We start from the raw sequence: 60948 nt of genomic DNA, 5'->3' as shown, positions 1-60948 counted from the left end.
CACCACACACACACACACACACACACACACACACACACACACACACACACTGAGTGGAGACCAGGAAGAGTGAGCTGGATGCCCTGGAGATAGTGTTTGGTTATGAGCTGCCCAAAATGAGAGCTGGGAACCAAACTCAAGTCCTCTACAAAAGCAGTACCTGTTGCTGACCACTGAACCATCTTACCATTTCTAAACAGGTTATGTTTTACTCAAAAAACACAAGCACCCTCCATAGCATAGATCCTCTATCTTTGCAGTTGTCTCTGACTCTGAACTACAGGGAGGGGCTTTACAGCAGAATTTTATATTTACTGGTCCAGCAGATCCATATGTCCAAGATTATGATTCCGATCAATTTGGTGTCTAGCAAAGACTGGCTTCCTGATTCAGTTTCCTGGTTTCTTATGGCCATTTTTTTCTTTGTGTCTTCACATGATGGAAGGGAAGGGAGAACTCTACGGAATAAATAAATAAATTATCAATAAAGCACTAACCCCATGCTTGAGGGCTCCACGCTTGACCTAATTGCCTATCAGGTCAATTACCTATTAACCTCCTAACCATAACACAGGAGGTTAAGCTTTCTACCTAGGAATCTGTGAGGACAGGAGAGGGATTTATACATACAAACTACAGGTTTCTGTTACTCCCCTAACGGTAGAGAAGAGTAGCTATTTCATGCTGTTACAATACACTAAGGTAGACAATAGTGGCTAAGAAGAAAATTACAACCAATCATACACTACAAATGTTACTGTAACTCATATATCTAATAATTACACTTAGTAGATACTCTCTACCTTGAGAGCTTTCCTTGAACAAAGACTCAGGATAAGACGAAGTACCATCATCAAAGACAAAAAAAAAGTGACTGGTAGATAATTCAAAACTTAGAGCATCAGTGAACTAGGGTATTATAAAATCAAATACACAAATAAGAACGAATCCTGCGCACACTTGCTTTCAAGTTGGTTATGTAATAATTTTCACGCACTTGAAGAATTTTCAGACTCATAGGTAGTTTTTTGAGTAAAACATAACCTGTTTAGAAATGGTAAGATGGTTCAGTGGTCAGCAACAGGTACTGCTTTTGTAGAGGACTTGAGTTTGGTTCCCAGCTCTCATTTTGGGCAGCTCATAACCAAACACTATCTCCAGGGCATCCAGCTCACTCTTCCTGGTCTCCACTCAGTGTGAACAGCTTCTCAGAATTTTGTAAGCTTTATGGACAGCTGTTCAAGAGACCTCTGGCAAGTGTTACATTTGGGCCTTCCCTCCAGCGTCTGAGAGGCAGAGGCAGGCAGACCTGATCTGGTCTATAAAGTAAGTTCCAAGTCAGCCAGGGCTACACAGAGAAACCCTGTCTCAAAAGAACAAAAACAAAAACAAAAAAAAAAAAACAAAAACAACAACAAAAAAAACAACCAACCAAGAAAAGGGGAAAAAGAAGAAAAGAAGAAAAACTTGTGTTTGTCTTTCCTACCACTAGGGAATAATGAAGATCCTGGTTTGTGTAACTTAATAAATATTTATTGAGGGATTACTGTGTATGGGACAATATACCAGGAACTATGTTTCTCTCTCTCTCTCTCTCTCTCTCTCTCTCTCTCTCTCTCTCTCTCTCTCTCATAAATAAATTAGTGTAGAACTGAGATCTGAGATACATGTCTCACTAGTAGACCGAAAACTTCATGTTAGTAGTGACTGCTTTGGTTTTGGTAATACACAGGCTTCCTAGGACAGATTCTTAAAGCTTTGTTTATGACATAAAAGCTCCCCGGAACCCACAGGAGAACTCTCTTCTGACCAGGTCATCAGAGAAGGTTCTTTGGGGGAAAGCAGAGTTTGAGCAGCTTCTTCGTCTATTCAGGCCACTTTGACAGAATACTTCCCTGTTCACTTTGGCAGTTCATACACAAGAAGGGGCGGGGAGAGGAAGAGGAGAAGGAAGGATAATTTACAATAACAGAAGTCCCAGTGCTTGAGTCTGAGTCGTCTAAGACAAAAGTGCCATCCTCTGTATAATTTATGAGGGAGGAACCTTCTGACTTACCCACACACAGAAAACCCCTCCCACCTCTTGATACTATTGTATCCCGCACCAGGTTTCAACATATGAATTTTCAGGTGGTGCCAACATTCAGATCAAACTGGAGCACAGAGGAGAAGCAAAGCCCAGAGCAAAGGGCTGAGGTGGGTGAGCAGAGGAGGTGATGGGCCTTGGAAGACAGGAATCCTGGAGGTGAGAAATGTATCTTCAAATTAAAGGCCCAGTGTCAGCTGCTGTGCAGAGCCCAGGCCTGGGGTCACCAGACTCTCTTCCCAAGGAAGTTGCCCTTTCTGGTTATAACATGTCAGCAGAATCGAGAACTGAAGAATTGAGTTAAGGTCACATAAAAACAACAAAACAGAACCCCAGACTCACCCCCTTGGCAGGGAGATACAAGGACAGCTATAAGAGAGCATGCAAGAAACAGCAGTGAGAGTTAGGGGCTGACATGGTTGGGGTTGGGAGCAGGGGGAAGGTCTAGGGACACAGGAAGACAGCACCACAGGTGAAGACCACAAAAAGGTGAGCAGTTAAGACAAGTTTAGAGATGTTGAAACTAAGGGACCCGTGGGACTGCTAGCACAGAGTGGAAAGTGTGTCATATGTTAGAGAGGGAAAAGGAGGGCGGAGGGAGAAATCAGGAGTCACACTGGGCAGAGTCTTCTAGAAGCATCTACAGTGTTAGCAACCCTAGAGTGAGTGACAGGAGCCTCTCGGCCTATGTAAAGAAACAAGTTGCAGTTTAGGAGCCCAGAAAGCTCTTAGAACAAATGGAATCTACTCCTGTGTGTGACAGTGCCTAGAAGTCAACAACAGCCCAGAGTCGCACCTCTTGGCTTTGTCACACAAGGAGCCAATTGCCAGTACTCCTATAAGATTCCAATTGTTCCTGCTCTAGTCTGGGACCACTCTGTGGACAATCTCTGTTGCCAGAGGAACAGCCAAGTGTGGGCTGTGTGACCTATCTTGGAGGCAGAGTGGATCCGAGATCAGAGAAGCAGCTTGCTAAAGCTGAGGACAGATGGTGTGTTAGTTACCTTCCTAAGGCTGTGATAAAATAATCTGACAAGATCAAGTTGACGAAGAAAGGATTTGCTTCTAGTTCCGGGGGGATAGGGTCCACTGTGCTGGGGAAGGCACAGAGGCAGGAACATGCAGCTGGACTGGCTGTTAGAAATCAGAGAGGTCACATTTCATCTACACACAGGAAGCAGATAGAGGGAACAGGAAGTTGGGCGAGGCTACAAATACTCAAAACATACTTCAGTGATGCATTTCCTGTAGCCAGGCTCTACAACCCTTAAGCGTTCTATAACCCTACTCCCACCCCAAACAGCACCACTGACAGGATGCCAGATGTTCATACACGAGCCTATAGAAGACACTTCTCATTCACACCATCACAGACAAGAACAAATCTTGATGCTGGATCTACAACAAACTAGTCCTTGGTGTGTGGCTAGAGGAGGAAAGTGACTTGGGAAGGCTATCTAGACACATGGAGAAGGACAGAGGATTGAAGTTTGCAGAAAGAGAAGACCATGGTAAAATCTAGTTCTGTGTGTGGTTCCAATGGGTCCTAAAAGACAGAACAGCTAAGGATAAATTGGATCTTGTGGAGTTTCTCATTTCTTTGGGTTAAAGCAAGAAACGAAGCTACTGTTGACATGAGAGATACATATCAGTGATTCAGATCAATTTCCCAAACTTTGTTTTCTCTATCATCAAGGTTACTCACGGTTTCAGTCTAGCTTGCTCTGACATAAGCATCATTTGCTAGGAATTTGCCTTTATCACTGCTCTAAAGCCTAGAAGCTCAGTGTTATGTGAAACTATTTTGGGGAAGATATGAACAAAAGTCTACTCACCTCAGATAGGGAACTGGTAACAGATCAAAGTAATAATGCCACCAAAGCCCAACTTGGTAAACAAATGAGATTTTATGGTGTTACTTAAAGGAATATGGGTGAAAGAATTCTTGTAGAAGTAGGGTGACTTAAAGGCAGCCTCATCACCAAAGCCCACCCAGCATGAATGAAGATTCACAAAAGCTGGGACCCTGGAGCTCTCTGCACAATTTGTAGCCAGCTTGACAGGTGAGAGTCTCTTCCCCTCAGCAGTTCTTACTGCATGTACAACCACAGGGAGGAAGGAGCCTTATGAATTTGATAAACTTCATGGATTTCCTGAGATTTCTGAGTTGTTTATTTCCTCAGTCTCAAACAACCTACCTTTAAAACTTTCTAAGTGTTGGAAAGATGCCTCAGCAGTTAAGAGCACTTGCTGCTCTTGCAGAGGCAAGCAGTTCTTAGCACCCACATCAGGCAGTTCATCTTGTGTCCTCCACTGACATTGCCTGCATGTAGCAAATCCATCCACACAAACATGCACACATGTGCGCGCGCACACACACACACACACACACACACACACACACACACACACACTTCCTGAGTATTAATGAGCTTCTCTCCCTGATGGAATTTTTTAGTTCAAAGGAGATTACTATGGAACACCCAAATTCCCAGATGCTACCAGCAGGCCTTAGGCAATAATGAGAGGACAGCTCAGACAAGATTACAATGGTTTCTGTCATGGGCAAGATCTTCTGAGAATCCAGGAACTCTATAAATAACTGTTCCCTCTTATATTTCTTCTTAGCTGACATCATGTCTCAGTGGAAAAGCAGATCATCATTTGGAAACTCAGTGGATCTCAGGACCAGGCTATGATCTTCCCGACATTGAAAATGGCCAGAAAATACCACTTATTAGCCACCAAGTATTAACTCACTTAGTGATCCCGTTTGTGGCAGATAGGAATGTACCTTTTAGAGATGGGTTAACTGAAGCCAAGGCAGTTGGACACGTTGTTCAGAAGTCACAGAACTGGACATTAGTGGGCTAGAGCTCCACCTGACTATTGGAGCCCTTAAGCACAACCTCATAACTAACTACAGTGCTACACTGCCTGTCATACTGAGTGTGCGGAATACACACCTCCCATGGGAACACTGGAAAAACTGCAGCATGGGGCTGGAGAGAAGGCTCAGCAGTTAAAAGCACTGACTGCTCTTCCTGAGGTCCCGAGTTCAATTCCCAGCCACCACATGGTAGCTCACAACCATCTGTAATGGGATCTGATGCCCTCTACTGGTGTGTCTGAAGAGAGCAACAGTGTTCTCACTTAAAATAAATAAATCCTTTAAAAGAAATTGCAGCATGAATTCAGGTCCCTTTCTCTTCTACCCTCACTGTTCCCTGCCTTGTGGAGCTGTGCCTCTCTCGAGTGCCTGGCTTCAGAATATGGAGATTTTCCAAAACAGAACCAAGCCAAACCTAGCTTTAGTCAAGAAGAAAGGGCTCTTTCTTTTGCCTTGTTTCCAGTTTACTTTGTTCTTGTGTTCCTACATTCAAGTTGCATTCCTATCCAGAACAGAGAAGAAAAAAATAAGTTGTACCTGAAAATAGTTCATTGGCCCTGAGAACACAACAATGTCCCACAGCGGTGTCTGTTATTCATCGAAATGTGGGTCACCATCCCAACTCACCAGCTGGGGTGGGGAGGGCCTTTCAGACTTGCTAATTAAACGGATGAGTATGTTTGATGGTAATCGGCTCCCCTTATCATCCTGCCATTCCACACCACTATTTATCATCGTGACACCACTACCTTGGCTCAAGATGGGACTTGTGATGGCGTCACCTGCACTTGCTTTGCTGTGTATGTTCAGCGGTTCCTCCCTCCCTGAGAGCTCCAGAGGGAGTCTCCCCCAAGAAAGATTTACTTTTATCCCCCCCTCCTCGTGTGTGTGGTGTGTGTGTGTGTGTGTGTGTGTGTGTGTGTGTGTGTGTGTGTTGGAGGCTAGGGAGAGAGTGTGTCTCACATATGTGCGGGCACCTGCAGAGGCAAGAGTTGGAGCCTCTGGAGGTGCAGTCACAGATGGTTGTGAGCTATCTGATGTGAGTGCTGGGATCTGAACCCTTGGAACAGCAGTCTTACCCAGTCAGCCACCTCACTGGCCCCATAGGACTACTTCCTTGTGTCAGGCTACCTGGTGCTCTTGCTCTGTGTTCATTCTCACATCATCTTTGCAGCAGCCCGAGGAAAATGTCATTGGTGTCTGCAGAGCCCACAGCTGAGGCCGATCCCAGGGAAAATAGCATGTTCGTTTTCCCATGCCATCAGAGGCACTTGGGCCTTTGGTAGTCTCGTTAAGGGCAACTGCAGAACAAAGCTACTGGGAAGCATTTGTTTTGGAGGCAGAATGTGTCTGTGAGGGGAATTAGGGGAAGAAGGAGAGAAGCTTAACTTTCTAATCAAGAAGAGTGTGGAGTCTGGATTGAACCAAACCGTAAATAACCACAGCAAGTCTCCAAATGCCCCCAAGAAGAGATAAAGGAGAACTGGACAGTCGATCGGAGAATGTCATCCTGCTCCCGTTTTCATAGGTGGTGTAAGCCAGGCTACAGGCTTGTCAGTCCCAGCCGCCTTTGAGCCTAGTGAGGTCAGGATGGTTTATCTCGACCTCCACCATGATGCCTTGTGATGATGGCAGGTGGGTCTAAGAGCACTGCAGGTGCAGGTGCGGATCTTTCACAGAGAAACCCACACACTCTAACGCGCCCAAGGGAATGGCCTTCTTCCATCTGTTTCGGCCCCTGCCTCATCTCCCCTAATGCCCCTGTTAGCACAGGCTTGCTCCTGGACTCCTTTAATCTCTGAAGATGATGGGCACATGAAAATATGGCTCCAGGATTTTGCTGTAGTTGCTGAGGATGAATGTTCTAGTCTTGATCTCCTCCTCTGCCTGTGACCTATTGGGCAGGATCATAAAACGTTCTTTAGTCAGCATTTCAAAGAAACGATTACAGGTTAGACATTGACTCAAAAGGTCCAGTCCTTCCTGGAGCAAAGAACACTTGAGTTATAATGTCAGGTTAAGTAACCTATTTGTCAAGATTGAACGTAAATATGGAAAAGTACACCTGCTCTTGACACCAAGCGGGAAAGAAGGTGTGTGTGTGTGTGTGTGTGTGTGTGTGCACATGCACAGGTATGTCCAACCATTTGATTTCGAGTTGAAGACTCTCTATCTGTAACAAGGAGACTGAGAGACTGAGACCAGGGCTTTGATCCCATATCCTGTGCTCTGCTACTTAAAATCTTGATTTTTTTTTCTAGGTCAGAACTTACAGCTGACCCGTGCCAACTGTATTGAATCCTACGTCCAAGTTTATTTTATAGTTTTAATTGCTGTACTGACAGTTAATGATTATAATTAGTAGTTCCTCTGAACATACCTTCCAAAGTGACTTGTTGGAAGCATCCAGTTGCAAACCGGTGTGAGTATTGTACAACCAGCTCAGCCTCCTCCTTTCTTTTCACTGTAATTAACTCTGACGTCCCCATTTGCTTGTGGGTCTGGTTGCTTGATTTCAGGGTTGGCACGTGCAGTCCTGATGGTTATGCACTCTTAGCATGGTCCACCATGACTGACGGTCAGCGGTGTCCCTTATCCTGTGAGGCCCGTAGCAGTCAGCGTCTTGGCAGAACACTCAAGTGGGTAGGCTGGCAGGACCCACCACACGTGCAGGATAAAGGGCTATGAGGCTCTGCAATGCTCACCCAACATTGCTTTCCATTGTAAGCAGTGAGGCGCTGTTCTAAAAAGGGCTTCTGGGAAGAAACAACTCGAGAGGTGCAAGCCAGAGAGTGAGGAAGCCGAGGAAGCAGTTGTCCGGGGGCCTTTCCCTGCTTAAGATCTCTGCAGGCAAGCACATGGATTCTCCCTTCAATTGCGAGTTCCTGACCTCGAGATTTTTCTGTTTTCTTGCCGACAGTAGACACGTACTGGTGTAGTTTCCTCAGCACGGAGTATTCCCACCTTCCTGATGGAGCTGCTGACACCAGCGGGATGCCCTTCGCCTGGACAGTTCATAAGCAAGTCACTGTTTTATCAGCGATGCCAAGCTCTGTCCTGGCTGCCCATGTTTAGTCATTAGCGACACCTCAGTGTTTGATAGCTCACGTAAACCCCGGCAAACAGATCCTCCAAGTGTCCTCACTTTCCCCTTGATAAAACTATGGCTCGCCAAGACGAATACCACATGTTCAGGCTCAGGTGCACGAGTGGATAAAGTTGTGGCTCCTACTGCAGCCTGGCCCCACAGCGCACGCGCTTGAAGCTACCCCAGCATGCCAGCATCTAGGCCTAAGCTCCCATAAAGAATCAGGACAGGAGAAGGTTCGGCAGGGCACCCGAGTCTCCACAGAGCCTAGAGGGGTGAGCACAGAAACATTGCTTTAGTGGAGTGTCACACCCAGGACACGTTGAACAAAAGTGTTGCTGAGGCCTAGGAAAACCTCTCGGCTCCGTGGGGGAAGTTTTCCTTCCAAAGTCATCAGGAGATTAAAGGGTTTCTATACTAAAGGGATGACTCAGATTTTGAAAACTGGCAGATGTGCCTTTGTCCCACAAACAACAACAAAAGACCAAACCAAAGGTGGAATGGCTTCAAGGAAGCCTGCAGAGCCCATTTCCTCATGGCCCATGGGAGGCCCGGGAAAAAAAATTAAATTCCCCTCTTCGTTTTATTCTATTTTTCTATTCTCTCCAAAGGTGGATTCAGCTTTGGTTGCTTTGTTAATCCCAAGGGCATTAATTAATGTTGACATAGTGTTCAATTAACACTGAGGGCGGGTGGGGAGGAATCCTCTGGTAAGTCGATCTGCCCTTTCCCACACCTGCTCAACTGCTCCAGCCACTTCAGTAAACAGAACCAGCTAAAGTGGCAAACACACCCCCCTCTCCAGGTCAGCCCAACCCTCAAGCTCATTTCCCGCATGCTCATCTGAGTGACACGTGATGTTCTGACTGGGATGGGTAAGCCAGCGACAAGAGTTGGTTTTATTACACAGAGCCTAAAACTTCACGGGTGTCTTCAGGCGTTGAAAGAAATGAAAGTCTGCCATGGGTGTCACAATTACAAAGCTGTTTCAGAGTCAGTCCAGGCAGATTCTAAACAAACGCCCTCAGAGAGAGGCAGCAGGATGGCGGAGGTGCCATGGCTTAGGAGGTCCACCCCAGACCAATGAAGGAAACTTGAGTCAGACTGGCCTCCCAGGCAACCCTGAGTTCCAGGTTGCAAATCCCCACGAGGCAGAGGCTTGGGAAGATCTCAGCATGACTACAGTAGTCTGTGCTTTCTTGAAATGCATGAGTTCTGTACAAGATGTCACTTGATACCCCACATCCTGGAGGTGAGAGGGGACACCCAGCCGACTGACTTCTCACTCATGCTTTGGAAATACATACGCTTTCTCTGCGTATGAAAAAGAATTCAACTTTTCAAAAACGAACTGGAATTCCAGGAAGCAAAATTTCTACACCAAAAATGGCTAGTTTGGGATGTGAGTCATTCCATCTTGCAAAACAGAGTGTATCTGTACCTTATGCTCCTGCAGTCGCACCCGGGGAATGCAATTTTCTACAGAAAAAATGAATACCATGAATGGAATGACTATAATCCTTAATCACCCACTGAATCCGATAAAAGGGTTGGCAACGAGTTTTTCAAGTGTGTATTTTAAGGTTATTAATAGGCCAGAAACAAATTATAGTCCTGGGTTAAATTACACAGGTACTTTTTAATCAAGCATTAATCTAACAGGGGGAAATCAGACTTCTCTGTGAAGAAGATATCCTGCTCTCTGCTCCCTGCCTTGTTCCAGATGGGGAGAGACGAAAAGTCAGGTCTCTGTGGCTGAGAAGAGAAGCAGGAGGAAGCTCTTCAGGGTCCTGCAGAAGCTAGAAGTCTGTCATGCACTACCTGTCTGTTTGGAAGTCTGAAATCACTTTAATATGGAAAGGTTTCCCTGTGGTTAGCAATGGACACTCAGAAATGGTGGCTGGAGATGGCTCAGCCCAGTTTCCCAAGACCTTGGCCAGTGTCATCATTGTTTTGTTGGGGGGCCAGGGGCATCACCCTCCCACCTCACAGTAACCTTTAGGAAAACTCAGGTCTCTGGTAGCAATCTCTGGATTGGAAGACCCCTAGATGAGCCCCTTCTGCCTTGTTGGGGGAAGGGAGACCATTTTTAAAGAACGTGCTCTGTTTTACAGCTCTAGCACCAGACACCTGGTTGGCACATCACAGATGTTTGCTGAATTGAGTGGAATAAAATAGAATCTAGAAGAAAACGTAATTGGGTTTGTGGGATCATCTCTGTGATGAGCAGATCTCTGTGATCAAAGCAGCTGAGTCCTTGTCACATAAATGTGTGCATCAGAACCAAGAGTGACAACAGAGGAGGTGTACAGTCCTGCTCCTCTTCAGCCAAACCCTGTCCTCACAACACCTTTCCATCAGCTCCAGTCGGCTTGGGCATCACTCATGAGATGCTAGGATATTCCCATTACTGGGCTCATTTCTCTATGGTTCTCAGGGTATTGTGAGGGATCCATGAATCTCTGTGGAATGGATGAATAACTTATAGTTATTTACCTCAGGGACATCCAGACCTCATGAACTGCAGCCTGAGCAGCCTTGGACATGGACTCATGGAGGCACGGATGTTAGGATGTTAAGATGTTAGGATGCTCAGCCTTCCGGCCCTCAGCCCTCCCTGGATGGGACTGGATGTTCAGACTTGGTTGATCCTCTTCTGACAGCTGTCAACCTCCTCCTTTGTCTACTACCTTCATCACAATGCATTATGGGTATGAGAACTTGGATCCACGCTGCTTCTAAACCTATTTTCAGATCAAAAGTGCATTCACTGTTCTTTACTATCTCTTTGGAATCATACGTCCTGAATTTTGTTCTGTTCTTCTACCTCTTTCTCATTTTTCTAAAGAAAAAAAACCTTTAAATATTTGGCACTAAATGTGTTAGGGCACTTCGCACTACTCTAACAAGTACCTGAGATAATTCAACTTAAGAAGAAGAAAGTTTTGTTTTTTTGGCTCATGGTTTCAGAGGTATCAATCTATGGTTGCTTGATTCTGTTGCTGCAGCGAGACAGACACATGACAGAGGGGGTCCTGTTGTAAGGGACCCCTGCTATGGGTTTTGAGTGACTTCTCCTAGGCTGCTGATAGTCCTCGGTACAGAGCTTACAGCTGTGAGGCGCCCTGGGCCTGACTGCCAATGGGTTTCCTCCTAGAGTATCAGCAGGGCTCTCTGTTAAAGGAGTTACCTCCTAGGATAGCCCAGGGCATGAAGATGATAGCCCAGACCCTTCAGACCTAGGATGGGGCTATGGAGACTTACCCTCTGCCATCCCCACAGTACAAAAGAAGAACTCGTGGCTAAGATGTAAGATGGTCTTTCAAGACCACAAAGGTGACTCTCATTTATTTCCAGACATACTCAGAAATAACCCTGAACTTAAGATCCTTTAAGAAGCCCAATAGACTTGTTTATACAGAGTCAGATTCCTTAAGTGAATTTCCTGAGTTTATTCATCAAGCCTGTTTGTGCTTAGCAAAGAGTGCTTAGTTCTTACAAATAGGATACAGAAAAAAAAAAAGGTCAAGATTGGAAATGTTTGACTTTCTTAACACAGAGGACTTGGTGAATACTGAATGATGCTGACGGAAATATATAACCTATAATAATGGCTTTTTCCCATTATAAACTGTAAGCTTGACCAAACTTGACATCAAGGTTTTGCTCTAACACAAGCCCTGTTGGAAGGACCTGATTTAAGATAAGAACTGTGGAAAAGTCAATGGCGACTTGAATTGAAATTTTACAAAGTCTAACATCCAGGTACATCCCTGGGAAATGGGAACAAGGATCCTGCATCCCAGGCCAGGCTCCAAGGGTGGATTTGCATAGATCTAAAGGGCTTGGGGGTGTGGGGAGCAGCAAAGAGCAGCAGGGAGAAAGCCTCAGCTTTCATCAAACAAAGAGGCTTCTGCTCTTTGGTGACTGGGGGCGTTGGTTAGCAGCTGCAGTTCTCTCCCTCCTCTGCCCGTTGGGAACAGATTGCAGAGGCTGGAGGGCCTTGAAGCAGGGTCACTGTTAAATTATCAGATTGCAACCTAGGAATAGCCAGACACAATGCACCTATGGCCCTAGTAGGTGAGCAGACTGCGTGCAGGGCTATTCATTCTGAGATGCCTCCTGATGAGAACAGTGAGGGCTTAGGACCTGTCACTTAGAACAGATATCCTAAGTCTGCTGATCATTTCTGCTTTCCTCCCTGGAGTAGAGGGTTTTCATATTAGCCCCTAAACGTGTCACCTGCTTACTCCTGGGGTCTGTGTTCAAGGTGGACACAAGCCAGCAGCTCTCAAAGACACATTTACTTCCTTCACCTACATTTGACATTCTCTTCTTGTTCTGTTTTGATTTTGAAAAATGCTTTCCTTTTTTGAGGTAAGGATTCATATAGCCCAGGCTGGCTTCTAACTCACCTTGTAACTAAGGCTGGCCTTCAAGTCCTGATCCTCCTGCCTCAACCTCTCAGGTGCTGGATTCCAATTAAGCTTCATTGCACCAAGCTTTGCTTACTTTTAAAACTTTAAGTAAAACCTTTCCCCAACATAATATTTCCTCAAAAGGAAGGAAGGAAGGAAAATGGAAGACAGACAGACAGAAAGAAGGATGGAAGACAGACAGACAGGAAGGAAAGGAAGGAAGAAACAAAGAAAGAAAGAAAAAAATGTTGATGATGGTCTCCTTCCTCCCTACCTCCCACACTAAGTTCCTTCAGCACAGATATCCCTATATATTTATCACTGGTGTGTTCTACACAGTTATAATAGGATTTTACATATGGCAGATGATCAATATATATGTATTGAATCTATAAGTACAGAGTTGACGATCCTGGTTTTGTATTTTAGACCTTAAAAATTATGTAAGAGAACTACAGGTTTTAAAGTTCCAAGAGCAGACTCTGGATAATCGTTCAGCCCAGCCACCCTGCCCCCTTTACACCTGCAGGCCTCACAGTTGTCAAAGCACAAGATTATATGCAGCCAGCTAGACCCGCAGACTTCAAGTTGGCTACCTTTGCTAGACTGGAACGAAGCTGGCCTACTGCTGTAGATCACATCGAAAGGCAGCGGAATTCAATGAGACAGAGGAGTTTTGGTAACAGAGGCACAATGGCTGAGTTTAATGCATTTGCCTTGCAAGTTGTGTAGACTAGAAAACACAGTTCGACACTTCACTCCATTATGCAAATGATCTCCGCGCCTGATTGCTGTCTCAAGCAATAACATCCGTCAGTTAGTGTTTCCAGAATGGAAGATATAACTTTTAGACGGATAACCAAACCAAGCTCATGGTGTGACCCCTGCCTTTGAAAAGCTGCCCAGAGGGCAACAATGTCAGCTTAGTGGTGCTGGAATCAGAAGCAAGGAACGCGTTCCTAGGATTCAGATAGCGTCTGACAGCTGGATGTGTTCTTTCCAGGGGCATCTCTTGCTCTCCATCCTCAGGAGGCTTCGCCGGTCAGCTTCCTCCAGGCTACCAACTCTAGTCTCTTAGGCTGGGGAAAAGGAACCAAAGTTATTTCTAAAATTTCCTCTTATGTAAGCATATAGGATAAATGCATTACTCTCTGAGACATGCTATTACCTCAATTGAGTCTTACTGTGGCCTGAGAATCATTGTCTCATTGAGTCCTAGATTAGACACACGTGCACCAGCAGGTAATTCTTGAATGTTCATTCAAGTTAAGGAGTGGGGATGGCTCCTCTCGGAACTGTGGATGATTGACTCAGTAGAGTAGATCTTCACAGGGTATCTATCCTTTTTCCAACATCAGCCACCTCGTCACATAAGATCCTTCAAGGAAAAAAGAATGAAGTGACTTTCTGACCCCCAATTCTGCCCCTGGCCATTTATTGCTGCCTATAATTGATAGGTTGCCTTTTGAGTCTGACCCAAGGCAATTGAGAAGTGAAGAAGTCACCATAGGCTACAGAGAGATGTGGCCCAAGGTCAGCTTTCACTTCATCTCTGTGACAGGTCCTTACTCTATTCCCAATGCCAAGGCCTCTCTGTGTAAAGTTATTGCCTTTTAAAACTCTTGGCTCTTTGTGCAGTTGGCCTACCCTGATATTACACTGTTCCTTGATTTGTGTCCCAACCCGGGATTTATCTGTGGATTAGCTCTACCATTGGAAGATGAATTGACAGGAGGCCAGATAGAAAAGCCGGTCTTTCTGGGAGTCAGCACTCCCTTATCAACGCCCAAGGAACGAAACTAGAAGGTCTGCATATATCTGTGAGGTAGCCTATAAAGACCACAGTGTGACTTCATGAAGCAGAGGGTCCCAGCATAGAGGCTCCTCAAATGACAGAACCCACCCTCTCCATCTCTAGAACGGTGAAGTCACTGAAACACAGCATCACTCACATGTTCAAGGCATTGAATAGAGGCTTTTAAAAAAATCTTTATTCATTTTTATTTTAAGTGCATTGATAGTTTGCCTGCATATATGTCTGTGACAGTGCCAGACCCTTGGCATTAGAGCTACAGAGAATTGTGAGCTGACATGTGGGTGCTGAGATTCGAACCTAGGTCTTCTGGAGGAGCAGCCAGTGCTCTTAAATGGCTGCGTCATCTCTCCAGCCCCACTAACAACATTTTACATGGCTTTGCTCTCTAACCCTGAAATCCTGCAAGAGCATAGTTTTCTTTGTATAACTCAGTGTGTGCTCAGAAGTATAATGTCATCTGTGACTTAAAATTTCTTGTTAGTTGCATTTCAGAAAGGTAAAAAGAAAAAATTGAAATGAATTTTGAGTATACACTTGACTTAGTCCAGTGTTTCTCAAACATCATCCTTTCAATATGGGATTGATCTAAAATTGTTAATGAGATATTTGGCATTGGTATTTTGCTTTTTGTAGTAAGTCTTCGAATTCAGTACACGATTTATATCGATACAATACGTTCCAGTTTAAGGCAGCTGCGTACCACAGCCTCAGCCGCCATGTGCTGCCATTATGAGACTTCATATCCTACAATCTTCTCAACAAGATGAAATTCTATAGTTCTGAGTGATGGCTAAAGGAACTCACACTCCTGTCCTGTGACTGTATGGTGTCTTCTTTTCCAGTACCTTAGTGGTGTTTGCACATCCCCCTCCCTCACTCAGGGGAGAGTCCTTTACTTTCGTTCTTTAGATCACTGGGATTCACAGTGATTTTCCAGTCCAGACTGAGTGCACACATCCTTAAGGAACCCGTAAGTAGCTATCTATTCTCAGTGGGGCCTACTAAATTCAGGGACAGCGTGCTTCTGCCTTATTTTCCTCCTGCTTCTGAGATCTGGGATAATCACTTCAGACTAAAACTGGCTAGGTGTCACCACCATGGGATTGTGAATTATCTCATGAACCTAACTCCATGACGGCCTTCCATAGGACCTATAGCTCAAAGCTGTGAATTTGCTGTTCAGAGATGGACTGAAGCCTGTGGAGATGAGACTGACTCATTACTAGGCTCTACTTGGATGTCTGGAGGGTGATGAATAGACATTGTGCTCTAACTAGATAAAGTACATGGTTCCTGGGACCAGGGGCCAGCGACCCATGGCTGTGGGTTTGGACTTACGTGAATGCACAGGCGTCTGTCTGTACTCAGAACTGATCAGATGAATTGCAGTCATTAGGAAAAAACAAAAAATAAATTGTCACAAACTAACCTTGAATGACAAGGACCATGGATATGAGGGACAGGGTTATTGCTTCAGTAAATATTCTTTTGTATAGAATTTACTTTTATTTTATGTACATTGGTGATTTGACCACATGGATGTATATGTGTGAGGGGTTTGGATCCCCTAGAAGAGTTATGAGCTGCCATGTGAGTGCTGGGAATTGAACCCAGGTCCTTTGAAAGATCATTCAATGCTCTTAACCTCTGAGGCATCTCTCCAGTCCCATATTAAATGTTCTCATTTTACAATGACATTATCTATCATAGATGTAGTGAATCTGACTAGGTACATAAAGCTGAGACATATTTTTAAGAAGATTGAAAAATATAACACATCGCAAGCTTCGTCTTAAAAACAGGCAAATTACTTAAAATTTATTAAAGGCCATTTATTAACTTTTATTTTGCTATAGAAAAATGCCATGAGCAGAGGCAACTTATAGAAGAAAGCTCATTTTGGTTTGTGGCCACAGAGGAGTCTATAATAGGCATGTCCGCACACAGCCGGAGTAGAAAGAGGAGAGACACATCAAAACCACGGAGAAGCAAAGGGAAGCAGTTGAGGCAATAAACTCGCAAAGAGCATCCCATTGATGCACTTCCTCCAACGAGACTCCGCCTCCTAAAGTTCCATAACCTCCCCACACATCTCCAAACTCAGAGTCCTCACTCTGGCATGCTGGGAAGCAGCATTAGATGCAGTTTCCAGACTAGGAATCTTGGCATTAGAGTTCCAGTTCCCTCTCTACTACCAAACAGCTGTGTGACCTTGGGAAAGTCAGCATAGTGACTTCCTCAGATTTTGCGTTATTAGGTACATTGGCCCAATTCTCTTTCACTGCCTTCTACCTACAGGCCCTGGCTTTGTCATGAATCTCTGTTTCGAGAAACAGCTTTGCTTCATTCTGTGTCACACGTCTAAAAGCCCCCGAGCAAATGCACTGGCACAGCTTCCAATAGTTCTCATCGCTACCCAGATATTTTCCTGAGTTTCTGTCGCTGCTTAGGTGGAACTGGTGTTAACATTGGTGGTTAGTTTAGTCCAAGAAGGATGGCAACATGCAGTGTGTGTGTGTGTGTGTGTGTGTGTGTGTGTGTGAGAGAGAGAGAGAGAGAGAGAGAGAGAGAGAGAGAGAGAGAGGCCTAGGGGTGGGGCAGAGCTGGGAGCTCTTTCCTGTATATTTATTTACTCAACCAACGTTTGCTGCTCCAACACTGCTTGCTCCAAGCATCGTGCAAAGTGGTGTCTAGAGTTCACATCAAGGGCTTCTTTGACCACAGGATTTGGACTGAGCATAAAAGATGGATTTGTAGCAAAAAAGGAAGCCTGTGTTCAAGTCATGAATGTGTTACTCCTCTGTGACCACAGGCAAGACACTTGTCTTCTCAGGGTTTCTGTTCCTCCACTTCAAAAAGAGACTACGGATCACGTGCCCCTGTGGCTAATGCTACCTATTGGTTCTATTTTTCTACATTATTGCTTCACAGGGAGTGAGGAACGGAAAACTGAGCTGGATTTTATCACACGGCTTTAATATAAAGATGGTGCATGTATCATATGAGTCTGAGGCAGGGAAAAATTAAATCTACAGGTGACTCAGAAAACTTGGAAATGAGCTTTCAAAGGAGCCATGTCATGGCCTATGGCACTATTATGGAAGAACGCCACTTCCCCTCTCGCTATTCAGAGCATAAGAAAGAGCTCATTAGAGCATCGAAGGAAATGAAAGGCCTATTGTGAGTCTGCGAAGAGGTTTATCCGGATGTCTGTAGTTAACCCCGACATTCACAGCCATTATTTACCCAGTGAAAACACACGGCATTCACACTGATGTGTCTTATTAACGTTCCTATTTCTAGAGTAGAGAGACCTACTCAAGTGATGTCACAGTTCTTGATCTCCAAATGAAATCTTCGTGCTGCCTGGTTTAAAAGAGAGCCAAAAACCAACCCAAATGTGATACCGGTTGTTTTCCCTCGAGAGCTACACTTCATTACTTTAAACAAATCCAATCCAAGGTATCCAGCCTTTGGAGTTAGCAAAGTCTTTGGTTCTCTAGACCCCTATGGTGTTCCTGTGTTCAATTGGTATCTGTCCCTGGTAGCTCATATAAGGAAGCTGGTGCATTGCTGTGGTGAAGCCTTGGGCTCCTGGCCAGTGCTGGATTTCAAATTCTGGTCCTGTTATTCACAGCCCTGTCACTTTGCCACGTCTAACTTGCCACGTGCTAACGTCTTTAAATTTGTAAAAGATGACACCACTGTGTACGTACCTCATAAAGTCATTGTGAAAACCTCATTCTTCAAATAATTCAAGTGTACAGTAATTAGCCAAGTCAAAACTATAGGAAATGTTAGCTTGAACTGTTGGTAGTTAACTAGAAAGAGTATTTCACTTCTGCTCATTCCCTGAAATCCAAACAGTAGCGCTACAATTCCTGTCAGTGCTCTTTAAGCCTGAAAATTAGCTGCAAAGGATGCTTCTGGGCCACCGCATGAATAATCGTTCAACCTGAGATGATGTCCATCAGTTTCCCAGTGTCCTCTTGGCAACATCTCATAGACTGCCATTTCATACTCTTGCGATGTGCTTATGTTGCCGGGAAGAAACAGGGAAAAGAAATACTCAGCCAAAGAGACAAGAGGAATTTCAAAAATTAAATTCCCAGCCTTGACTTTAGAAATATGTTTGTTTTTATAGACAGTAGCATAGTCCTTTATGAAATGTCTAAACGTCTTTGAGAGTACCCATGTGTGTACACATATAAATTCTTCAAAGCCTTGCTGAAAAGATAAACATAAACATCCTCAATATAGACATTTTTTCAAAGTCTTTTCAAACCAGTGAATACAAATACTCCTCTATCTTCTATCTTCCCATCAAACGGGACATCTCTCTCTCACTCTCTAAGATGATAGTGGTACTTGATTTCATGTACTGGTTCTCTGTCTCTCTGCCTGTCTCTCTGTTTATCTCCCTCTCTCTCTCCCTCTCCCTCCCTCCCTCTCTCTCTCCCCCTCCCTCCCTCCCTCTCTCTCTCTCTCTCCCACGTGTGTACACACACACACACACACACACACACACACACACACACACACACACACACACGTATGGCGAGTGAGTGCTCTACCACTGAGCTGTATTCCCAGCCTCCTTTTGCTTTTTGCCCTGAGACGTCTCCCTGAAGTCACTTGGGCTGGCTTTGGACTTCCTGTGTAGCTTAAGCAGCCCTTGAATTTGCAACCCTACCATGGCAGTCTCTCCACATCTGGGATTACAGACCAATACCACCAGACTTGGCTTAAAGATACTACAAATCACTAGACCCTGATAAACACGGCAAGGGCTAAGTTAGCTTTGCCTCAAACTATTGGGAGCTTATTAATATCTTAGAATCTCAAGGGCATTTTAAGCAGAATAATTATTGTGTTCTTGGAAAAGTGAATAAAAATGAGCTAATCGGCAAAGGAAGGTTGGGTCTAAATTATGTCTAAGACAGGGAGATAAATCTGCTGGGATTAAAAATTCCTGGGATCTAATCTTAAGAATTTTAATTCTAATTCTTAAGAATTTTGGAGATAAGTGGTAGCCAGGCATCCAAGTTTGTGAGAAGTTAGACTGTGGGCATAGTCACCTGGGGCTGAGTGGGGGGCTTAGCCACTTCAAAGTATTTACAGGGCTTTCCTGGTGTTTACACACAGTGTCCTGTAGATAGTCCTTCCGGAGACCTCCATAGATATGGGTTCTTCCTAACTCCTTAAGACCTGAGACCTCTCCTGTCTGTTGCAACTCTGCTCACACACGATCACCTTTCTTGGGTGGGGGCAGGGAGCAAGGCAGACCAAAAGAGGTATCGCCTTCATTCTCTTCTTCCCTCTCAGTGTTGCAAGTCCCATGGGCAGCTTTCTTTGAGCTTCCAAATTCAGACAGTAAATTTGGCTTCACGACATGTAAGCCAAAATGTGCATCAGTATAGAATATTTTAGAGGCAGACTCGCCACAGTGGAATGCATCATGGCAATTAGAATGAACAGCAGCCCGTTAGCAGGACAGTAGGTGACTCGAATAAACATACAGCTGAGTACAAGAAGCCAGGCAGAGGCAGACGCTGTATGACTTCTGTTACATAGACTCAAGAGAAAGGAAAAGAAGGTGAACTCCCATCTGGGGTTCTTCTGGGGTGCTGGATACACAGCTGTGGCTTTTTTCTTTAAAAAACAATTAACCAATTCATTTGCACATCATATGTGTAGTTTCTATATATTCCATTCATCCAAATCTTTGAAACGGTTGTGGAAAGCCAGTGGCCCAGCACACTGGCCCCAGTCCCTTCAGACTGTTGCTTGATACTTCTTTATCGCTCAGCCTTTCTGCACGTGGTGATTGATGTCAGGAGAAAACTCTTCAAGACCTGTCAAAACATTCCATGAGACCATCCCTGATTCTCATAATCAAGAGTTTGTGATTTCTGAGGACTAGTGACTTCCAGATGTCTCTACTATCAATTTTGCACACTGATAACAGCTTGTTGTTATGAACTTCTCAAGAAATGGGCTGTTCTTGCCGGAATCATGTGAGCCAGCAACTAGACCAAGCCCTTTGTGTCAGTGATCAGAAAGAACTTTTTTTTTTTTAATGGCAAGCCCTCAGAGGTGATTATGGGCTGGCATGAGCATTGTGGATGTTGTTTAGTTCATATGAGATTTCTCATAGTTGCCTGATGTTTCAGGGGAGGGAGTGATCAGCTAGGGGGATGACTCAGCAAAGCTACAGGAAGACCTTCTCAGCCCCGCCATGCCAACCTTCTCAGCCCCGCCATGCCGGCAGCTCTTGAACGGTGCTCTTTATTTGTGATCAGATTATCTGGCATCTGAATTCTTCTAGAGATTACTAAGAAAGAAGATAAATCAGTGAGCACCTTGGCTCATCTTCAGATTTCTTCAAGAAAACAACAAAACTCAGTTTAAAGCAGCTTTGTGTTGGTGGACCTGTCCCAAGATCATCAGAAGGAATCTTAAGATAGTTTTAACTCTTGAGTCTTTAAATGTATGAGTATGTGGGACCGAGGAGACGCTCTGTCAGTAACACGACAAACACAAAGATTCGAGGTGGATTCCCAGGTCTCGAGTATACAGCCAGGTCCTGTGCTGTGTGCTCGCCATTCTAGAAATGTGAGGCAGACACGCAGAGCCCTGGAAGCTTATTGGTCAGCTAAGGTAACTTCTTAGACAAACCATGGAAGCTCACTGCCCCAATAACATAGCATGTGTGTGAGAGACTCTGTCTCAAACAAAACATGGAAGGCACCTGAAGAACCATCCATGAGGTTGACCTCTAACTCCCGTCTACACATGCATGTTTGCACACATCTGTACATGCATCCCTGTACACTTCTGAGCACACATCTGCACATGTGCCCCATGCACACTTCTGAGCACACATGCAATGTCAGTATATATTTTTTCTTAAAGATATGGTTAGAGAAAAGGCAAACGCAGTTTTTATTGCTACTATTGAACATTACTAGAACATAGTGAGGAGATGTTCAAATGGCTTCAAATAATTCTCTCTCAAAACTCCTTCAAGTGAGAAACTGTATATTGCCAAGAATGACAAGTTTCATCATAAATCCTTAAATAGATGACTCTGGAGTAAATCTATTATAAAATGTTTCATTTAATTACGGGTTAGCAGCCAAATGAAATAATCCATCCTTCTATATTTTAATGAAACCATTTTAGTTTTGAGTTCAATTTCATTTTATGTAATGTGATAACAGTATAAAATGGAAAGAGAAGAGTATAGCTGTGCTGTGTTTGATCTTTCAGAAGAACTAAGTCCCCGTGGATTTCTCTTGTGCACTAGGCACACCTTCTATTTTCTCTTGACCTCAGTTTCCACAAACAACATCACTAATTTCAGCTCTGGCTTTAGAAAGTCATAGCTTTCTCTGAAGTTATGTTGTAACCATTATTTTGAAAGCTGGTTTTAAAAGTTGTTCTTAGTTATTTCAAATGGCAATAAAGGAGATGGGAAGATTGTAAAAGCCAGAAGTCTGGGAGAACTAGATGGGTACAGTGTCTTCTAGACATGACAGGAATCTACTCGGGAACTCTCAACAGTGTGGCTGCCAGCACAAAAGCTTCACAAGATCAAGCCACCATTCCAGTATTAGAGGGATGGGCCCCACACTTAACTGATGGTTTCTTAGGGAGGGAGAGTCGGTCTTCTTTAGGAGTGCTGGTCTTGGTGACCCCACTCCTGTGGATAGCCCACATCCAAAAGCATATGGAAAGCACAAATTGGAGTCGATAGGTTCATTATTAAATTAAGAGAGAGAGAGAGAGAGAGAGAGAGAGAGAGAGAAGACAAAAATGGGACAATGGGAAGGTGAGACTGGATCTAAGAGGAAGAAGGAAGGGGGTATAAAAATCATAAAAAACATATTTATGAAATTCTCAAAGAATTGATAAAATATTAAAAAGAAAGAAAAAATATCCCCCTTACTCTATCCTCCTCTCCTCTCCAAGTACTGTGCCCCAGGGGCAGTCCATTTGGACACCTAGCTGTCTTTGTGGTTGGTATTTCTGTGCTTCTTGTATGTGTGCATATTTTACATTTCTAAAAATGCATACATTAAAAGACAAAAATAATAGCAAAGTAATTAAAGTGAAAGAATTTGTAGATGAAGAGTCCTTACATTTTTTTAAAGTTGATGTTCAAAGTAGTTGAACTTTTGGTTAAACAGCCTTCTGCACGAAAGCCCCACTCCCCTCTCCAAAGCTGACTTGAGCCAACGCCTGGGCCAGTCAGCCACTATGACTTCAGGAACTTCCAGCAATAATTGTCTTAACAGTTGCCTCTCTCTCTCTCTCCCTCTCCCTCCTCTCCTCTCCTCTCCTCTCCTCTCCTCTCCTCTTTCTTCCACTCTCTCCCTTTTCCCCTCTCTTCTCTCATACACACCCTCCAGGAAGTTCAAAACGTCTGTGCCAGAGTACAATTTACAAGAATGTAACAATTATAAGGAGGCTGAGAATTAAAGTCCCCAAGTGTGGATTTCTAAGAACTGTCCACCAACCTCCCTCCCTTCAGAAGCAGACACCATGTCTGATGAAGGCGCCTGATCTGAGTGATGAGAAGGATTTGAGAGTCCGGGAGAGCCTCAAGCCACTGTTCAGATGGTCAAGAGCTCTCTGTGCCAGCAGTGTGGTGGGAGACAGTGGAAGCTGGGAGACACTTGGACTCTTGGCTCTGAGGGAACAGCCTCTTATCATTAACTTTGAGTAATTTTCTTCTGGAGTTTTCTTATATTCAAAATAAACATCAAGGTTCTTTCCCGTACAACTGGGATGGCTGGGTCAAAGCTGAGACAGTTTGAGGGGCCCATTTATTTTTCCCAAGCAGCGCTTCATGTTTTGTCCTTGACAAAATTCTGCAGCTCACTGAACACTGAAAGCACTTCACAGGTTGTCTATGTTTATTTGTTTTTGGAACATGAAAAGATTTCGTGTGAAGTAACATCTAGTATGCTCGTCCATTTGATCACATTGCCAAGACTGTTTTGCTTAACCACAGTCAAAGCTTCACATACATTAAACATATCCTCAAATGCTTCTGCCAAAAGGACCACCCCGAACCATATCCAGTTCACAGGATCCGTTCTCCATGCCTCCAACTACAAGAAGTGACCTGGAGTGCCCTGCTGATCTAGGATGTTGTAAGAGATGGCTCAGTGGTTAAGAACGCTCTCTGCTCTTCCAGAGGATAGGAGTTCAGTTCCCAACCATCATGGCATTTAACGACTCTCTGCAACTCCAATTCCAGAGGGTCTGATACCCTCTTCTGCCCCCCAAAGCACTTTATGCACACGGTACACAGACATGCAAGCAAGCAAAACACCCATGCATGTAAGATAAAAATACAAGACGTGTAGAAGAAGGGGGGTGGAGAGGAGGAGGAGGAGGAAGAGGAGAAGGAAGAGGAGGAAGAAGAAGAAGAGGAAGAAAAGCAACTTTTTTGGATTCTGTTCTGACTGCCAGGACAAATAAAACACCATAGACTTAAATTTTTGCACAGCTGCCTACTAGGTATTAGAACTAAGAAAAGCCTGCCAGTGAGATGACACCGTGTACAAAGGTTCTCGTCACCAAGCCTGATGACCTGAGTTCAATCTTGAGGACCCAGACAATAGGAGAGAAGTGATTCCTGCGAGACGTCCTCTGACTTCCACACATTCTTCAGTGGTGCGGACATCCCTCTAATAAATATAATTTAAAACATGAAAAGAAAAATGTCTCAGCAAATAACCCTAAATATTCAAGGCAGTTCCAGCCACAGGGCGTCAGTCATGGACGGATGTAAGTCTGTGCCTGTATGGAAGTTGACAGGAGTGTCTGTGCTCATGGTGGGCAGCAAGCCCAGGGCCAGCACCACTGACCCAGACATCTCTCCGGGGCGTTTCCTCTACCTTCCATGAACAACCGAATGCCTTATGGTTCATTTAGGGTGTTTTTCTGTATAGAATTCACTGGAAGTTGATTCCCTCCTTTGTTTTATTTTTAAAAGAATACTCTTACGGTAAACTCGTGAGTCAATTTTAAGACAAGCAGGCAGATCTGACTGGCTGTTTCATTCCACCTTGAAAAGTATTTGGAGCTGCTCGCTGAGGGAATTGTATTTTCTTAAAATGTCACGGCTCATTCCTTTCACTCTTTTTATGGAAATACCGACTGTGAAGGCCCTGTGGTGATGTCCTTTCAACCTGCAAAGGCTGCTGGGATCTAGACAGTGGGATGCTTTAGGAGATGCTTCAGGGCTACCGCACAGGTCACTATGGATACCATCATAATCAGAGATGCTACGGTTCATCTTTCACGGCCAGAGCCGAGAGGCTCAGGAGCCTAGTTCCTGTGGCTGTGGCCTGCTACTTAAGAAGAATAAATATCACATGCTCTCCCTGCCGAGCATGAAACAGAAGCCCATTTGTATGGCTCCTTTTCGGTCATCCTGTTTTTGGACCGGAATAATCTGCCTCATGAAAAGAGTGAGCAGGAGCCTAGAAATGCAGTTCCCATCCCCCACCCCAACCTCACATCTCACTGTTCTCCTTTCATGCTATAGAGGCCCAGCAGAGGCCTGTCCCCAGTTTACCTCTGAATAGTCCCCCTGTTTGAGTAAGGCATCCACAATATCCTAGGAACAAGAGTTCTGATTGGCAGGATGGCATTCCTCCCTAATGAGAAGGGGAGCAAATTGTTCCCACCGACGAATTAATACTGGTTACTAAGCAACCATTTCTTACAGCAGTCCTGCTCTAGCAAGATGATAAAGAAGGAGGCCACTAATTTCCCAGAATTTGTTCATTACCAGCTCACGGCTCTGTCTGAGCGGACTGTCAACATATAAAAGTGCCCCCAAATATACCATAGTGGTAATGGTGCATCTCAAGACAGAAGAGGAAAAAGCAATGGCTTTAGAGCAGGCTGAGTTCACTTTCTGTAGCTCTAGTAAGTTGTTCAAGGGGGCAAATGTGTACCCATCCTGTACAGCACGGTTTTGTCCCGTTAACGTTGCGTGACAATCCTGGGACAGTAGGTTAGTATAGTTTACAGATTATCTGACACAAAACTCAGAGAGGTGAAGTCGTGACTGGATCAAAATCAGACAGAAAATAAGTAGCTAAGTCAAGCCTAGGGTCCTGGCACGGCATGGTGTAAATCATTCAACCTCCCTCCCCACTGTGGAAGCTGACAGATTTCTGTCCTGTAAAAGGAAGTGAGCTGGCTAGCTACATAGGCAACAGTGTCGATTAATAACTAAATATTTGCTAATTTAAAAGTCCAACTGAATTGCTCAGGTAATCACAATTTGATTTCTTCCTGGACAGAGTAGCTTTATAAGAATGCTATGCTCTTGCAGCCTGCCTGGCCCTACACAGAAAGGATGGAGAGAGAATGAAGTCATATCTTCCTAGGAGTGTACGGAGAAGACTACATTCTTGTGACTCCTCTAACACCCTCGACCCGGGTCTACCAGACAATGGTCCATAGGCACCATATGTACCCCCTTTGTTGCCTAGAAACCACCGCCCATCCTCAAAGATGCTTCTCAGCCCTGTTTCTTCCCAGCTGACCTCTGCTCCCCTCTCAGAGCCCTCCTCGTGGCACAGAGCACACCACTCAGATCTTCCTTTATTCGTAGAAGCTCGGTGGGGAGGGTCATTAGGCAGAAACTTCCTAAGGTGTCAGGAGGTAGTTCCCTGGGTCCAGCCATCTCAGGAGCGAGGTTGTCCTTGCTGACAGGATCAAAGCTGAGTCCATGTTCCCAGACCCTGGAACCCAACTCCTGTCCTGCTTCTTCAGACGTTTCATGTTTGTTAACCAGGATAGGGTGTAAAGAAGGAAGATACTGTTTCTCCGTTATCTAACTAAGGCATGCACCTCGGTAGCACATGCCTTTCTTTTTTTTGGGGGGGGTTCTTTTTTTTTTTCGGAGCTGGGGACCGAACCCAGGGCCTTGCGCTTCCTAGGCAAGCGCTCTACCACTGAGCTAAATCCCCAACCTTTTTTTTTTTTAAATATTTTATTTATTTATTATATATTATGATTACACTGTCACTATCTTCAGACACACCAGAAGAGGGCATCAGACTCATTTCAGATGGTTGTGAGCCACCCTGTGGTTGCTGGGATTTGAACTCAGGACCTTGGGAAGAGCAGTCGGTGCTCTTACCACTAAGCCATCTCTCCAGCGCATGCACCTCGGAAATGCGCTGCCTGTCTAGACTTAATTGGCTATGTGCTGTCTGCCCACTCCTTTGTGCTTTATAACTGTAGACTCCAGGTCAGAGTCCAGGAGGGAACCTGGCTGCAAAAGTTGACTCAAGGACCCTGAAACCAGGTCACTCAGCTAAGGCCCGCTTACCAGCGTTAACTTCCTTGTTTAACCCCTTATGTCAAAATATGATTGGTCAATGCAACAGCTAAGATCCCCCTTGCTTTGTGCTCCCATCCTATAAAAATGTTGTATAATCTTCCATCGGGGATGCAGTTCAGATCCCAAACTGGCTGCCTCCCTGAGTGCTCAGAAAATAAAGCTTTCATTTTTAAGTTTCCATATCTGAAGCGAGTTTTCTCGACTTCCACCCCGAACCCAACAAAGAATTGCACCAGCTTCCAAAGTCATCTCCAATGAATCCCCACACAAGAGTAGATCCACAGAGGGAAAAGCCTGTCTTAACCCAGCTTGGGTCAACTTTCCAGAGTCAGAGCTTCCTTTTGGGATTCCTGAGGCCACCATTGGGCCTGTTTTTACAAGTTAGCATCTCTGCTTGTCCTGCTTCCTCCCACCTTCCACAGAAGGTGATCTCAAGGACAGCCTGGATGCGCACCAACTCTTCCTCGGAGTCTGCTACGGAAGAAGCCCACAGCGCTGCATCGCCCCCTCCCCCACCTTCTTTGCACCCGCCTTGCCTCTTAGAATGCAGGCTCTATCAGGGGAGAGGTATCTTATCTGTTTGGCAACTGAGCTTGACGGGACCTAAGCCAATCACCATCTTATCTCTAAGCTTGAAGCCTCAGCATCTTTCAGCCATTACCACAGTGGTGCACGCGCTGGTTTTCCAGGGGAGTATGCCTTCCTATTATCCCTCTCTAGCAACCTCCATCACTCAACCAAGAATTACACGGACTCCCTCATCGTCCCTGAAAATCTGCTCTGCGTGACCAAATTCAAGCTTCGTGGCTGGTCCTAGGGAACCATACGGAGCAACTTAGAACCTGTGCCAGCAGCAATGGCCGTGTATGGGCAGAGGAAATGACCCCAGAATATGAGGACCCTGAATGCGGAAGCTCCTTCCAAATACGGATCGCTTTTCTGTTAGCTTATTTCTGTTTTAATTAGGTTTTAACCTAATTTTAAAAACACTGTTACAGGCGTGATCAATGGGTCACCTGCACACCTCGCCAGGGGAGCCCCATAGGACAACCTGCCAGCAGCCATCCTGCTTTCCTAGATGTCATTGAGACCTTGGGCAGAGAGATGCCAAGATGAGGGACTTGGGAGACCCAGAATTCATTCCCAGCCGTGACTTAGGAGGTACAGGGTTCTTTTCTCCGAGGAAGGATAAAGCTGCACTTAGAGGAAGAAGGAATGTGGGATTCCTTGGCACCTGAGGGGCTCACGTCATATGCTTTGACGATATTATGTCACAGGGTTGTTTGTTTGTTTGTTTGTTTGTTTTTGTATTTTTGTCTGAGTTATGCTTTTGATCCAGCCTGGGTCCACTGAGAAGTGTGGACGAGAAGCTCCACGGTAGCCTTCTTCATGGATTGGAACCCTTAATCCAAAGAAACACCAAGGGCAAGGGTCCCCAGTACAGAGCCTCCTCTTTTGACTCGTCATATCAAACTCAGTTTGGTCCCTGATGGTGTGACACTGGAGATCTTCCTGTTTGGTGTGGCCAGCTGTGTTTATATGGCTACCAGCGTCTAAACAGTCACCGGTGAGCACGGCCCAACTGTTCAAGTAAACAGAATACATGCACGTTTGGAGCGTCTTAGTCTCCCTCTCTCTTCTGCTTACAAGTTCTGACCCTCCCTGCTGGTGGGTAAGACCTCCAGCAGTCATGCAGCCTCAGGCTTTGCTCACTCTTAGGTAACAGACAGTCCTGGAGTCTTTGTAAACAATAAAAGCAGACTTCACTCGGCAATCGGAGTGTCCAGTCCGAGAGGGCAATCAAACTTCCAAACCTGGAAGGACACAGGATGCTTTCTATTCCAGCTGGAAGCTAACCCTGGGCGGTGGTCAGGTTGGACACTTCCCAGTCCTTCTGGTTATGACCCAGGAAGAAGGAAAAGGGGAAAGGAAGAAAAGTCTCATTGTCATACCTTAGTGCCGCCTAAAGCTGGCTCCTGGTATCTTGGGATTCTGGATAATATCCTCAGTGACGGTTTTTGGGTACGAGTTAGGGCGACTCTGTTTGGAGGCTTGTCCATCATTTCTTCTTTGGCCACCAGGTATGTGTACCCCACTTCTTGTTGCTGGGATTTCTTACGCACTCCCAAGTGACCTTTAGGACACAGCCCAGGATAATCCAACACATGTCTGTCCCTACAGTCTATTGACACAACACTCCCTAACTCTCATCCCCAACAAACATGAAGTGCCAGGCAACCCAGCCACACAGTGACAAGCTTCCAAAACAAATGATTGGCCAAGATCTCCCTCTGTGTACTCTGAAGGAGAGTAACAAGAAAATGGCCACAGGACACCCCAGGAAAAGACAACAAAAATCATGGAAGAGAAGGGAGGGCATAAGGAAGAGTCATTGGGTTAGCCTCGGGTCCGCAAATGCAGGTCTCATAGACAGTGCCCTTTGGAGGGTAAGGATACTCACACCGTGAGGAGTCGCTGAATGCACTATCCATCAAGGCTGCCCTACAGCAGCTCCCCTTCCCCATCTCTAGGCTCTCCTGAGTGTCGAGCAAGCTCAGAAGTCTTGAGATGTGGTCGCCAAAGTTTCCTGGAAATTCCACTCCTGAAAAGAGTCGCAAACAGATTGTGTCTGGCCGTCTGGTCAAAGCGGCAGTGCAATGCCTGCTACAGTTTACGAATGTTGTTTATGGCTCCGGCTGCTGGTGTGTGCATCCCAATAACTCTTAGTTACTTAGGACAAAACCACACAGCCTGCCCTGTGTTTCCCTGGACAAGAAAAATCACAGAAAGAGGACAGACTCCCAGAGCCAGCCCCGAGGGAGAAGCATTTTCCCAATGCTATTTACATAATTTGAGGACCAGAGAAGAGGAAGCTCATGACCTCTCTTCTGAGTTCTCTCTTCTGAGGGAGGAGGAGGTAAAGGCCCAGAAAAGAGTTCTTATGCTGCTTTAAAGGTCAGCAGAGATGAAAGTAGGAGGAACAGCAGAGAAAATTTCCTATCCCCCATCCCCTATTTCCAGCGTACGGGTACATGTGCTCACACACAAGCATGTGGAGGCCAAGAGACAACCTCAGTGTTTTTCTTCAGCCACTGTCGATATTTTATATTTTAACATGGGGGTCTCTCACCGGCCTGAAACTCACCAGATCGACTGCGCTGGGTGGGCAGTTGAGCCCCAGAGATCACAACCTCAGCTCTGAGTGCTTGGCACCGAGTCTAGTTTGGCTTTCTGGTTGGTTTATTTTTGTTGTCTTTAGTCTGAGCTCTGAGGATTAAAAGCTGGTCGTTATGCTTGAGATGCAAGTATTTACCAACTGAGCTATCTTCTCAGCCTTTAAAAATGGTTTTTGTTTGTTTGTTTGTTTGCTTGCTTTTCAAAAGTTTATTTGGTGCACACACATGTAAACACACGGTGAGAGGACACGTGGTGGTCTGAGGACCACTTCCTACAGTCTGTTCTTGCACTCTGCCCTGTTCAGGGAGAGTTTGCCTGTCTTCTGTCTCTTGCATACTCCAGGACAAGCAGCTCTGAGCCTCCCCTCTCCATCCCTCAGCTCTCGTAGGGATGGCTGAGATCCCAGACGGGCATGCTTTACATGTGGGCTCTGGGGATGGAGCTCAAACCATCAGTCTTATGTAGAAAACCATCTTACCCACTGAGCCGTCTTTCCCACTGAGTCATCCTTCCAGCCTGTTTTGTTTTCTGAGATAGTTTCACTTTGGCTGGTCTCAAGCTCATGAAATTCTCCTGCCTCAGAATTCCAAGTCTGTGGGATTACACAGGTGTGAGCTAGGGGCATTTTTTGCTTCTCTTGCCCCTTTCTTTGTTCAGTACCAGGGATCCATCCCTCCCCATCTTGCATATGTTAGGGGAAAGCTTGACTCGTCACCTCTTGCAGAGAAATGCTTCTGTGTCCCCAGCTTTCTGCTCCATCATCAGGTGGCCAACGGCATGGACCCTGGAGTAAGGCAGACCTGGACTTGGATCTCAGCACTCTGACTGAGGAGCTCTATCACCTTGGGTAAGCATTTCATTTCCTTGAACCCCAGGCTCTCTTCAGCACTGCCACAAGGTCATGACGTTAAGCTGTATTCCAGTACAGTGAGATGAGGCCACAGACATCAAGAGACTGCAGTGACTGGCATGTGGCAAACTCTCCATAAGTAACAGAACTTTTCATTTCAACCCTGCCAGACATTTGCCTTCCAGTCAACTCGTAGAAGAAAGTAGAATCTAGAACACACACACTAGAGGACCCAAGTTCAAGTTCCAGCCAAACTTTCTGAGCCGAGAGGGATATATATATATATATATATATATATATATATATATAGAGAGAGAGAGAGAGAGAGAGAGAGAGAGAGAGAGGGGCAGGGGAGGGGGAGGGAGAGACAGAGACAGAGACAGAGAAGGGAGAGGAGAGAGGGAGAGAGAGGGAGAGAGAGAGAGAGAGAGAGAGAGAGAGAGAGGCAAAGGGGGGGAGTACTGATACATCCTGTGTTTTAGGTGAGAACTTTAGTAACTCAGGTTACTCAAATTTTTATTCTAACCACTTCTCAAAGCCAAGTTCAAATGCTTCCTCCTTCCTGACTTTCTAAAGGCTGCTTTAGCAGAACTGTCATGTAACATTCAGAATAATTCTATGACGTCAGAAGTTTCATAGAAAGAACTCAGGGATGAGAAATGTCTCCCTCTGACTTATATACAGATGCCTGAAACAGAAAGTGTAATTCTCTGTCATAGGAAAGAAGTTTGGCCACAGAAATTCCAGAGCTCAGAAAATATTGCACAGTATGACGTCAGACAGTTCCACACATGCGCACACGGTCTTCCTTAGCTACAAAGGCTCTAAGCTGACAACTGTGCGTCGGGTTTTCTCAGCTTTTTCTTGTTCACACGTGGGGTTTCTTTGAGGTGGCCTTTGGCCATTTCCTCAAGTTACTCAAATTATTATTCTAACCACTTCTCAAAGCCAAGTTCAAATGCTTCCTCCTTCCTGACTGCCCCTCAAACTCCGACTCTGCCCTCACCTCACTTTACCCCTCCCGGGCCATTCCTCAGAGTGACCCTAGTGACCGTCTGTGCTCCTGAAGAACGGGACCATGTCCACTCCGATCTGCATCCTTTAAGACCTGTCTGGGGTCTTGCCTGGTGCAAAAGGTCACTAAATATTGGTTTCCACTCCTGGTGCTTGTAGTCTAAAAAGGACAGCATAGTCTCTATACTGACTGAGTGGCCTTTTACCACTGGGGTTTCTGAGACCGACGGAGTGGAAGGTCTACTGGCCCAAACAACCTCTGCCATAGGTGTTCAGTAACAGCCTTACAAGTTCCAAGTAGTCTTTGCAACAGCAGCACTGGCCTGCACCAGAGGGGAAAAGAGTAAGGACCTGGAGGTGGGAAGGAAACCCACTATACTGTCCATCCTGAGGTCTGGGAGCTGACTTTCGGTCTCCAGCTTGCTTTACTGCAGTTTTGTTTGCTTCCCCCAGGAGCCTAACAAACAGGGCTAACACACTAAATTACTGCCATCTGGCTTTACTGGACATACTGTGGTATGGATGCCTCCAGGACAAAGCAGACAGGAAAGCCATCAAAGTCAGTGTTGAAATGGCCAGCAGTGAAGCCAACAGTGCAATTTTCATTTCCTACCAGCTTCCTGCCTCATGGTGTCTTTAAGAATGCAGGACTTGTGGTTTCCCTTGAGTTTGAGGAATGGCCCAGGAGGGGCAAAGTGAGGTGAGGGCAGAGTCGGAGTTTGAGGGGCAGTCAGGAAGGAGGAAGCATTTGAACTTAGCTTTGAGGAGTGGCTAGAATAATAACTTGAGGAAATGACCAAAGGCCACCCCAGAGAAACCCCAAGTGTGAGCAAGAAAGAGCACAGAGAATCTGAGGCGAAGTTTTGTCAGCCAAGAGCCTTCAGAGCAGAGGGAGACTGTGTGCGCGCATGTGTGGAAGGAGACTGCGCATGTGCATGAAGGATCCCCTGACATGGAGTTTGAGTAGGCTGAGGTGAGAGAGAATGGGAAGCTAGTTTAAATTAGCTGATAGCTGAATTTGCACTCTACAGTAAGAGTCCTAGGTTGTACTACAGAGGAGCTAGGGAGGAAATCAAGGAAAGATTCTGAAAGATAATATCACAAAAAATTTTCCATTTGTGCCCTATTTGAAATGAACAAACAGTATTAAAATGCCGTCATTCCATAAGAGACAGAGTCTACAAGAAGCCATCAATGGAGACAGCCTTGAGGCTTTCTAGCTTTCCATACAAACATGCTGCTCTTCCCAATGAGAAACACTCTGCACAGGGTAAAGACCACTTTCTTTTTTTTTTTTAAAGATTTATTCATTTATTATATATAAGTCCACTGTAACTGTCTTCAGATACGCCAGACAAGGGCATCAGATCTCTTTACAGATGGTTGTGAGCCACCATGTGGTTGCTGGGAATTGAACTCAGGACCTCTGGAAGAGCAGACGGTGCTCTTAACCACTGAGCCATCTCTCCAGCCCAAAGACCACTTTCTGTTGGCCTCTGAATTGGCTTAGCTGTGACTGATGTCACTCAGGAGGAGGCTGTAGAGACCTGTGCAGCAAAGCTTGTGTGAGCTAGTCTCCTGGCTACCCTGGAGAGGTACCCAGGGCAGCCCTATCTGGATAGTAGCTGATCAAGAGACTCTTGAGGGAGAGGCAGAGGTATCCTCTGTCCATGTTTAGGCTAGAAAACCAACCTCTTCTGAAGGATAAAAGGGAATCTGGAGTTCCTGGCTGTCAGCCACATCTGCCTCTCGTCTGTTAGTGTTTAACCATCCTTAAGGAGCCTTAAGGACTGGAAATACATTTACTACAGAGAACCTGTTTTGTTTGGTTTCATTGCAAACTTGATGCCTGGAAACTGAAAAAGAATAAGATGCTTTGCACATAGGCACATACGTCACACAAGGGTTCATTTGTAATCAATGACTTAAAAATTCGAGATCATTGAGTAAAGACTAGTGTCATTTTATACACAGCAACAGCATAGTTCTGAGTAAATGTAACTCTAAAGTATCCTGCTTTTTAAAGCAAAAACTTTAGGAGTCCCCCTCCACATACCATGAAGGATTTTTCTAAGTAGGCTAGGCTGCTCTCAAACTCAAGATCCTATTTCTTCAGCCTCTCGAATGTTTAGAAGTACATATTCAACTTAAACGTAGAATTGCATTCAACTTAAAGCAGCTATATTAAAGTAGTAACTTTGAACATTGCTCTAGAAACTAGGCTTGAAGTGAGTGTGTGTGCGCATGCGCGCGAGTTCGCGTGCATGTGTCTGTATACATATACATAATATACATATATATAAACAAACACACATATATATAAAATCTATATACTGTATATTTTAACATTCTATTTGTCTGGGACTATTTGGGGATGAGAAATTTCAGAAGAATAAAATATTCAATATCTAACTCATTCATTAAGGGACTCAAGGCTATGTGAAACACCTTTGATGGAAGATTTGTCCTTATAAAACATGAGTGCTATGACTCTCAGGTCCCAGGGACCTTGCTGATTCAAGGCATCATTGTGAAGTCCAGTTACCAGGTAATTTTGAATTCGTCCTTGCTCTCTGAGGCTGTCAAGGCTTATCTCTTCCTTTGCTTGTCCAGTTGTGGTGTTTTAATTCTCTGTTAGTCATTGGTTATACCTGCACAGTTTTAAATTTTTGTTTGTGATTAATGTCTGCATTTTTGCCAGTGTGCATGGGTGCCTGAAAAGTCCTGGGAGGAGCTGGAGTTAGGGACAGTTATGAGCTGCCTAATGTGAATGCTGGGAACCAAACTTGTGTCCTCTGCTGCAAAACAGCAACAAGGCCTCTTAGCCACAGAGCCATCTCTCCAATGCCTTCTTGACCTCCTCTAACAGTCTTTTGTACCAGAGCCTGGGAAAGTTCTATAGACTGTAATACTCACAGCCAGTGGTGATGATAGAAGTCTGGACCTCACAAAGGGCAGAATTTGCTTATTTTTGCCTTGATTAGTCTATCTTGTAGCATGAACTAAAAGATTAAAATTCAAATTCTCTCTCCCTTGCTGTAGCTACGTGACCTGGAACAAGTTAGCAATTTGAGTCCCAAGAGAAAGAATTCTTTCAGGACCCTGTGTGGATAAGAACTGAGGTTCAGAAATATGTACAGATTTGCTTTCCCTTCAGGGAAAATGAATGCCAAATCTAGAAGTTAAGTTGATTCTACAATCAAGTGTCTCTGATTGGGACTATGGTGTTCAGTATTACTAGCCTTTGAGGATCTGGATACTTCTAGAAAACAGCCTTCGGAATCCCACAGTGCCAAGTGAGTCTAAACTCTTAGTGAGTCTAAATTCCACCATTCACGTCTTTCTTGACCAGAATACTTGAGATATAAGTGTTTCAAGTCACATTCATTTTCTAGTTTTGAAATGTTCACATGTGGTTTTTCAGGGATGAGACCTAATTTCTAAACATAAACTTCATACATGTTTCATAATGCCTTAAAAGTATAATTTATAGGTAGTCTTATATAATAAAAAATAAATGTGTGTGTGTGTGTGTGTGTGTGTGTGTGTGTGTGTGTGTGTGTGGCCAGAGGTCAGCATTGAGTGTTGTTCCTCAGGAGCTATCTCCCTTACTTTTTCAGTCATGTTCTCTCCCCAGGGTCTGGGGCTCGCCTAGCCAGGTAGAGGGCTAGGCTGGTTGGTCATTCAGCAAGCCAAGGGATCTATCTCTTCATCTCTACCTCCTCAACGTTAGAATTACAAGCACATGCAACCTTGCTCAGCTTTCTTTTTTGTCTCCCTCTCCCCCTCTCTCCCTTTCCCCCTCTCTCCCTCTCCTCCTCTCCCCCCCTCTCTCTCCTTCCTTCCTTCCCTCCTTCCTTCCTTCCTTCTTCCTTTCAACATGAATTATGGGGGACAAACTCAAGTCTTCTTTCAAGGCAAGCACTTTACCAATGGAGCTCAATCCCAGCTTTATTTATGTGTGTGAGTGTTTTGCTTACCTGTCTGTGCACCATATGCACTTTTGGTGCCTTTGGAGGTTAGACAAGGGTGCTGGGATCTCTGAAGTTACAGACACTTGTGAACTGTTATGTGGTTGCTGGGAGTCGAACCTGTGTCCTCCGAAAGAACAAATGCTCTTAACCTCTGAGCCATCTCCTTAGCCTCCTTTATGCAATTTTCAGATTAGAGGCATTTATAGCCCAAACTGGATTTAGGGGCGCACACTGGTACGCAGATATAAAAATAGAGGGCCCTATCAGGCTCACCCCTGCCCCATCTGCATAAGCAGGAGCTGCTCACATTGTGTTTGCACATAACCTGGGCCCCTGCTTGCAGTCCAAACTTGGTCAGGCATAAACTTGCAGTGGGAGCCACATCCTTATTGTGTAAGTTCAGGTTAACCACAAACCAACTGAATGGCCCATGTCTTATTACACAAGGAACCAAGGAAGGTGTAGTTGAGAGAAGAAGATCTTTACTTTATCCCCCCAAATCAATAAAAATATTATGAAAACCAAAATATTAGAAATAGGTTTGTTTATTTTTAAAGCCTCATGCTCATAATTTTGACGTATTTAGTGAAGCATAAAACTAAATTGTTTCCGAGGCTGGTGTACAATATTCCCATAATGAAAGCATGAAAATTAAAAACATTTTTTGATAAGAACTCTGAGAATTTTTATTGTCACACAAAGAAGGTTTTAAGCCTTGTTGCAGGGGACTGGATGATTGGGGCGGCTGAAGTATGGTTTGCTGCCACACTTCATTATATAATGATATCTTAGTTTCTAAAGGTGTTTTAGAAAAAAATCTTTAGAAAAACTCAGGAGCTTTCTCCCTCAAAACTGACACAGCCATTTACAGAGAAAAGCCAAGTGGATTCAATGCAGTATGTAACTACACTGGAGAGATTTTAAAGGCTGAGTCAAGGAAATGTTGGGTGTGGGAGTAAGCCTTTTATCTTGGAGATACGGTAGAAAGCAACACAAATTAAATAGTCCACTAGATAGAGCAGCTGAATCATAAGTGGTTTGGGCCTCGGGGTGACCAGCAATTCATCTCTGCTAAGAAGCCCTTTGCTGGGACCAAGGACAGGTCAGGGAATTGATACAAATGAGTTCCTACCCACCAACTCATTGTTTCCTCTCCTAGGGTCATTACCTGCTTCACAGGATGTGAGAGAGAGGGAGTAGGTGCCACATGCCTCACAGTCCAAATCGCCAAATAAACACTGCCATAAGACAGCCACTTTCTTCTCCTCGCCTGGATTTTCCCCATGCTCCTTTCCTCACTTTGTCCTGAGATCTGACCTAGTGTGGAGGCAGGTGCACCTCCATTTGTTCAACTGAGCTTTCATCACACGACAGGTAGCGTGCCTTTCTAGCCCTGGAAGCCTGGTGATGAGGATGGAAAGCCCAGGTTGCATCCAAGGGTCTATACACCAAGACGTTGATGAATAGGAATTCTATTTTGAAGTTCAAAAAGGACAGACAAAGGAATGAAGGTGAAGGTCGAGGCTTATTTTACATGGAAATATCACAGAAAACTCTCTGTGGAAGGTGGCATTTTGACAGTCTTTAATGAGAGGAACAGACTCAGGAAGGATCCAGGGCAAATATAAGGCAGAGGCAGAGGAAATGGCATGTTCAAAGGTCCTGGGGTGACAGACTTAGCAAGATCTTAGGAAACCGGAAAAAAGGTCAGGATGGCTGGGTCACATGGGATCTCCTGGGGCCTCAGGGAATGCTGGAGTTGATGAAAATTATTGAAGGGTTTTGAGTCATACTATATAAAAGGGATTGTTGACTATTGAAGATTACACCAGGACCACAGCATGGAGGTCAATCTGGGAGCTAATAAAAGGGATAAGAGTGCTGAAGACTGTGGGTAATTGCCAGGTTTGAAGGGTGTGTCTGCCATTGTTGGGCAAGTTAAATTACTGCTGTGTGAGCAGAGGTAAAACAGAAAGGTTGCCATGTTCTATAACTCTAGTGAGCTGGTGGCACTTGGATCCCACTGTGATTCCGGACTCTCAGTTTTGCTAAGTGGAGTGGTTTAGACAGCGGTTGGCATTGGGAAACACAGAGTGGTACTCGTGGTCGCCTGTGGCTGAGGTGAGAGATAGTGGCAGCTTTGTATAAAGATAGGTGGCATGGCGGGGTGATAAGTGCAGAAAGCCAGAATGAAAGCTGATGAAAACTCTTCTCTGGCTCCCAAGAGCAGAACACTATGGCTGAATAAACTCAGTGTCAGCTCTGTGGGACTTCTCAGAGGTTTCTGTCTTATTCCATTTTGGAATGAGTTTCTCAGCTCCCTCCCCACCAAAAATACATGTTACAGGGTGATTGTGAGGTTACAGGGATCTGATGTGTTGGCCCTCTAAATCGGGGCCTTGGGCATTCTAAACTTTAATGCATGTTAGCTGTCGTCATCACCGTGACCATCAGAACTGTGTGAACTTCTGGCAATAGTGATGTTAATGCCCACAGCTCCACTGGGAAGAGATCTCAGCTGTTCTCCACTCTGTGAGGATAGCTCCCATTCCCCAGGGGCCTTTAGGAAATACTGTCCTCTGGCCATTGTACCCCTAAGCAGCCTGTTCTTGTGTCCTCAGGAACCCTTCAAAGCCCCCCCCCAAATTCTTGAATATGAAACAAACCGACCAGGAAAAGAAGCATCCGAGTGTAAGTGAGGGCATAATTCAAAAGGTGTGATTCACCACTTAAGGTTATAAAACCTGTTTATGTTCGTCCGTTTGGTCCTAATAAATCAAACCCAAAGATGAGAGGGAGAGGGAGGTCCTAGAAGACCCCAAAGCTGTGGACCCCTAACTCCTCTAGACCTCTCTCAGTCTCCTAGACAGCAGGAAGTGTGGGTGACTGCTCTGCCCCCCCCCTGAATCCGAGGACCTGGGCATACTGCTAGAGTTACTCATCCTTCATGAGTTAACCTCCCCGTTTTATTTGCTCTTGTACGTATTAACCATATAATTTTCTTCTTCAAACGTTGCTAGTGAAGAGAGTCTAGCCAATCACCCTGCATAAAGAGGCTGCCACTTTCTCACCCTTAGGGTTGGTAATGGTTCTGGCTGGGAGCCAGGCATGGAAGTGACTCAGCTCTCCTCTCCTGTGTTAATAAGGTTTTACTGTCTTCAATCCTGACTCAGAGTAGCTCGGGGAAATGTGGGGTTCATAGATGCTGTACTGAGCATTGACATACTCAGCTGGTAAGCAAATAGGAGGTATTCCAGCAGGCCCACCTTCCTGCCAAGCCTGCTGTGACACGGGCCAGCTCATGGGCATCTATTTCCCTCATCCTTGTCTGCTGTGACCAAACTCCCACATTCTCTTGAAAGACTAATCAGGCTCTTTAAGACAGCTAGTGGGCTGGATTCTAAACCAGTCATTGGCACTATCCCCAAATCTAATACCGGCCACTTTGGCTCTCCTTAGGGACCTAATGAGAGACCTGACCCAGAGGAGGCTGTCCAGCAAAACAGTGACTGGGGGACTTTCTGTGTTGGTTTCCTTTTTTAGTTGAAATGACTGTTCTGGTCCATCCCAAGGATCCTGACCATTTAGAAGCTAGCCAATCCTTTATTCAATACACATTATCTAAGTATAGACTGTGAGGATTGAGAGACAAAGCACATAGTTCCTTTGGTTGAACTTCAAGGTCAAGTATCGGGGAGCTGGTAAGACTAGGACAGTTGTGTGTGTGTGTGTGTGTGTGTGTGTGTGTGTGTGTGTGTGTGTGTGTGTGATTTGTTATTGATATTGGATGGTCTCTATAGTGCAAGCCCAAAGACATCAAGGGATCACCTGAGGGGGGCCCCAGAAAAGGTGTGAGAAAGTAAACGGTTCCTACAGATTCAGGAGCCACCTAAACAAAAGGTGAATGGAGAAAGGACAGCATGTGAGAAGTGTGCAAACAAAGATGGCTTGCTATGACGACTTATATTACCTACCTTTCCATCTTTCTGACCATGAAGATGGAAAGCACTCCCCCCGTCTGTCAGGCAGTGAGCTTTTTCTCCTTCCCCTAACCCCTAAGGTCTCACGTAGCCTACGGCTGACCTGGGATTCATTACGTGTAGCCCAGGATAACCTTGAAATTCAGATCCACCAGCCTCCACCTCGACAGTGCTAGGATTACAGGGCTGCACCACCATGCCCAGCGCTTAAGGCTCTGTGGATGGATCCCAGGTCTCCATACACGCTAGGCTAGCGCTCTACCATCTGAGCTATGTCCTGCAACTTCGTGGCAGTTCTGGTGAATGGACGGTGTGTAGAGGGGATGGGTGGGCCTGGCCCATAAGCAGGCTTTCAGGTGTCCTCTTTACCTAGTGCACGATTTTAGCTTGTTGAACCAGAGAAATCAGGTCACAAGAGAGCTCCTGTGTCCCCTGAAGTGATTCTCAGTGAGGGGGCAGCTAGTAAGGAACTGAGGCCAGGGAAGTGACCCTTCGCCAGCCCACCAGAGTTATGTGCCATGAGATAGCAACCATCGATCTGAAGGTCCTCCTGGCTCCGTCTCTCCCTTCTTCCAGCCTTCTGTCTCTAATGCCCAGACACCTCTGTCCCTGTCCTCTTTCTTGCTGTCCCTTCTTTGCTTTCCCTTCTCCTCTCTGGGGTTTCCCGCCCTCATATCCCTTTAGCCATGTTGTTGATTGCAGGCCCAGGGCAGAGGGCTCCAAGAGCAGTTACCAACCAGGTCACTGGTTTGAACCTGCCCAGTCAGTATAACCTTCAACAACTTTGTTCTTGGTGAGAGTTAAACATTCACTCAGAATTAGCTGCCAGTGTTTCCGTGACTATCAGCTCCTGCTCCTGCTCCTTTTAAGCTGGTTGCTGACTACAGAGGAGGAAAAAGGATCCAGATGAGGACCCTGTCTTCAGGCCCATTAGCCCAGGACCTCTCAGCAGGTCTGAAAACCAGTGGTAAAACCTGCAGCCCCGAGCTGCCTTTCCTTGCAGGCTCCGGCTTTTCCATTTAATGTTGGCCACACTCCACTGCGTGTGTCAGGCCACACGAGGGACACTGGAAGCTCAGTGTAGATGGTGCAAGGTGGGATTGCCACATCAGAGCTGAGGAACAAAAGAAAATGGCTCATGTGTGCTGGCCGAGGCATCCCAGGCAGCTGGTGAGCCAGCCAGCATGACACCTGTTTATACTGTGGCAAAGCTAATGGGTTCATGGGATTCCTTCTGTGACAGCTTTTATAAACAGACGGGCCTGCATCTTTTTCTGGGAAATGATGGGCGAATCCTCAGGCTTCCGTGGACAGCCCTGGAGTTACGGACTCCATGGAAGCAAAACACTGGAAAGATATTTTCCTGAGCTCTGGTGTGTATAGTGTGGTTTAGGCACAGAAATGGCAGCAGAGAGGAGAGTGAATAAATGATCTTTCAGGAAGGTAATCCTCAGAATAGAAAGGGATTTGAGGGAGGAAGAACGAGATCATCAGGAAGGGGTGTAGGAGGGGCATTTACTGGGTACCTTCTAGTCACTATTGCTGACTCTCAGATTCCATTGGAAACCTCGGGAAGATGGTTTTGTAACACTGGTACTCGGCCTGTGCAGAGCTGCATGTTCAGGGCAGTGAGAATTAAGGTATTTGCAGCCAAAATTCAAGGTTCAGGCTAGTAGATCTTGTAGGTCAAAGGTCCAGGCCCACCTGCAGGTTGCTATCTTTTACCAATCAGGATATTTACAAAATATTTAAATAGATACTAAAAAGTTAACTTGATTGGTCCCATATAATACACACACATGTGATATGTGTATATGTGTGCATATATGACATATATAACATATGTGACATATATTTGTATGTATGTGACATATATATTTGTATGCATGTAAATACATACATACATACATACATACATACATACATACATACACACACACAACCATGGCTCCATGCTGCCCCAGCCTTGAAGCACTTGACCCCTGAGATATCAAGGCTGGGGACTCTGTCCATCTGTCACTTTGTGATGAGACAAAAGGTGTCATGAAAACAAAGATGAGAACTCACCAGATTGTATGCCACAAAGACAGGCCAACACCGTCAGCATCTTAATCTTCAATTTCCATACCCCAGAATCATGAGAAAATAAAGTTCTGTTGTTTGAGTCTCTAAGGAGGAGAGGAGAACAATTTTACCTCTTTTCCCAAGTGGAGGAAGTAGGGTTCACAAAATCATGCACCACATACTAGTTCACACAGCCAAGAAAATCTGCAGTGAGGAACAGAATCTACATCCGTGTGAGGGTCTGAGCCAGAGTCCTGCTGCCATATCAGATGCAAAGCAAAACCTACATTGGCCCGCTCTGCTGCCGAGTTTTTCTTGACCAGCAGTGGCACAGACGGCGGTTCTGACTTTGGATTGTAGCATCAGTGCAATCTTTGTGTGTGGGAAAGTAGCATTGTGTGCTTAACAATAATTGTTATATATTTTATATTATAATTTTTAATAATTTATATTTGTTTTATAGTTTGTAATTTATATAATATATATAACTTAAAACTGTTTTATAGTATTCAAACTTCTTGGATCTTTACCATTTAATGTTGACCACACTGTTTAGGTACCATTATTAAGAGAGCTTTGGAAACAATGACTTAGTGCGATTGGTTGAAGGTTGGGCACATGACTAAGCTGGCCAATCAGAGCAAAGGGGCTCTAGAATGTTTGCTGCCCGGAAAGGAAGCTGGCTGATGCTCTCTTGTCGGGATTGCAGATCTGGTCAGAAGTGTTGGTGGCTACCTTTGCCTAACCGGGGAAAGCTGGTCTTAGTGTGGAGCCCATGCAGAGGAAAGTGCTCCTAGAGAAGAGGAAGGAAGCCAGGACTCTGACACATAATCTGGGCACACAAGTCCAGCAGTGTCAACGGCAGGCTCTCCTGAACATCTCATAAATCTGATCAAGCTTAAGATAGTTTCTGTCTCTTTATTTGGTTAAAAGTCCCCACTGTCAAAGGAAGTAGTCCTGAAGCCCATGATTCATCGCGGTGAACCTTACTGACCATTTCTGAATTGTGGCTTCTGGGAACACAAGAATCCAATCTCAAGAGCTTAAAAAAAAAAAAACCAACAGCAAAGTCTTTATGTAGCGGTGAATAGTGATAAAGACAATAACTGTAGCGTCGGATTGAAGGCCTCACTACGAACTAAACTGTTGTTTTCCTTTCCCAGTCTCTCGGTGCAAAGGGTAGAGGAACCTTTAGAACCCGGAAGAAGAGAAAGGTGCCATTCGGAGACACTGTTGGAGAGGAGACAGGACCTTTGCAAGAAATGCATGTTGGGCAACATTAAATATGATGCTAGGCATTAGGTGAGAGGTCAGAAACGAAAACGGAGCCCTGGGGGATACACATGCAAGTGAAAGGGGACTGGGGCAGGGAGAGCCGGCCGGGGCTGGAACTGCACGTGCAGCTCACCCAGGGGATGGAGAGCAAGGTTTGGCAGACTGCTGCGGCGTTTAACCTACTTAGCCCAGTGTTGTCCAAGGAAAAATACCCCACATAAAAATCATCTTCATATATGTTCATATTATTTATAAAAAAAAAAAAAAGCTGCCTTTGGCCAGTCTGATCATAGTACATTTTACTTTGTAAACAATTTCCAGCTGTCTGAGACGGGAGAATTTTTCACATGTAATCCAACAGGCTAAGTTTGGAATCAAAACAGCACAACATGTCATCCCAGAGGTTATGACTCAAATATCACATCAGAGCAGAGCCTTGTCAGCCTTGTGTGTATATCTAGGGTCTCGAGAGATTGTTTTGAGAAGGCTGCAGGCTGGGAAGGTCACCACAGGAACAGATCTTATGCCGATATGGAACGACTGGTGGAAACGTCTAAATAAGGATTTTCTTTTTCTTCCTGGCATGGGCATCATGGGCTAACCTCTAATTATACAGGAGAGCAGAGACAGAGAGATACATTGCATTTCTAAGTTAAATGCAAACGTTCTGGATTATCGCAACGGACCGACCACCATCGCTACTTCTCTTGAGAAGAGCCATGGCGGTGCTACCAGTGTTTGTCAGCAAAGTCCCCCCATACCTCTGGCCATATTCCAAACTACCTCTAACAGATATACCACCAGAGGACAGCCCCTTTGTGTCTGGGGTGTTAGCTTTGTGAAAAAAGCTCAAGGACACCCAGCCAGTGACAAACTTTTCCATTTTCAGTGTTCGTTGATCAGAAAGGCAAGGTAGGCTGCTGAGTCTGGATCGTTGCCTCCCGGTGGCCTGTGACTGCTTCCTCGAAAGCACCAGTTTATCTAAATGAAAATCATGCTTTCAGCCTTTGGGAAGATAAACATCTGAACTACCAAGAGACATGGAGAGGATTCTGGAAGGTGTCTAGAACTATGGAAAAAGTGTAGTGTAGTCATGAAATGCAGGACAGTGATGGCATCTGGGGACGAGGCTCTAACCCTACCCTATCAGCTACACATGAGACTTGTGACAGGTTGCCTAATCTCTCTCAGCTTCTCCATGCTCAGCTGTAAAGCAGGATAATCTGTTACTGACAAAGGGGATTGCACAAAATCCAGGGAAATCTCTGCTCATTCTTGGCTTGTCATAAGGACTTGATAGATTGTAGTTATTACGGTTGTCGAGATTGTTTTCCTACAGAAAGCAGAACAAACACTTGATAAAGTAAGCCTTTCTGGGTAACAGAGTTGTGGGAGAAGGTGAAGCCAAAAATATTTATTAACACACCCACCTTGATAATGTCAGGGTTTCGAGATATAACAGTGGCACCAGGAAACAGTCCAAAAACGTACACAGGATGGCATGGGCGGTAAATAAATGGAACATATTCCAGAAGTAAGAATTCAAAGCGTTTAAGGTATTGGAATTCAGAGTGGGTCTCCTTGCCCACCAAGGAGGCCAGCCAATCTGGAACTCATCAGAGATCAAAAAGATGCCTGAAATTCCTCTGCCTACTCCTGCAGCCCCACTTGAGGGGCTTAGCTGAGGATCACTGAGTGCCTGCCATTCTATATGTTAGATCCTTACAAAGAAACCTGGGCTTGCCTCTGCAGAGAGCGGGTTAGAGGCAGCTCAGAGTTTGCAGGCTGTGTGCTTTGAAGTAAGAGAGAGCCACAACTTAAACAAACAGGCAAACTAACAAATCCCATATTTCCTAGGCTTGTGCTTCCTGTCAGAGCCCCGATGAGCTGTGTCTAGGGACTCTGCAGAGACCTAGAAGAAACTTCTTAGAGACAAGGAAGAGGAACACACATGTCAGGTGATGTCCCTCTCAGATACATTTGAACACTGGCCCACACAAAGACTAGTGATGCTTTCGTATTAATAGCTAATAACATTACTAATACTAATGATTAATTAGTAATAATAGTCACTGTATAAACTGATGACCTGATCCCTCCATGGTCTGGTTAAGGGGAAGGTTTTTATTGTAGATTCAAGGGGAAGGCACAACCAGAGCCACCGAGAAGAATCAGGGCAGAAAGAGAAAGAAGTTGACTGAACATGTCCAGCAAGGGGCCGAGAGAGAAGCAGGAGCAGAGAGGGAGGAGGGAGGAGGAGACGAAGACAGAGAGGACCAAGAGAACGCATAGCCTAAATAACGTGGTTATGAGGAGAATGAGAAGCTGAGGGAGGGAAGCCTACGAGCTGGAGAAGTTGGAGTGGTAGACAAGCAGGAAATGCTGGGGAAAGCCAAGATGTCAGCACTGTGTTATCAGGGACGTGTGATACCTCAGGAGCCTGGAGGCCAGATGTGCTCGTGTATGTTAGTAAGCCTTTCAGTCAGCTTTTGCCCCTCTGTCAGCAGACGTCTCTTTTGCCAGAGGGGAACTGGCTTTACAAGCTCCGGAGGAATGCTTTTGTCTGACCACTGGAATTTGGGGAAATGGAGTCTCCTTTGGACCTGACAGCTTTTGCCAATCATTCCATCACAAATAGGTGTTAGATGTCATGCTAGATGCTAGAAACCTTATTTTTAAAAATATATTTGGTTATTTTAAATGGCAGTGTGCGTGTTTCTCTAACCTCCCTCAGTTAATGGGCATTGAAGTAAGCATCATTGCAGGAGACATCTGAATACACACACCTTTGATATGTGACAGAGAGTTCTTCTAAAAGAATATTGGAATCAAAATCTCCAGGATACATACATACATACATACATACATACATACATACATACATACATACATATTTAACATATTGTTGGGTTAGACTAATTTCCTGCTAAAAGAAAATGGGTGCCAGGAACTTACCATAGCATGCTTAATATTTAACAACAATCCAATCTGTGATTTAAAAAAAAATCTAGTAAGCTTAATGTATATTAACGTGTATTACATTGACCTCCTATATTAAGCCATAGAAGGAGGCTCTGAAAGGTTGAGTCAGTCAAGGTCACACAGCTAAAGTACATCAGAACTGGGCATGAGTGCAGGCTTCATCTTAATTTCCTGCCAACCCTTTCCACAGGCAAGTCATTCAAGAACATCACTCAACTCAGAAAGGGCCCCTTGCTTAACTGCTATGGCAATGGAAGGTCTAGCCATCCAGGGCAGTAGGATAGCACACACCACTTGCTTTCTCTGGCCACCGTACCTAGCTAAGGGCATGTAGAACTCAGTAGTCGTGTACATGTGCCAATATATCCCAATTGCCAGTACAGAACAGACCCAGGGTAAAACTCTATTATTCTGCTTATACCTCTAGAGACTAATTCAAAACAAGCACTACACTTATGGAAGCCTTCACTTAATTATAGTTAGTTTGTTTCGACTCTTATCTCTATGGAAACAAGCCAGAAGGAACCGTGGATATGCACATTGTGGTTAATTTTTTTAAAATATAAATAAAAGCAGTTTAAGGAAGTATTATTTTACAGACGACTTTCTCCAAAATTTGTACCAATTTTCAAAACTACCCCTTTTTTTTCCAGAAGAAAATTGTCCTAGAGAATGAACACCATGCTCTATTGGAGAAACAATGAAGACCTGTGGAAACTCGTCTTATAATTTAGTTTGTAGGTTATGAAAACTGCCAAGAGTTGAACATCTGCGCCTCTGGGTCTAGTTCTCACCCGTGACCTCATTCAGTGCTTCGGCAGAGTTCAGTGAGGAGGTTCTAGAGGTAGAAGTCTGAAAAGCCAAGCGATGCGTTTGCCTTGCCCAAGGTCACAGTGGTGGTGAAAGTTCACAGCCAGCAATCCACTGTGCTGACTCTGGAACCCAGACACCTAACCACTGTGAGCTATGACTGGTAGGTGCCACTGAAGTCACTTCAATGGGAGCACAAGGCTGTCAACTCCTGGTGAATTCTCGATATCTTACACATGACCTTTTAACCTGGACCATGCTCTGTTCATGGTCAAGGCTGGCCGCCTGTGATGCTCTTTGAATCTTCTCAACAGCTAGGATTAAATCAGGCCAAGAACCTGTCTTAGGACAGGGTGTGACAGGCTCAGCTGGCTGGTGAGAGAAAGAGCGAACCTCTCAAAGCTGCCAAAGCCAAAACTAGCAAGTACCTAGTTTTTTCTTCAGGCAACTTTACCTGTTGTACTGGAGAGTCAACTTTAAATTCAGGAGCTCACACATGTGGGTGCTTGCTTAAGAATTCCATGGGAATTCCTCTTGAGATGACAAGCCTAAGGCTGAGCCTGACCTCAATTGTTACAGTGGACCTCTGAGCTGTATTGAAGGCGCTGATCCTGGGACCAACACAAATGTATGTGTGAATATATCTAGTCTTTAATTTGTTCGTAGATTTGCTTTTAAATTTGAATCCAAAGGTTTCTTGAAGTGTGTGTGTGTGTGTGTGTGTGTGTGTGTGTGTGTGTGTGTGTGGTTATCCATTAGAGAAGGCTGCTCAAATATGGGTTTAAGCCAATAGAAAGTCTTTATTAGTACACACTGACAACTATACTGGGTGTTGGGGATCTCAGCGTAGCATGAAACCTTCCTCAGTGAGGTTTTAAGCAAAAAAAAAATGTTCTTGGTTGACATACTTGAGTAAACAAGAGTAGTTGGTTAAACAGATGAGGAACCACAGAAGTCAAAAAGCAAGGTTATACATTTAGAGACTTTCCCAGAGCTATGGACACACTGATGAATTATGCCTTGTTGTCATTTTGGTAGGCGGTGCTATCTGTGTGCTGTGTTGTATGGCCTGAATGGTTCCTCCATTATGGAGTCACTTGTATGAAGGTCTAGATGAAGGTCTGGACGCTGTTACTCCATTCCATTTTCTGGGCACCATTGAAGATATCCGTCTATAACAATGAGCGTTCTGAGGACTGGTACTGGGAGAGGAAAGAACAAAACCAGAGCGGAAACTCCAGTGGGGACTGGGTCCCTTCTGGGATCTATCATCAGCCACACTGCGAGTCATCAAAGGCATTTCCCAGTAAAAACACTAACGCCCTGGCAGAGGAACCTGGAAAAAACGTCCCTGTCTCCCTTCCCTCCACCTCTCCTTCTACCTCCGAGTTTGCTTTGCCAAGAAAAAAAGGGGATGCTACCTATGTGAGCTGGCCAGCCTGCTGAGCAGCCAAAGAATATGGAGGCTGACTCAGTCCCGACCGAAGGGCAGCAGTCCCCAGGACTGTTGTCCCCCTACGCTTCTCTGAGGGGGGCAGCACACTGCTGGGAGGAGGTGAGGCTGACTGGTGTGATTCATGCCAAGGAAGTGAGAAGCCAGACAGACACATCTGGTTCACCGGGTCCTCCCATATCTCTCCCTATGCTTACTAACCCAGGCAGGGTTGACACTGACATCAACGTAGAAACTAGGACTCTCTGGGGAATCCAACCGTCTGAGACCTATGGGTGACAAATAGGACCTGAGGGTGCCATCGGATTCTTTCTCTTTTTTCTTCTTTGTGCAATTAAGTGATTTTTCAGAAGGCTGAGACAAGGCAGATCCCTGAACTATATTCCTCAACTCAGATGCAACCAGAGTCCTCTTTGGTGTGAACAATAAATCCCATGTGGAGAGAATACAAGTAAACCTAGAATAAGCGGGGGTTATAGAAATGACATCGAAGGTGACACCAAATATCTTAGTGACCATTTCCAATACACAGCAAGTCTCAGGGAAGCCCCAGCTCCCAGCTTCTCTCACCTCTATCATGTGAAGGCATCATTCTTGTTAAGAGCCCTTAGAGTGTCTTGTTAGCCTTGAACCTGAAGTTGATTTCTTGAATATTAGAGAAGATTCAATTTAGCAATGCCAATTTCTTTTTTGGTATAGCTCAAGCTGGCATCAAACTTGTGTAGCTGAGGCTAACCCTGAAGTCCTGATGATCCTCCTGCCTCCACCTCCCAGGTGCTGCAGTTAGTTATATACCGCCATGCCCGGTTCAAAGCTCTGACTACTGCCCAGCCAGCGGAAGCTGCAGGTAGACAAAAGAGGGTCCCAACCACAGTCATTCTCCGTACATCACAGTTGAGCCCCTGGGAGATCTCTGTGAGCATTTATCAAAAACCTACTGTGTGCCACATAGGTTCTAGGCACTGAGCAAACAAGGACAAATAGAGCAGATTGTCCACCCTTGGCCTCCAGGCTTGAAACACTCGAGGAGTAATTACTCATGTACGGGCATAAGAGGACACTGCCCACTCAAGTTACTTGCTACCGCCTGATTGATTTTCCTGGATTTAAACCTAATGCTATGCTGAAGAAGCCACCCTTGCTTGAGTGTTCTTCCTTCTGGCTTTTCATACAATGTGGGGTTCACGTGGGTTGAAGAGGAAAGGGTGACTACAAGGCATGCTAATGAGCAGATTCCCCTGTGGGTCACCTCCGTCCCACTGGGGACCTCGGGGAGGTGAAATGGAGTGTGCCTCACCTTGTCCACCCAATAGTTGCTGAGGCTGGGGATGTGTCCACAGTTATCACCTCTGGCAGTCACTGGCAGTCACTGGCAGAGACGCTAACTCCCTGACAAGCCCAGTCTGCCCTGGCTGTGGGCTCAGGCTGATTAGAGCCTTCAAGAGAAGGCCAAGAGGTGAGATCTATGGCAATGACCCTAAAAGGAACAAGGGAAAGCAGACCCAGGCACAACAGCCTGCTGGCTTCCTAAGGGAGTCAGGGGAGCAGTCAGGGCAAGCTAGTGTACCTTAGTATATTAAATAGTATATTATATATCATGCATATATCATACCATATCATATATTATATCATATACTATACATGTACAATATATAATACACATATACTATATTATATTATACATTAAATATATTATAGTATACAATGTATCACATGTCATATCATATACATATATATGATATTGTATCATATGCATATACACATATGGCATATTATATAATATACAAATAATTATTATACCATAATATATTACAATACTTTACAATATATTATAATACATGCTATGTAATAAACATAATAAAATATGATATTGCTATTGTTATTGTATTTATAATTTTATTTACTTATGTGTGTACATGTACTATATCAGAACATATAGCCTCTGATATTGTTCCTCAGTTGCTGTCTACTTTGTTTTCTGAAACAAGATCTTATCTCTGGACATACCACCCTGAATGGGACTAAGTCATGTAATTTCAGAAGTTAAGCAAGGTTGGTCCTGGTTAGTATTTGAATGAGAGAACGGGTCTTTCTCTCATTGGCCTGTGGCTTACCCATTAGGCTCAGTGGCCAATGAGCTCCACCCATCTCTGTCTCCCCAGCTCTGGGATTACAGGCACACAACACTGCATCTGACTTTTTTTTTTTAAATGTGGGTCATAGGGATTAGGTTTAGGTCCTCTTTTGTGGCAGCCACTTCTGCAGAAACTGTCACTTCAGCCTGAGGTAATGCTTCTTACAACATTTTCTTGTGAAAAGATTCCTTCTGTAGCTACAAACGTTCCTAGAAATAGATTCCATTTACCTAACACATCTGCAATAACATTTCATGCTCCACAGATGTTCTCAGGTCAAGCCCTGAGCCTCACCATGATGACTCTTACACTAGTGTAGTCAGAGGTTCATCAGGGGTAGGTGCTGGCTAAGGAAGCTCCTTGGATCTGCTTTTCAACCCCAGGTATGCATTCTCAGGGACTAGGGAAGGATCCGAGAACCTTCTGGAGCCTGCACGACACTGAATATCAAGGTAGACTTCTATGATGTGCCTACCAATTACCTGGAAGTATTGGTGACCTAGAAAAGGGTTGTCTTTTGGAGGCCTAGGTTGGAGCAGCCCGTCTTGGAGCAACACAAGTCATCTGCATGCCCACAGCACCGAGACTCAGCCAGGCTGGCAAAGTCTAATTCAGATCCTGCACCAGGGTCTAAAGTTAGTCTCTGTTCATGTTGGAAGTTAGTCTGCCCCGTTTCCAGGTGCCAGAGAGTTTGTGGTACTTATGAACTGTTCATTAACCTTGGAGAAAACCCAAGCCCAGGCAGGAGGACAGGGCAGGGCAGGGTATGGCAAGGCAGGCCAGGGCAGACTGCCTTTGCCCTGTAAGTGTGTGTGTTTGTGTGTGTCTGAATAGTTTGAAGCTTGGTCAGTTGCCTCCTGTTTGTGGAGTTTATGATGCCCTCACCACCCGGGACTGTGAGCTGGAACCGGGAGTAGAGTAGGCTGGCACCGAAGCACATACCCGACTCCCTGTTTCTGACTGTGGTAAGGAAAACTTGTGGTTTCAGCTCCTTCAACCTCCCACTAAGAGCAGTAGGAAGGCCCCAGGGGGCCTTTTCAATTCCTTTGGCTCTTAAGAACCCCATACCAGAGTAAACATCCGAGAGTGGAGGGAGGGTGGCTTTCTTCCTTTTTGGCAGAGGAGCTCATTCTGCAACTCTGCTCTAGTTTTCTGAGCAGGAGGTGGAGCCCAGGGCTCCTTTCTGCGGTGAGTCTCCATGGATTCAGAGATGCTGAGAGGTTCTGCTCAGTCCTGGTTGCCAATCCTTCTTGTTTATCTTCTTTAGACAAACACAGGCCCTGGATTTGATCAGCGGCTGGCCAGAGAAAAGTGACCATTCCCAGACAACCTTGCCTAAAAAACAAGCAATCAGGGTTGAGCCTGAAGCCGATCTCTGACTACAGAAACCTACTTTGTTTCTGTGTATTTTCCCTCTCCTTCAGGATGTGAGGGATTCTTTGATAAACTGGCTATGCTGTCCAATTAAGTGCTCCTTTTAAGGGGTGTAGAGCCTTCTGGAAGAGATATAGTCCAGAGAGAGACAGACATTGTACCAGGTCAGGAAAGAAGCACACGTGAAATCTATCTCAGGTCAAGCCACCCACTCCTCGGGCTCAGCCCAGAAGAGAAAAGGTCACCAGCAAGTGTGTGTGTGTGTGTGTGTGTGTGTGTGTGTGTGTGTGTGTGTGTGTGTGTGTGTATGATGTAGATGTATGTGTATATGTATAGTTTATATACACACACATATTACACATATATAGTGTATATATGCAATATATATATATATTTTAATATCCCAGCTTTGCTCATTGAGTGACTTTGCCTATTGACCTTCTTCTACTTCTTCTCGGCCACCTTCACACATGGCACCCTTGGTTCTTGCCTAAAGGAGTTGCTACAAAGCTGAGGCTGTGAGGAATCAAAGTTTGGAAACATCTTAGTACAATGAGAGAACTAGTCCAGTGAGTGACATCCTGTATTATTTATTTGCTCATCATTATGACAGAATATATGGCAAGAGCTCCTGCTGGCCCCAGTTTGAAGGCATAGTCCATCACGGTTAGGAAGCCATGGCAGCCCAAGTGTGAGGCAGCTGGTTACACTGTGTCTGCAGTCGGGGATCAGAAAGAGGAGAATGTTGGTGTTCACCTTGCCTCAGCGTTTTTATTGTTTGGGACCTCAACCCATGGAATGGTGCCACCTACCTTCTGGATGCGTCTTCCCACCTCAGTTAACTCAAATCTGAAAACTCCCCCACAGATATGCCCAGAAGTTTGTCTCTTAGGTAATTCAAGATCGTGCCAAGTTGACAATTAGCATTAACCATCACATACCCCATGTTGGTGAGACTCGGGGCATGTGGGACCTTTGGACAGTGATGGGTGGGAAGCAGCAAACACAGGCCATTCTTAGAGGATGCTGGGGGAAAGTGTTCTGGTGCATGGCAAAGGAAGGCAGGGAGTCCTCTGGGGACAGAGAGATGCCTGGTGCTGGAAGATGAACTCTGGGAAGGAGTATTAATCAAATCCAAGTGTATCAGCTTCTGTCTCAGAGAGGTTGAGGAGTTGTGTTCTCAGAAGGCCCCCTCTCCCTATACAAGTTCTCCCAGATGAGAGTCTGTTTCCTAGCAACCAGGATCTCAGAGAGAGATGAGGGATCCGTGTTGGCTTCTTCCCATTCTGTTTTATTCCATTTATTTCTGAGCTCATTTGTGCTGAGATAAGAAAATAGACAAGATTGGTTTATAAGTAGACATTTCTTTTTCATAGTTCTGGGGCCCAGAAAGTCAAAGTCAAATCACCAGAAGAATCTATATCTGGTGAGGGTCAGGTCATAGATGGCTTCTTTGAAAGTCGGTTGCTTGGCAACTTTAATTTCACCAGTAATCTTACTTCCCGTCTTCCACGAAACCTGCCGTATTCACAGGCTCTGGAATTATGACCTAGGCAACTTTGGTGGGGGCAGGGGTTACTCCCCCATCATATATAGCTCATACTATCGGATTCAATTCATTTTATAAAGATTCCTATGAGCCTCGTGATAACCCAGTGAAGATTCAATCCTACTTCCTATTGCTCATGAAGAGAAAGATGGCGACCAAGCAGTAGCCGGGAGACCATCATGGGGCTTTGTTCATGTCTGAAAGGTCAAACAAAGGTTGTTCAATGCCACTTGGACACCAAACAAGGTGACTGGAGGACATGCACCCTGCCCTCATCCCTAGAGGCAAAGAGATCCAGCCCCGCCCTCCCAGCACCCTTTTCCTTGTCACAAGCTCTGCTGACCTCAGGCGTTCTCTTCTGAACTGATAAGCATCTTCCACTGCTGGTACCTGGATTGCAAAATCCCAGGTAGCTGTAGGGAGTTTCGGTTGCTGCAAGATGTTACCAACTTAAGGGACAAGGAGGATCACAACGTCCCTATCACATTTGCTAAGTGGCAAGGTACATTTTTCACTTTCCTGGGATCTTCTGGAGAAAAATATGTGTTAGCAAGGGCGCTATAGCCTCTGTTTGGAGAAGAGATGGTGCCTACTCCTCCTCCCTTTAAGGAGGGGTGGATCTGGAGGGCTCCCTGAGACTAAGTCCCAGCAGTCTTCCTTGTGCTCTGGGAATGAGAGGTGCAGGCCAGCATTCTTGCTTCTTGACTTTGTCTTGGATGATTGGTATCTAATCATCTCTGTTTCTGACTTGGGCTGTATTTTCAGTTGGTGACTGGCTCCTACATATGTAAGTGGGCTTATGGATACCCCACATTAGATCTGCTTTGCTAGATTTCAGTGTGTCCCGGAGCAGTAAGCTAAGCTGAGCTGGTATAATAATCAAAGTTTCCATGGAACCCAATCAGAGTGCTGGTCCATTCTCAGCTCTGGCTGCCCTAAGGAGGGACAAGGGCAGGCGTGTGGTCCAGCACAGCCTGTGGACACTGGCTTTATAAACCTATAGTATTCTTCCTCTAAGCCCCACTACAGGGACAGTCCAAGGACAGCAGCCCTGCCATTAGCCCACCTAAGTCATGGCGACACCCAGCTGTAGTGGTCCCTCTTCTGGTGACTCTTCTATACAAAAGCTTCTCATTCTGTTTCCGTTCTTACACAATAAGGCATTAAAGCAGAACCCCAAACATTTAAGAATTCAATGGCCTGTTTCTTCTCTTGGAGAAGAGCCATGCTCCCTCAGGAACACCCCACACTGTGACCTTGACCTTTCCCAATACTCATTATTTAAAACGAGGTCACCTCCCCCAAAGATGGACTGAAGGCCTTATTTCTGAAGCACAAAAATGCTTGAGCACATCCACCCTCAAAGTGCTCAAGCACCATGACTCTCATAATAGAAAAACAACATCTGTGGTTTTAAGTGTTTAGGTAACAAACCAATGGACACATTTTCAATTAAGGGAATGGCTCTGGTGTTCAAACTTTCTGATGGCCTAGAACCTGACACAATTATTTTTTTCACAACATTTCAGGGATGAATGCACAGAGAAATGTGCTGGTTAGCTGGTTAGCTGGTTAGCTGGTTAGCTGGTTAGCTGGTTAGCTGGTTAGTTTCTTCTCAACTTGACACACTAGCATCGTCTGGGAAGAGGGAACCTCTAACTGAGAAATTGCCTCCATCAGATTGACTTGTAGGTAAATCTGTATAGAATTCTATTGGTTAATGATTGACATGGAGGGCCCAGCCCATTAGGAGTGGCAGTGTCACTCCTAGGTAGGAAGTCCTGATCTGTAGTTGACCAAGCCAGATGGAGGAAGCTGGCAGGCAGCATTTCTCCAAGGTTCCTGCCTCTGCTCATCTTGATTTCCTCCCCTGGTCTCCCTTAGTGGCAGACTCTGATCAGGATGAGCCAAGTAAAGTCTTTCCTCCCCAAGTTGCTTTTGGTCATGGTGACTATTATATTAAAGAACTAAACTAGAGCAGGGTGGTTCCTACCCCACCAGTGCCCTGGGCTGTCAGAAGCCCTGGTGCTTATGTCTTCCTGATGCTTCATGATCAAGCCTCCTGCTCTTGTTTTCTCAGGGTGTGTGTAGGGGAATGGGGAGAGAGACATACATCCCTCTCTGCCCGCCCAGGGTACTGTGAGAACAGAAGGGGGTTCAGACAAGGGCAAGTGTGTCAGGGGCTTCACAAGGCCCCACATCATCCATTGACCCTTGGTCAAGAGATGGTTATGAATCCCTGAATTTTTAATAACTCTGGTGATGGTGACAGGGTGTGTTTCTGCTCAAAGGCTCAGATGCCCTCAAACACGGCCTTCAAGAGGTGCCCCAGACAGAGAATCAGACCTCTCCTACACAGTAGATAGAAGGATCAGACAGGGCAAGAAGTCAGAGTGGCCAAGATGTCCTCTAGCTTCAGGGAGAAATTCTGCACATTGCCAGTGAGGGAGTCACCTAGGCAATCTTAACACAAGGTTCCCCACTCTTAGCTATGCTGGGGCTCCAGAAATGTCAGTGGGGTCAACGAGGGATGGGTTGGAGACACAGCTGCCAACTGGGGCATCCTGGGATCTTCTTATCTAAAACCTCTACTACAGGGGTACTTGGGATTCTTGATTTGCTGTTAAGAATTTTAAAGAAGAACCCACATGAAGCAAAGTTAGAGTTTATTACAAAGACATTTTAACAGGGATTTGAGCACTGAGGTAATCAGAAAAAGAGGCACCAAGGGGTAGAATAAGAGCCAAGCATCGGTAGGTGACTCTCAAGGAAGTCTGCTTAGTGTCTTTTTAGCATTGTTCCCCACCTTCCTAATGCTGTGACCCTCATGTAGTGGTGACCCCCAACCACGTATCTCTTTTTGTTGCAACTTTGTAACTGTAATTTTGCTCCCGCTACCCATCATAATGTAAATGCCTGTGTTATCTGATGGTCTTAGGTAACTCCTGTGAAAGGGCCCTTTGACCCTCAAGGGGTTATGACCCACAGGTTGCAAATCCCTGCTTTAGAGTAGCACATGTGCAGTTTCGGTGGCTTCTCGAGTGGCGTCTTTAAAGGCTTGCTGAGGAAGCTAGATGAAATCCCAGGATGGTTTCGGAGGTGAAATGGACAGAATTACAGCTGGTCAAGTAAAGGTCTGGGTCACGAGAGTTGTAGGAGGAATCTGCAGATGTCGCCAATGGGAACTAAAGTTAATAGTCTTGTTTGTGAGATTTCCAGAAAACATCTGGGAGAGGATTAAGGCCCCACACACGTTTACAAATATCCAGGCTTTTAGTATGTTTCATTGCTGTTTTAACATTCTCAGTCAAAAACATCTCTCCCTAAAAGAAGTATTACTCCTTTGCCAGCAACCTTTATAGACAACGCTTTTAATCTGTGGAAATTGGCAGCTGTTGACAGGCTCCAACCAGTCTCTGCAGTGAATGAGGAGTTCACTTGGCTTCCCGCTGTCCCCACACTTTCCTGTCTTACTCTCCTGCCTCACAGTGGCAGGGGCTGTGGAGACCGGAGAAACTGTGGCAGCTTGCTATGCTGAGATGTCACCCTCTGACCTTGTTTCTCCTCCTGGGTGGATTTCAGGTGTGCTTTCTCTCATCAACAAGCCCTAGGCTCCCTCTGTACCTGGGCTGAGTCTTGATGTCTACACAGCCACTTTCACTCGGTTTTAATGGTGATGTCATAAGATTATGCTCGAGGCGAGAAATCACCTCTGTTGACATAGCTTCTGGCCACATTAACCTGACTTCACCTGTCCAGAAAATACTTGTCTTGCCTCAAGAACTTTCCTCTTGAAACTTTGGTTTAAATGACTGTTCAGCTTTCTAGTAGTGAACATCAAACAACTATTTCCTCTAAGATTTCTTAAAAACCTTCACTTCGTAGACCTGGGTCTCTCGTGTCTGTCGGTCTGTCATTGTGTTGTGATCTTTCCCCAGTTCAAATCAAGCTTTGTAACAAACCTGCTTTAGATTAGATGCCCAACTTTGAAGTGACATAACCCTATGTGGGAAGATGTGATGAGCATGTAATTCTATTATGTCCCCTCCATGGGTATCTAAGAACAATAGTCTTTGGTGAGTGATCTACTGGGAAGAGTGCCTAATTTTGGCATCCTCTAAAAAAAGACAGCCGTTACCTTGCCAGGAAGGTTTGTTTTCCTTCTGGTTTTTGTTTTCTCTGGCCTTTACCTAATTCATGACCTCCTGACTCGTTTAGAATATTCTTGAACATCACCTTCAACTCTCTGTGTAAGTTCTGCAGTTGCTGTCAACACTTTATCCTTACGCCTTGACCACAGCCCTATCTGTCACCAATGGCTGCTTTCTCCCTTTGTGTCTAAGGGTTCTCATGACTCCTGACCAGAAGCTGAGAAAGACTTTGCATTTGGTACATAAGCACTGAGTACCTGAGCACTGAGTACATAAGCACCGAGTACATGAGCACCAAGTACATAAGCACTGAGTACATAAGCACCGAGTACATAACCACCGAGTACATAAGCACCGAGTACAAGCACCGAGTACATAACCACTGAGTACATAAGCACCGAGTACATAACCACCAAGTACATAACCACCGAGTACATAAGCACCGAGTACATAAGCACCGAGTACATAAGCACCGAGTACATGAGCACCGAGTACATAAGCACCGAGTACAAGCACTGAGTACATGAGCACTGAGTACATGAGCACCGAGTACATGAGCACCGAGTACATGAGCACCGAGTACATGAGCACCGAGTACATGAGCACCGATCACATAAGCATCCTGGGGTAGAATTTGCTCATTTTTCGATGGCATCATTTCTTCCCTTTGTTACTGAGTTATGAGAGCTCTGGGGACCCTTCACAGGTCGCGTGATCTGCTAACACTCTCTCCCATCCTGTGGCTTGTATTTTCACCAAATCCATAGTATCCTTTGAATGACAAGGGTGGCTACTTGGGCTAACCTCTGACTTGACTTGTCTTGCTTTTGTGCTTGACTGTGCTTTGAGAGTCATAACTAAGAAACCACCATCGAATCAGGGTGATGAGCATTTACATCAGTGTTTTCTTCTTACAGTCCTGTCAGATTGACTTCTAGGTAAGGCTCTTGATCCATGTCAAATTCATTTTCTGCATGTAAGGTAGGAGTCCACCTTCAGTCTTTTGCAGTGGTACATCCACTTGTTCCTGAAGCTTCTGTTAAAGAGATTCTTTACCTCACTGAGGGGTCTTGGCTCTCTTACCAAAGACCAGCTATTAACTGACCATCAATGCGAATAAACTTTTGTTCCTGTACTCTACATTCTCTCTCAGTGTTGCATATGGTTACCCTTGTCTTGATCACGTAGATCTTTGCATTTAATTTTGAAATTAGGAAGTTTTAAAACCTGTTCTTTTTCCAAATGAACTCAGGGTTTCTTGAGTTTTCCTATGATTCTTGATATTGCTTATCAATTTCTCCAAATTGAGCCAGCTTGGATTTTAATCCTAGTTTTATTGAATACACAGTTGAATTTGAAGGATGTTACCCTGTCAACAATATTAACTCTTTAGGTTGCAAACATCAGGGTTTTTTTTTTATGTTCTGTTTTCAACAATATTTTGTAATTTTCAGTGTGCACAAGCCTTACATTTCTTTAGCTAAGTTAATTTCTAAGCATTTTATGATTCTTGATGTAATTGGAAAGTACTTCCTTTTTAAAATCCATGTGTATATATGTACGTCTACATGAGTTTCAGTGTGCTGTGTGTGCAGGTCCCCTCAGGGGCCAGAAGATATCAGGTTCCCTGGAACTGGAGTTACAGGTGGTTTTCAACAGTCTAATGAGGGTTCTGGGGAGAGAACTTGGGTCCTTTGCAAGAGCAGTAAATGCTATTAACTACCAACCATCTCTCTAGCTCCACGATTAGGAATTATTTCTTAATTTCATTTTTGATTGTCCACTGCTAATGTATAGACATAAAATAGATTCATGTAGTATCTTATAAAATTCTTGAATCTGTTTTTACCTTACAAATCAGAATTATCATTTCCAAGAAATCTCTTATTTTATCTGAAGACAAGTGATTATTGGGAACTTGCAACAGAGTACCCAAAATTTGCTGCTGTCCTTAAGAGAAAAAAATGGGGTTGGGGAAACTTGGGGGTTGGGAAGCTAAGTGCATGCTTTGTTTGTTTTTTCCTTAAGATAAGGTAGGCTTATAGAACATCACAAATTTTTTAAATGTCCAGGAAGTCTCAGAGAGCACAGACACAGACCTAGGAATGGTACACATGCTAGTAAAGTGAAAAATTAAGCTAGCGATGCTGCTACTATGATGATTGCACGAGAAACACATGCTTTAAAGTAAAAATAGCATCAGAACCGTCCTGGGCACAATGACTAAAATGTGTTTCAAGTCTGTCTCCAGCACCGGTTACGACATTTAGAGTCTGAACAGATCATAGACTCATCCATCTTGCCCCTCCGAATTTACAGATAAGAGAAGGGAGTTCAGAGACGTGCCGTGACCTGCTGAGCTACAGAGAAGACAGAGCTCACGGTCTGGAAACACGATACCTAGGTCCCCTGCATTCTGAGGCCTTGTGAAGGTTTCTTGGCTCCTGCAACCTCCTGTTTTATACCTGTTAGAAGGAAAATAAATGGTGCCTACCTTGTAGTGTGGTTGTTAAAAATAATCAATTATTTAGTCTGTCAAAAAACCTTTCCTAGGCTCCATGGGGTAGGCCATGTGCTGGTTGCAGGGAAGAGAGTGGAGAAGAAAATGAATCCCTGAGCACAGGAAGGGTCAGTAGAGATGAGAATTGGGACCAGCCGGTGGTACAAAACTTAGCATTGTCTTCTCTGGCTTGTTGCATCCGCTCCTGGTGAAGTTCCGCTGTATTTTCTAAAGTCATGTTTTGTTGTATTGTTTATTCCTTTTAAGAAATTGTATGTGCCTGGGTGTTTTGCCTGCATGTATGTCTGTACACTTGTATGCTTGAGGTCAGAAGATGGCATTGGCTCTCTTAGGACCTGAGTTTCATGTGGGTAGTGGGAGTCAAACCTGGGCAGCCCCAGAAGAGTAACCAATAGTCTTAACCACTGGACCATCTCTCTAACCTAGTCTCTTTCTATTTCTATCTTTGAGATTATGATATAATCACAATATTTCCTCCTCTCCTTTCCTGTCCTCCCTCCACGCTCTCTCATATGCCCCTGAATCCAGGGCCTAATACATTAGGCTGGTAGAAGTGTTGAACAAAACAAGGGTTCTTCCTGTACCCCAAGTTTCTGAAGGACTCGATATACCTAAGGGAAGCAACTGGTTTAATGGAGGGAGGAAACGGAGCCTGACCCCTACCCCCAGGAGGAATCTGGCCAGCATTAAGGCTTGTCACCAAGCCAGGTCTTAGTTTCAAGGAAACAGTAAAGAAGTGAAGGGAGCCAGGGTTCATGTCATTTTTAAAACCCAAAGACAATCTGTTGACAAAACACTTCCAGCCATACACATGTGTGGATGGCTTTTCCTACCAAACAAATCAAGTTTAGCTCAGAAGACCATTTTAAAATAAAAGTAAACGCCATGTCAACACCTCTCTGAGAGAAAAGCACAAGTAATTCTGTGCATACGTCAAGCATGGAAACGTGCCAAGGCCAGAG

General features: G+C 45.0%; 3 long non-coding RNA genes across 5 annotated transcripts; 2 read left to right on the top strand and 1 right to left on the bottom strand.

Annotated features, from left to right (window-relative positions):
• Positions 1 to 2130: 2130 nt before the first annotated feature.
• Positions 2131 to 5267, top strand: LOC147996520 (uncharacterized). The gene is made up of 2 exons (XR_015672521.1): positions 2131 to 4149; positions 4715 to 5267. It is a non-coding gene; the product is annotated as an uncharacterized LOC147996520 (long non-coding RNA).
• A 133-nt stretch (positions 5268 to 5400) lies between these two features.
• On the bottom strand, positions 5401 to 29459 carry LOC102554786 (uncharacterized). Of its 3 annotated transcripts, XR_015672513.1 has the most exons (5): positions 28630 to 28889; positions 13651 to 13860; positions 13199 to 13561; positions 7357 to 8331; positions 5401 to 6870 (listed from the first exon to the last, which is right to left on the bottom strand). It is a non-coding gene; the product is annotated as an uncharacterized LOC102554786 (long non-coding RNA). The 3 variants fall into 3 exon arrangements; XR_015672509.1 differs by lacking the exons at positions 5401 to 6870; positions 7357 to 8331 and having other exon boundaries at positions 13157 to 13561; positions 28630 to 29459; XR_015672510.1 differs by lacking the exons at positions 5401 to 6870; positions 7357 to 8331; positions 28630 to 28889 and adding an exon at positions 29139 to 29459 and having other exon boundaries at positions 13157 to 13561.
• Positions 29460 to 40486: 11027 nt separating this feature from the next.
• Positions 40487 to 47467, top strand: LOC147996519 (uncharacterized). The gene is made up of 4 exons (XR_015672507.1): positions 40487 to 40624; positions 42900 to 43038; positions 44869 to 44969; positions 46647 to 47467. It is a non-coding gene; the product is annotated as an uncharacterized LOC147996519 (long non-coding RNA).
• The last annotated feature ends 13481 nt before the right edge of the window (positions 47468 to 60948 follow it).

Source organism: Rattus norvegicus, chromosome 2 (genome assembly GCF_021556685.1).
Source record: "Rattus norvegicus strain SHRSP/BbbUtx chromosome 2, alternate assembly SHRSP_T2T, whole genome shotgun sequence".
Lineage (NCBI taxonomy): Eukaryota > Metazoa > Chordata > Mammalia > Rodentia > Muridae > Rattus > Rattus norvegicus.
This window is presented reverse-complemented; position numbering and strand designations above follow the sequence as displayed.